This window comes from Miscanthus floridulus, chromosome 1 (genome assembly GCF_019320115.1).
Source record: "Miscanthus floridulus cultivar M001 chromosome 1, ASM1932011v1, whole genome shotgun sequence".
In the NCBI taxonomy this organism is placed as follows: Eukaryota; Viridiplantae; Streptophyta; class Magnoliopsida; order Poales; family Poaceae; genus Miscanthus; species Miscanthus floridulus.
Window position 1 is genome coordinate 108,029,863 of NC_089580.1, and position 72,089 is coordinate 108,101,951.

General features: G+C 41.8%; 1 protein-coding gene and 1 pseudogene across 1 annotated transcript; both read right to left on the reverse strand.

Annotated features, from left to right (window-relative positions):
• Positions 1-8,053: 8,053 nt before the first annotated feature.
• Positions 8,054-13,307, reverse strand: LOC136490767 (protein DETOXIFICATION 33-like; annotated as a pseudogene).
• Positions 13,308-16,035: 2,728 nt separating this feature from the next.
• LOC136490777 (protein DETOXIFICATION 33-like) lies at positions 16,036-20,201 on the reverse strand. Its single transcript, XM_066486968.1, has 8 exons — positions 19,644-20,201; positions 18,967-19,514; positions 17,518-17,604; positions 17,326-17,382; positions 16,957-17,195; positions 16,710-16,828; positions 16,494-16,580; positions 16,036-16,401 (listed from the first exon to the last, which is right to left on the reverse strand). Exons 1-8 carry the CDS (start codon positions 19,920-19,922, stop codon positions 16,240-16,242), a joined length of 1,578 nt encoding a protein of 525 aa, XP_066343065.1. The 5' UTR covers positions 19,923-20,201; the 3' UTR covers positions 16,036-16,239.
• Positions 20,202-72,089: the final 51,888 nt, after the last annotated feature.

Consider the following 72,089-nt stretch of genomic DNA (forward strand, 5'->3'; position numbering starts at 1 on the left):
GTACCACCTTGGAAGTTTAGGAGGATTAGGGCCATCTTATAAGCCTTATTGTTCCAAACATAGCACCTCTGGTTAACCCTTTTTACACGAAGCAAGGACGAAAGTGTAAGAGGGGTGCTACACATATGCAGGCTCGTTCCACATGTGGAGCTAGGCCATATAAGTAGTTTTGGACACAGCGTGTTACAGCAGCATGGTGGCCAGCGATCTTAATTTGCACGTCGGTAGGGAGCGTCGTTAGCAACATGATTGCCATCATGGATGGAGCTACGGCGTGTGGATAGCAACAAGCCAGAGGGCTAAAGAGGCAGAGTGGCGTGATGTGTGTTGATTAAGGGGGAGGCAGGGGAGGCGGCCGAGCAGTGGTTATAATAGGAGTTCTCATATACCATCTGTGAACTGGCATGGGAACTCGCAACGATGACAAGGTTCAGATTACCGGGTGGGCCGGCGACCGAGTTACATTGTTTCCAATCCTAGGAGTCAAAACATGAAATGGGGGATGCCAACCAACCGCAAAGCCTCCATCATCATGTCCTATGGGAGAGCAACCGTTCGGCTCTCCTCTTTAACCATCATCGCGTCCTGTTGGTGAGCAACCATTTGGCTCTCCTCTTTAAAATGACCAGTAGGCTATAGAGAGCACCACCGACTAGGGTATTCTCTCATACATACATACCAGTACACATCACATCACCTCCTTCGATCCCTACTCACTAGCCAATCCCTACTCACCAGTGACGCGTAGAGCGAGCAATGGGGCACTTGTCATCCAGCAAGTTTTCCACCGATTACGAAGACGAGGATGGCGAGGAGGTGAATGAACTGATGTCAAGCCCCGAGCGCCAGGAGGAACCCACCAAAGATGATGGGGAGCCCACCAAAAACAAGGAGGTGGAGGCACCGCATGTAGTAGAGGATGAGGAGGAGGAGGAGGTGAAGGAGGCATCGGTGGAGGAGGTAGACAACATCACTAAGACCATTCTACTGGGGTTCGGCCCCATGCCATGCAATAAGAAGCGTAGGCTCAACCCTCCATCCCCTAACACGATCGTGGAGGATGAGGATGACTTGCATGCGGACTTGCGTGCCGCCGCCCACCTCCATTCAGACGCAGACTTGCGTGCGGTGGAGCCAGGGTTCCCGTCGGAGCTACCAGTCCAAAGGGCTTCATAGGATTTTGTCCTATAGAATTTGGATCCTTCTAAATTCCTATTTCTCCTCCATTCCAAAGGAGTCATAAGTTTTTGAGTTTCTTTTGTCCATTTCTCGAGATTCCATTTTGCAGTGTTGGTGGGCCCTGAATAGATGGGGAGATCTACCCGTGCAAAAAATTGATTTTCAACAAAAAATTCACAACTCGCCGAGTAGTGCCGCCAACACGCATCGAAAATTAGATGTCTCGCTTTTGCCCTCCGTGCGGAATATAGGTTTACCATGCCATCGATTTCAGACAAGGGCATTTATGGTACTGTGATGGCCACATAAAAGCACAAGGAGTTGCCGTCTCCATCTCCGCCTCCACCTCCATCTCCATCCTCCAGCCACCACCGTCTCTCCTCCCGCTCCAAGTCCTAGCCCTATGGCCTTCCTCTCCACTCTCCAGCCGCCCCCTCTGCCACCCCTCTCTGGACCCTAGGCGCCATCGGCACAATAGCTCAACTCATCAATCTCCACTCTCTAGTCGCACCCTCTCTCATAGCTTTCCAAACCCTAGCCGGAGCTAGATCCCCTTTGATTTGTCAACAGCAGGTCAGCTAACGGTGGAAGGACCGCCACGATGATGGTATAGGCCAAATCCGGATCCCCTACTTCGGCACTTGTCACGACCAGCTGGATCTGAACCCTAGCCAGAGCTAGATCTGGTACCCCTTCATCAATGCCGGTCGCACTAGTTCCGTGACCACGATGACAAGATGGTTGTGCCAACGACGAAGCGTAACCAGGGTACGCGGAGGAAGAGGTACCCAAATTCCTTTTATGATGTGTGCTGTATTGTAGTGGTTCAACCTAGGATATGTATATAGCGATGGGATTGCATATTTCCTATAGTTGAGTGTAGCTGACATGTGCTTTATTGGATTAATGACTTCTGTATAAGCTGTAGTTACTAGTTAGGCGCTTATTTGCATACTCTTGCTCTCTGTTATGTTGATATTCGCTAGAAGCTTTAGTTAATAAATACCTTTGTAATCTAGAAGAATAGCCACTAACTGCTTTTGAATGAGAGCAGGAGGCACAAGCCACAAAGAATCATAGGAAGATGGAAGAACCAGAGGTGGTTGTTTTGGGATTTAGTGATAGAGATGAAACAAATTCAGATTTACAAGATGAGCCAATGGCCCTTGCATTTGAGGTGCTTGTTCTACCTTGTATTGAGTTCGGACGGGAGGGGCCAGGAGGTGGGGGTGGTGCTGATAGCAATGCAATGCTTTGCTGTTTGGATAGCAATGCAATTTGTACATGCTTCCTGCTTAAATTTGTTTCTCCAATTTTAGTGTCTAGTTCGAAGAAGCCGGAGAGGAGGCTCCACCATCAGGACAAAAGGCAGCGTTGATATCAGTCCTAGAGGAAGGCAGTCGAAAAGAGTGAAGTCAACACGACCTAGAGAATTGACTCATGGATCTGAGAAGAACAAGCAAAACCATGCGAAAGTGAAGTGCCACCGGGCTATAGGATCTCGCTCCTATGCTATACTGCTGCAATCATTTGTAAGTGATGGTTGTGTTTTATTGTTACTCTAACCTTTGTATAAACAGAAACTTATGTGCACTATTAATAGAAGCAATAGTGGCAGGAGCCTAAGGCCCCCTTTGCAACGAATATGATTGGAATGCATGCGAAAAATAGAGGAATGAAAAGCAGAGGAATTTTGTTAGAAGGGGTGTTTGGTTTTGTACTGAAAATATAAGAAACCAATACAATGAGGTTTCACTAGATGTTTTTTTCTTTGTTTTTCCTATGAAAGTTCCTTCCCCCATTTCTTCCTATGAACCCAAGGCCTCTACGGTGCTGATTCCATAAGATTACTGATTCATATATTTTTTCTTTGCAAATCCTATGAACCAAAGGGGCCCTAAATTTGGCATCATCATTTAATTTTGAAGTTCCAATACCTGTGCATTGTGCTTATGTCATCCATATTTGTAACCTATTATTTATTGCTTGAATTTCGTAGTATGTAATCCATATCAGTACCTATGTGTTGTGCTTATGTAGAGGGTGTTTGGTTGAGGGCCACCGGCCGCCAAGCCACAAATTGTGGCTCACCACAGGAACCGGAGCAGCTGTTTGGTTGCTGACTTAAATGAGGCTGCCACAGCTTTTCTTAGTAGAGAATGAGCCACAAGAGTGTAGCGGATTAAAACTCCACCACCGCCACAACTCGCCACAGCGTGGCTATGTCCGGCCAAGATCCAAATAGCCCCATAATCCATATCAATATAAAACCTACGTTACTTGTTATGAACTAATGTCTTGGGGTTTCAATTAAAGTCCTCTTTCACTATCTGTAACCTAATGTTTACTACTTGAATTTCACAGGAAGCTATGAAAACTATGCGAGCAGAACCTGTTGCTGATGGGCACGAACCAATGACAAGTGCTGATATTGTTCCCACGGTCCTTTGCCTCTCCCATGGCTCCCAAGTCAGCGGCAACACTCTTTTTTGAAAAATGCTGGTATCCCAACAAGCTCCGCCAAAACAGAGACATTGGCGAAGAGAATGCTTCGGGACTAGCTTGTTGATGAACATGAAAGTTCTGCTAACCTCATCGAACAAGTGGATGAACTGAAGAGGAAGATAGAAAAGACTGAAAGGGAGTTTGAGGAGTTCAAGATACAGCAATAGGAGGAGTACAATAAGCTATGTGAGGATATCATGCGCTTCAGCTCTTCTTCTAGTAACTCTCAATCGTCAACTCTGTTGGCTTGATGCAATGAACATTTATGGTTTGATGTGTGTACTCGTGTGCTGGTTTGATGTGGTGAAACTATCAGCAGGTTGCTGCTGATGTGTAAATAATAATTTGTTGTATTTGATTGTCATGCTGAATAATTATGTAGACATCGCCGAATAACTATGTAGTCAATCTGCGTAGTAGTGATGATCTTGAATTATTTTTATGACAAATTGATTGTTGGACACATGGTAGAACCTGGGCAGGCCATGTGATCAAATAAAAATGTGACACGTGGACAAACCAGTGCATGACACGTAAAATAGCCATGGCACGACACGTGGGCTAATAAAAATCCGACACGTGGAAGGAAACCATCAAGCCACGTGGCCGAATAAAAAAATGAAACATGGACGGACAGCACCGTGACACGTGGTCGAATAGGAAATGGCCACGTGGACCAATAAAACTAAGATACATGGTCCAATGAAGAAATGACACGTGACCCAACCGCAACACGACACGTGTGCCAATAGAAAACATACATGTGGAACAACAGAGGCCCGACACGTGGTCCATTAAGAACCTGAAACATGCAAGAACTAGAGATGGCCACGTTGTCCAATAACAAGGTGACACGTACCCAAACCATCTCCAATGCAACCGGCTATAGCAGGTACACGTGGAAAGGATCTCCAACGGAAGCAAACGCCAGCATGGCAGCTCCCTGCCACGCATGCCAAAGCAGTTTTATGACGATCAGTTTTTATCATAGATCTATCCAATTCTATGATGATTTTCTAGAATCGTCATAGAATTGCAAGAATGACGCGACTTCTATGACGAACCGTTTTTCATCATAAATTCGTCATAAAACTAAAATTATGACGAATTTGGCTCCTTCAATGACGAAAACTAATCATCATAGAAGTGGATATTCCTAGTAGTGGTATGTGGTTTTCAATGGCCAAAAGCCTAGAGTTTACTCCAGTTGGGCTGAGTGCCATGACCAGGTGAATGGGTTCCGTGGTAATTCCTACAAGAAGTACAAGTCCTATGATGATGCCCAAGCTGCATTCAACTCAAGAAACAACTCAAATCTTCTCTTGTGTGCTGCTGATGACTTGTCCTCTCCTAAACCAACCCCTCGTCCTCCATCTTTGTCACTGAATACCGTTTTAGTTGTTGGAATGCTCATTTATGTGTTCTATTTGTGGATCAAGCTGAGAGTATGTACTTGTTGTAAGTGTCAAGTTTAGGCCTCAAATATGTTGTGTTTTTATTGTTGAAACTGAGAGTTAATTGTTTAGTTAAGGTTGTGTTAAGACTTGTCAATTTTCCTTGCTATTTCCTTGCTGCAACTACTATTTCAATGGGCTGCTGGTAGTTGCTGGTGGTTGGTGGCGCGCCACCAGTCATGTAGGCAAACAAACACTGATCGAAATGGGTGGTTGGTGGTAGTTAGGGAAACCTGCCACTTGGTCTAAGCAAACAAACATCTTCCCACCCGCAGCCAGTCCCTACTTGGGCTAGGAAACAAACAGGCCCAATTGCACCACTGTGACCTGCCTTGGCCTGGCCTAGCTAGGGTGGGACAGACGGGCCACCCTGGGCCAGGGAAACAAACACACCCAAAGTGCTCTAGCTTTGCTTTAATATTAGAGCGCACGCCAACAAAAACCAAATCAACAAGATCTTTTTCAAAAAATTTCAAATTAAACCATAGTTTTTTTAATATCTCTAAATCTTTTAATGCAATCATGGACAAACTCGTTACGCCCTTACAATTTGACAATTCAAGCTCATTGTTTCCGTAGTAAAAATGTTTGCACAACTTTTCTCGATCCAGCTGTGCCCAAGAACCAATGGAGCAAGGATGCAAAGAAGAAAACCGCGAGAAAGCATTACCAATAAGAGATATTGAATAGTTACAAATTCTCGTATGTTCAATGGTACTAGCTTTCACCAAATTGAGTAAGAAACATGCTAACGTGCTCTCCTGTCGTTTTATTATCTTCACCGTTGAATTTACAGAAATCAGGCACTTTTCAACCATTAGGAGCTTTTATGTAATCCAAATATAAAAGATATGGCTTGCTGTAAGTAGTCGTGGTTGACTTTATATGCATGGCAATACTTTCCAGTAGTAATTTTTTCAGTTCCTTGAATTAGCATATAGATCTGTCATGGGGCCGAATTGCCTATTTGCGAAGTACTTGCATGTGCATTAGCTTGCTGACTCCTAAAAGGTGTCTTAGGATGATTCAGCAAGGCCGTATTATGAGCTAAAGAGACCGTGGTGCTACTACATTGCTATTGGCTCACGTGGTGAAAACAAATGGCTATGCAATGGTACTACCAAACTCGCTAATTTGGCCATACGGGTTTCAGTCGCTGAATTGGCTAAATTGGGTTGGTTAGCTGATGCATAGTCCGTCTAGTTGTTGAAAAAGCCAAATGATATCTCATATTGAGGTTGGCTAGCAAGTAGCAACTAGGATCGATCCACTAGCAGATGCATCTTGAGAAAAAACAGGAATTTCATCTCTCGTTTCCTCCCTTTTAGAGCAACTCCAAGAAAGTTGCTATTCTAGTATGGAATCAGATTTAGACGTTTTGTGCTACAAAATAGACTCCAACAGATATTGTATCTGGAGTTGTAAAATACCCAGCCGTCTATTCCGTGAATCTTGGTGGCCAAAGAAAGCTAGCGAGCGCCGCTTGCTATCTCGCTTTCCCGTGTGGCTTCGCACACATGCGGTCGGTTGCCGCGCTGTCCTGGCCGTTCCCCGTCACGAGTCGCCGACTCACCGGCTGCCCTTTCCGGCACTCCACACGCATGTTCCTCATCACGCTCCCCCGCCCCTTCAAGCTCCTCAAAAAATCACGCCGTGGCACTACGCAAGCTTGTCGCATCCACCATCTGCAAGAGCTCTGTCCTGCGTTGTACGTATTCGTTCCCCATCCTTCCTAGTCAGAACGGCGCCAATCCCTTTTCCAACCGGCTACATTCAATTTTATAGGAATTAGCCGAGGCCTTTGGCAACTCCTCCAAGTGCTAGCCAAGGCTGGATGCACGGGCGTCAAATACGTAGCATGGCCGCTGCTGTAGTTTGGGTGCAATTAGCCAACGAGCCGAGCTACCACCGTGATGGTTGTGTCTAGGTGGCCGGTCACGGAGGAAGCAAAGGCCCGGTGACATTCCGGCGGCGGACTACTGCACAGCCTCAAAAAAGATGATGTGGTGAGCTATTTAGAAAGGCTGTTGCAGTTCACTTTCTTTTTGAGAAGTTTTTTATTTTACATAATGGCTAAATCAAAGAATTTGATATCTATTTTTAGCAGATCTCTTGGAGATGCTCTTATCATGGCTAACCATAAACTTGCTAGATTCTCTTGTTCTTGGGCTTGAACAAAATTAGGATGTGTTTGGTAGAGCTTTTGAAAAGTGCTTCTATTGGCAAAAATAGAAAACCAACCAAACAGGTGAAACCAGAAGCTGCTTTTTTTCAGAAGTAGCTGCTTTTGTGTAGTACAATTTTGAAAGCATTGTGGACTCTACTTTAAGCTATTTTACGGGAGGTAGGGAGAGAGTAGGTTTTATACTAGTTTCAACCAAATAACTTACAACTATTTTTCAGTAGCAGGTCAACAAGTCCTATTTGACACTAGTTCTTTACGGGAAAAATCCACAAATGCGTTCTAGGAAGTCCGTCAAGGAGACACACAATGGGGTTGTCATATGATTGTCAAGGCCACCTACAACGCTAGCAAATCCCATTGAAGTGTTGGATAGTAGAGAGGTTGAAAAAGATAGGGTTTAGGGTAAACATAAAGGTAGAGGTGTTTTTTTATGATCCGATAGATAGATCTCTCAATTGACTGTAATCTTGTATAAATAGACCATGTTCGCTTCTCTTATAATTCATCTTTTTCAATTTGTTTTTTCAGTCACAACAGTATTTTTCTCTCACAACAAATCAGCCAAGACAGTGTTTCTGTTTGTTTTTTCAACAAAACGAACGAGGCGTGTCTTATCCCAATAAAAAATTTATTTCACACGTAAACTATAAGTTTCCCGTGAGATCGGATTGATTTTTCAAAGGAAAAGCACATGGGCCGATTTTTTAAGGGAGTTTGTAAACTTGCCCAATTTTATACAAATTCGTTTTTTTTTTTGCCCATGATTTTCCAGTCCATCTTCGAGTCTTTTAATCCCATTTTAGCTGTCAACAACAATAAAATATTGCCTAAAACTGAATCAATATACTCTGTGATCATTCTGTGCGCAATAAGTCTACATTCTTGCTGTCCTGTGGCTGCGCCAACATTTTCTCTTGTGCAGGTGTCATCTGATCATCTGTATGTGGAGATTTCATCAGTGGTAGGTTCTCCTTTCCTCCCCATTCCGCCATTCTCACTTCTGTTAGTGCGGCCTGTAATAGTTACACCCAGTTTCATACATAACTTTTCAAAACACACATTCACCAGCTAGAAATTTTTTGAACAGGGTTTCCTCAAAAAGAAATTTTTAACAGGGAGTAAATGTAGTACCTGTTTATCCCAGTTTGTTGTGAGGATAATGGTAAGAAGTATAGCCATTTGGAGAAACGTGCCTATCAACATGCCCATCCATATGCCCTGCAAAGTTAAGTTGAATATTCCACAAAGAAATGAATACAAACATATATTGCTTCAGGTGATCAAACAGCATTGTAGTTAATTCTGAAATGGATACTTATTTTTAACTGAATGTTAGTTTACCATTGTGCCATGTTTTAGCTTGATGCCGAACAGGATACCCATTGGAATGCCCACTAAGTAGAAGCAACCGATGTTTATGAATGCCACAGACACTTGCCACCCTGCTCCCACTGCGATGCCTGAGAAAAAACACACACTGGACTTTCATATATGTTTTCATAATATACGTACTACATCAATTTGCAGGGAGCTGTGTCGAATTTAGAGCAAAAACGAAATAAAATTTATTTGACACCCTGCCATGCATGTGAAGCGGTACTACCTGATAGTACAGGACAGATGCTAATCATGCATACGGTCAGAGCGAGAAGAAGCCCCAATTTGGAAGATCCATGTATCACCTCCTCGCTGTCGCTGAAAAGCTTTGGCAAGCTTGTCCTCCAAATGAGGACAACGCCCATGAAGATTGGTCCCATGAAGATGGACGTTGATACTGCCACAAGCACTGCAAACTTTGTCTCCATGGGCCTCTTTGCACCCAGCTCGTTGGACACCCGAATGCTGGAGAGAGTCCACAACATTTTTTTTATTCAAATAGTGTAGCATGTCAATAATGTATTTGAACTTAATAATATCAAATGCGGCATATACCAATTGGATCTATTCTTGCATACCCAACTGCTGTGCTGAATCCGAATCCCAGTGCAACCAGTATTGCCATGAACTCGTAGTTGAGGCTGCAGGGTTTTTTTTTTTGTCACACAAAGATGTTGAAATCAATTTATAAATTATTTTATATAAGCCATCATTGTTATCTCCAACAGATTTATGATGTATAATTGAAAAAAAAGAAACACTCACCAGACAGACATGATATCGAGTTGAAGTTTGGCATGTTTGAGGAGACCCACGAGAATTAGAAGTGATGTGTTGTACCAAAACTCCAAACTATGTAATGTATACACAACAGACAGTAATGGTTGATTATAGTAATATAGCAAAACATGACAAAGGAACCATTTCCAACGGAGCACAACAGACAAAACAAGGAAAAAATGTAAAATCTAGAAAGATGCAAGCCGGCAATGACCACAACTACTACAAACAATTTTCAGAGGCGCCAGTTTTTCCAGAGGTGCAGTTCCATTAAGAACCACCTCAAGAAAGCCCCTGCTATGTTTTTTTGAAAGATCCAGATTGATTACCAGCATATATTAATAATAAGCAGAGATTGGACAAGCGCAAACTGCCCAACTTATCCTTTAGGTGGCAGACGGCCACATTAGGTTTGAAGGAAATAAAAAACTGCCTATTACATATTACTTGAAATTACTATTTCTATTAGTGGCGCTAGTAGTTTTGCTCCAGCCAAAGACCATAGGAGAGCTTCATCATGTATTTCCGCTAGCCTAGACTGTGGAGGTTTCAAAATTTGCATGAAAATCCTCTCATTTCTTTGCTTCCATAGTATCCAGATCACCAGTACTTCTAGGCTGTGTGCTTGTTTGCTCCCTTCCTGTAACCATTTCAACAAACCAATTGATTATGTTTGGGTTCAGATTTGTGTTGTTGGTCCACATGCTGATTTGGGTTGTTACTCCACAATCTATGATCTTTTACTGATGCTGTCTTGGTTGGACACAGTAGATTTTTTTTGTGCTACCTGTAACCATTAAGTGTTAACGCACTTTTGAAAATCGATTTACAGAGTCTGTTACATAACGTGACAGAAGCTGAACAATTTATGAAGTAGCGCACGTGTATCAACGGGGAAGTACTAACCAGATCATGACGGCCGATCCAAGCGACAGCTTGATGAAAGCGTCGATGTTGTTGAACGCATGCATAGTGAACCCCTTCCATGTGTCGGGGAAGCGGCCGCCGGTCAAGTACGTGAATTGCGCCGCGACAATAAGCCACTGTGAGATGTCGCCAGCAACAGCCGCCCCGGGCAGGCCGTACCCGAGCTGCCTCACGGCGATGTATGTGAGCATGGCGTGCACGGCGAGGGCCACGCCGGAGATGGCCGCCAAAGTCCAGACCCTGCTCTGGGCCCGGAAGAACATGAGGAGCGGGATGTCCATGGCGTGCGCGAACAATCTCGGGATCGCCCACCTGGCGTACTGCCCGGCGGCGCGCGACACATCGACTGGCTGGTGGAGGAACAACCGTAGGATCGGCGTGGCGAAGACGTACGCCGGTGCAAGCGCCAGTGTGATGGCACCACAGAGGATCAACGACTGCTGCGTGTAGGTGCCCAGCCTGTCCAGCTGCCCGGCACCGACGGCCTGCCCGATCAGCGTGTTCAGTGCGCTGCCCATGCCAAACTACATGCATATGTTGCATATTAGCATGCAAGTGAAAATCAATAGGGAACACAACGCAATTCCATTGCTGACAGCGGAGAACTCACCAGGAGTCCATAGGCAAAGGTATCCAAGATGTTCTCGGCGACGGTGACCGCTGCGAGTTCCACCTCTCCGAGGTGCCCAACAAAGGCGGTGGTGACAAATTCGAAGGAGAACTGAAACATCTCTGCAAGGAGCACAGGGAAGGCAAGGCTCCACAGCAGCCTTGATTCCTCCCAGCTCCGGCTCACAAGCCACTTCATGATAAGCAGCCCATTTGAGTTTTTGCTCATGCTGAAGCTCAATCATGCTTGGACTCGATGTCATGGGCATATCTATCTATTCTATAAATCTATCTATCGAGCATTGACTTAAGCCGCTGCGTGAGCCTGTGCCGCTCGTCGTCGACGTCTCTCGCCTATCTGGCGGCGCCCGCCCGAACACGTCTGCATCCCCCTTCTCCGACGCCTCCTACTCGTCACGCAGCAAAGAGCCAATGATCCTCTCCCTCCCTCCACCAACAATGGGGGCAAATCCCGCGCATCCCATGGCTCTCTCCCAGATCTCACGACGGCATGAGGCAGGCCCATGGTGGGGAGTGGCGCTAAATCACACGCGGCAGGTCCCACAGGCAAGATCTTTCCTCTGGTGAAGAGAGCCCACAGTGGGGAACGGCGCTAAAACAATTCGACTCTAACAGGATCATTTTTTTTTTTGAAACATCTTTTTAATATATATGAGCTGCAAATTATTCAACAAGCAGTATCCCAATTTTATTTTGGCAGATGATTATATGTGCTGGCAGCAATGAGAGCAATAGTGAGAGGCGGCAACTTCAAATGTGATATTGATGAGATCTAATCTATTAACAAATAGCGAGACACCTACTGTAGTGCAGTGTTACATCATACATAGTGCAATATGAACAATTGTAGATTGGGAACCATAATAGAAGCAATTGAACTACCAATAGATTTTTCAGTGGCTTAATTAATTTGAAACACAAACTTGGTTTCAAAAGCATACATACCTTTCAAACTTAAACAAAGCAGTAGGATGGGAACTACATACAGTCCAATATCTATTGACAACCTAAGCAGAAATGGACCCTATTTATATGCAATGATATTGATTTGCATTAGAGGTTCACTATCTAGTTGAAACATGTGTTGATTCGCAAAGGTGCAGACAATTTTTTGGAGGAAAAAGTCTACTCCACCCCCTCAACTATAGAAGGTGGTCTACATAACCCCCCTCAACTATGAAACCGTCTGTTTTACCCCCTGAACTTTCCAAAACCGTCTAATTTACCCTCTGGGCGGGTTTTCAGGGCGGGTTTGCTACAGTAACAGCGGGTCTGCTACAGTGTCAGCGTGTTTGCTACAGTGATAAGCGTACCATAAAAATTTCACCACAATTGGACCATAGAAGCTGCAGCTATGAATTATTCCAATTAATTACAGACAAAATTAGATTTTCCAATTAATCTAAAGCTACAAAAAAAATTTGTACTAAAACATACCGTATTATATATTCACTGTGTAAATCTACTCATGTGGAGTCCAATAAAATTAGATTTTTCATTTTACGATTTTTCTATGATTTACTATGATTTTTCAAAAATTCAACGAAAATAAACAAAAAAAAAAGAGAAAATTCAAAACACCGGTACTGTAGCAAACACGCTGTCACTGTAGCAGACCCGTTGTTACTGTAGCAAACCCGCCATGAAAAACCGTCCAGGGAGTAAATTAGACGGTTTTGGAAAGTTCAGGGGGTAAAACAGACGGTTTCATAGTTGAGGGGGTTATGTAGACCACCTTCCTTAGTTGAGGGGGTGGAGTAGACTTTTTCCATTTTTTGGATAGGTGACTAGTTAATTTTGCCTACATAAATCATTTCAAGTAGCACATGCCATTTCTTCAGAGTACACATGAATGCAAGATACAAGAAGCACTTGGAACCAAACAAATTGGAGAAGAACCTTCCCAGATTAAACAAAGTAGGTTAGTGTACAACACAAGGGGATTAAGGATGTGCATGGACATTGGACAAATTCGTCTTGCTGTATTGAAGGGACATATTGCTTTCCTGCTTGCCTCACTCAACTAGGCGCTTCTGATTGATCTACTGGTATACTTATCTTGATGTCTGCGGATATTAAAGGGGAAGCAAAGTAGTGTTAATTTCTACAGGGATCCGCAGAGGGATTGAAGTCCCAAGCGCCCATCAAGAATCGTGATCGCTTACCTGTGCAGTGGAGCACTGGAGCTCCATCCACCAGACAACACAGAAGGGGATCTCAAATCTATCCATCTTCTTCCATGGGGTTTGAGCCTTATCCTTGTATCTCAAATCGATTCATCTTCTTCCACCAGGGGTTGTCACATGCTCACATGGTGCACGATCAGATGTGGAGGAGTGGAGGATAGCAGACATCGCACGCGCCGGCAAAGGTCTCGTGGTAGGGACGGTCCACGCGCGGGCGGCCGAGGGCGGCGGCCACCTTCCCGCCGGCACCGAGGCCACAGGTGCCGTCCCGCGGGGGCGAGTGAGGTGGGCGGGCGTTGCCGGAGGCAGTTGCCAGCGTTCTGCGGCGGGCGGGCGAGCGTCGCGAGGAGGAGCTGAGCCCAGGCTGCGAGATGGTGGATAAGGGCGGGGCGGGGCAGCGGTGGGTTCGGGAGGAGAGCGCTGGGAGTGGGAGGGGGCGCAGGGAAGTCGGTCAGGCTATCTCCGACGACACAACTTAAAATACAAGACATATTCATATTTTAAATAACATTATATACAAAAGATTCAATACCTAATCGATATCTTCTCCAACAATCAGATTTAAAAAAAATCTTTTTAATAAATAGATTTCCAGAAGAGAGGATACCTATATTTAGGTTGTATCTCTCAGACAACTTAAAATAGGTCTTTCATATAGATACTCTGTTGAAGACTAATTTTAAATGTCTCGCCACACATTTTAAGTTTGGATCTTGTTAGAGACCGTCTCAGGGGAAAAAAAAATTGGGTACGGCGCTCCGTGAGGCTGCCCACTCCGATGACAAAAGGTGGCAGCCTCGGTAAAATTGGGAGTGGGAGGGGGCGCAGGGAAGTCGGTCAGGGAAGCATACTCGCAACTGAAGCTCCACATATCACGGGTTTATTAGGCAGGGAAGCATACGGAGCCGCGTACGGGAGTCACATACCCAATCTTGTTTCCTGGCACGCTGAATCTTTTTTTTAATAAGGACACACTGAATCTTGATTATGCTCTATTCCTCGTGAGTCTTTGTCCTCTGTCTCTTTTTCTCCCGCAGCAGCTGAACATGAAATGGACTTTCCTCTCTCCCTTCTTTTCCCCATCAGAAGAACACGAGCCTGAATGGTTCACTTTCAAAATTTACTATACCAAAGATTTGGTAAGCTATGGTTTTATTTAGTATTTAGTTTGCTATCAAAACTTACTAAACTCTCACATTTGACTTGCCAAATTTATGGTAATTTTTTTGTCCAACTTTTAGCTTGCTCAATTTTTGGCATGGCAAAATTTGAAAAGTGAACCTAGCAGGCTCCATCCCTTTTTCATAAAGAATAATTTAAAGGAATAGAGAGTTTTTAGATGCACCATAACTACGTAATCTAGCAAACTCATATCAAATTAACTAGCTAGAACTATGGAAAAAATTGGAGATCAAAGAAACAATCTGTAGCAGCAAGAGGCGATGTCGCGGACCACTGCACGACAAGGGGGAGTCGCAAGCTCGTAACCAGAGAGTGTGTAACTCAGTAACTGGTCGACTGGCGTAGCATACGTAGACCGGGAGAGACGAGCGCTGAGACTGTCACCTCGATGTTGGCTAAGCTAGCGTTTGGTTGGGAGTGGAATGTGGGACGGGATGGTCCCAACTCAGGTTCCTAGAACGGGATGGTATAGTTCTCTATTTGGTTGAGAAGTGATGTGACAATCCATTTTCTATTTGGATCAGGGACAACAAAGTGGGATCAGCTACTGATACGTGGGACCCAATTATCATTTTTTCTCATTTTGGTTCTCTCCTTACGTCTTCATCTCCAACCAGCAACCGCCTGTCCTCGCGCACGGACACGGCGCACCTCATCTCCTCCGTTGGTGCCTTCTTCCCTAGCCAGCGGCCGGCATTGCAGTGGGGCAGTCCGGTAGGCGACAGCGGGCCCATAGCTCCCCTGCGAGCTTGGTCGTGTAGCGGAGCCCGGTTCTTGTTGCCGCGAGCTTGCTCGTGTGGCCAGGACGGAGATCCCCCACGCCACCGGATCTTGTCGGTGTGTGTGGCGGGGCCAGACCGCCGGAGCTGGACCTGGCACTCGCCCGCACGACGGCTACGACGGAGGTCCACGCCCGGACCTCGCTGACGACCACCTTCTCTCTTCTCCTCCCCCACTGCCGGCATCGTTCTTCCACGCAAACAAGCCCACGTCCCAAGAGGGACGTCCCTGTCCATTGAAATTTGGGGGAAGGGGTTGCCCCGCATCTTTGCCGAATAATCCCCATCGCAGATGACTCTGCCCGAACTGCCTCCCAACCAAACGAGTCTAGGTCGGACATCTCACCTAGGACACCCCCATCCCGGCAACCAAACACATGGTAAGCCTTGGTGTGCTTAGCTGGGCTGTTGACTGTTAGGGGGCTTCTTGGCCTGTTTTAGAGTTCTACTATAGGATGGAGGCCTCGGTAATCATTGTGCTGTGCAAATTTCTATCTGGACAAAAGGAGGCACTAGTCTAGTTTCATCTCCACTAGTCTCATAAGATAATTTTTCATTCAGTGGATTCATTCTAGACTTATGTGAAGATGTGAACAATTATGGTTAATCGGTTAGCGATTCTTATACCTGATAGATATGAATCAGCAAACACACAAATATAATTGTATCTTTCACCTAAGAGTATTGCAGAGTATTATATTTATCCTCAGGAAAACAATGCATAATCAATATCAATAACTAACAAGGATATATCTGCTAATTAATATATCAACTAAATTAAAGTGGGGTTAAGTGAACTGATAGGAGTTACGATATGTGGAGAAAGGAAACAAGGAGAAAATAAACCCAAATCTTATGAAGAGGTAAGGACCAGCTAAAAATTATACTGAGGGAAATTCAATCCAAATGTTAGTTTATAGGTTTTTTTAGACGTACGTAGTCCAAACTTGAGGGAGTATTTGGAATTTTTCAGAAAAAGAAATTAGATTTATTGTATCATCCTACTAAACAATGAAGAATATTGTCTAGAACTGAAGTCAATATATATCCCGTGATCAATCTGTGCGCACTAATTCTACATTCTTCTGGCTGTCATGCTGCGCCAACATTTTCTCTTCTGCAGGAGCCATATGATTATCCGTATGTGTTGTTTCCATCAGTGGCAGGTTCTCGTTCTTTCCTCCCCACTCCGCCATTCTCACTTCTGCCAGAGCGGCCTGCAATTGTCACCCAGTTTCATAGTACATAGTTTTGCGAAAACGCATTCACCAGCTATTTTGACAGGGAGTAAATTAAATGTGGTACGTACCTGTTTATCCCATTTTGTTGTGAAGATAATGGCAAGAAGTATGGACATTTGGAGAAACGTGCCTGTCAACATGCCTATCCATATGCCCTGCAAATTTGAATTTTAATTCCACAGATAAATGAATACAAACATTGCTTCAGCTGATCAAACAGCTAGCATTGTGGTTAATTAATGCCGAATAAATAGATAGTGATTTCTAACTGGATTTTAGTTTACCATTGTGCCATGTTTTAGCTTGAAGCCAAACAGGATACCCATTGGAATGCCCACTAGGTAGTAGCAACCGACGTTTATGAATGCCACAGGCACTTGCCACCCAGCTCCTACTGCCACGCCTGAAATAAAACAGACAGGAATTTTCTTTCATATATGTTTTCACACATGTATGTCTAATTTAGACCAAAAACTAACTCAAACTCATTTGGCACCCTGTCATCATGCAAGTGAAGCAGTACTACCTTACCTGATAGTACAGGCCAGATGCTGCTCATGCAAACGGTGAGAGAGAGGAGATGCCCCAGCTTGGAAGCACCGTGTATCACCTCCTCGCTGTCGCTGAAGAGCTTCGGCAGGCTTGTCCTCCAAATGAGGACGACGCCCATGAAGATTGCTCCCATGACGATGGATGTTGATACTGCCACAAGCACCGCAAACTTCGTCTCCTTGGGCCTGTTTGCACCCAGCTCGTTGGACACCCTAATGCTGGAGAGACCACGGCATTTTTACTTGTCAATCAAATAATAATACATTAATGTAGCAATGCAACAATATATGTGAACTTAATAATCTCCAATGTTGCGTACTATATCAATTGGGTCTGTTTCCTGCATACCCGATTGCTGTGCTGAAGCCCAGTGCAACCATTATAGTCATGAACTCGAAGTTGAGGCTGCAGTAGTTTTTTTTTGTCAGAAGAAAGACGACGACGAAACCAATTCATAAATTAATCCATATATGAGGAATTATTGGTATCTCCAACAGATATACTACGTATGATTGTATAATTGCAATTAAACACACTCACCAGACAGACATGATATCGATTTGGAGTTTGGCCTGTTCGAGGAGACCCACGAAAATGAGAAGTGTTGTGTAGTACCAAAACTCCAAGCTGTGTGTATAATGCTTTTATCATAAGAACGAAGACTAGACCATATATAATTGCATAACATGACAAAGAAACCATGTCCAACAGAGCACAACCCACAAAACAAGGAAGATATATATGGCCTGTTTGGTTTCTACGAGAGCTCCTAAAATTCCTGTCACATCGAATGTTTGAATATATGAATGGAGTATTAAATATAGACTAATTACGAAACTAATTGCACAACTTGCGACTAATTTGCGAGACGAATCTTTTAAGTCTAATTAGTCCATGATTTGATAACGTGGTGCTACAGTAAACATGTACAAATGGTAGATTAATTAGGCTTAAAAAATTCGTCTCGCAAATTAGCCTCCATCTATGTAATTGGTTTTGTAATTAATCTATATTTAATGCTTCTTATTAATATCTAAACATTCGATATGATATAAATTTTAGGAGCGATTAAAGAACCAAACACTACGTGGTACTACACCTGTACATGTAGTATACTCCTACTAGTTAGCCTGCCCATATGGACCGTCACGCACGGCACGGCTCGGGCCTGAAAAAAGTACAATCCGGCTTTACTGAGGTAGGCACATCACGTGGTGCTAGCAGGGCCGTGTCCTGTGTGTTGTGCCACCCGAGTGCCCGAGCCTCAGCCCATGCGCAACATGGCCATGTTCTGTGTTATGTCTCTCCGAAGCATGAAGTTGCATCATGCAACAGCTCGTCATCATGTCACACGAGGATGGCGTTGGGCTTATGCTGATTTATTGTGAGATAAAAATACTATTCGTTCACTAAAAAGTACTGTTTATTGAATTAGTGCAGCAGACACGGCCGAGTAATAAAGATATAAGTAGCCGGAGACGCCAGCCTTTCAGGCAACTCGGAGGAGCCATTGTCGTCGGGAGCAAAGGTACCAGAGCAGGCGAACCTCTCATTCATAATGTCGCTGCTCCGCTCGGAGGCGAAGGCAGAGGCAGGGTAGGGCCGAGTATTGAGGATTGAGGTCAGAGGATCTAGAGGTAAGAGGGAGGGGGCCGGCCTAAGCACTTGTCGTACCAAGGAGTTGTGCCAACCTGCACGCTGGCAACTGGCAACTGGCAACTAGACCGAGTCGTGCATGAGGTGCACTGAACCCCGTGCATGTTCCCGAGCTTTATGTACAACTATAAATATCGGCTTAAGATTACTTAATTAGAGTGTTTTTTTAATAAAAAAATAGTAAATATACGTGCGTAATCTACCTTGAACTAAAAATGCTAAACATTTTTTTAACGGGGGGGAGCAGTACATATATAGAAGTAAAATAAATTTCTGGAAATAAAGCTAATAATCCGGGCCTGCAATGTGGATCGACGGAGAGTACAAACAAACCAGATCATGACGGCCGACCCGAGCGACAGCTTGACGAAAGCGCCGAGGTTGCTGAACGCGCGCACGGTGAATCCCTTCCACGCGTCGGGGAAGCGGCCGCCCGTCGTCATGTAGGCGAACTGCGCGGCGACGACGAGCCAGTGGGAGACGTCCCCGGCGACGGCCGCCCCGGGGAGGCCGTACCCGAGCCGCGCGACGACGACGTAGGTGAGGACCGCATGCACGCCGAGCGCCGCGCCGGAGATGGCCGCCACGGCCCAGATCCTGCTCTGCGCCTGGAAGAACATGAGCAGCGGGATGTTGATGGCGTGCGCCAGCAGCCGCGGGACCGCCCACCGCGCGTACGGCCCCGCGGCGCGCGACACGGCGTCGGGCTGGTGGAGGGAATGGTGCAGGAGCGGCGCCGCGAAGACGTATGCCGGCGCCAGCGCTAGCGCGGTGGCGACGCAGATGATCCACGACTGCTGCGTGTAGACGCCCAGCCTGTCCAGCTGCCCGGCGCCGACGGCTTGCCCGCTCAGCGTGTCCAGCGCGCTGCCCATGCCATACTGCACGCGCGCGCGCGCGCGGTGGATCCAACATGAGCAAGATCGATGAGGAAATCAATCACACAAATATACCCATTGCATGCATCGCTTGCTGCTCCGTAGCTAGGCACAGGAAGGAATTAGACGCACCAGGACTCCATAGGCAGAGGAATCCAAGATGTTCTCGACGACGCTGACAGCCGCGAGCTCCACCTCTCCGAGGTGGCCGACGAAGGCGGTGGTGACGAATCCGATGGAGAACTGAAACACCTCCGCCAGGAGCGCCGGGAAGGCAAGGCGCCATAGCAGCCTCGACTCCTCCCAGCTCCTGCTCACAAGCCTCTTCATCATAAGGGCATCCGGCCCATGTGGATGTGGGGGTTTCTCCGCCTCATGCTCGAGCTTGCTGCTGCCTGGACTCGATGTCATGGGGGCATATACTACTTTCTTCTACCAACAAGCTCGCGCTCTCTTTGCAGTTTGCTGCAGGCGCAAGGGATATGTAGTATCCTTTTCATTTCGATGACGGAAACTGCAACCGCCTGTGATTGCTCATGTTGCTCTCCTAATCTCTAGCTGGGAAACATCAGAATCCGTGAAAGATGTAGGCTAATTACTCTGAGATGCTATGATTTCCCCGTCCATGAATGTACGCATTTCTAGCACAAGGCAGAAATTTTTTGCCTAATGAAATCCTTCCAAGGCTTCCACTCCCTCATCATTTGAGTAAGGGGCCCAATAAATTAATGCCTGTCATTTATAGCATCATCAGTTACCTAACAAGGCAGGCATTAATTATGAGGGGCATCGCAATTATTTTCTCCTCCGTTTAAGAGCAAATTCAGAAGACGACCTCGTTCGCTAGTTTGAAATTTAGCTGACAAACACTGTTCCGGCTGAATTGTCGTGAGAGAAAAACATATGTTCGGCTGGTTTGATGAACAGTAAACTGAGAGGGGGAGCAGCCGGCTGACTGGTCTGAACCAGACCAGCGAACGGCCCCTATGGTCCTATTTGATTTACCCCATATTCGGCTTGTTTGGTTTGTTTTTTCAACCAGAATAGTGTTTTTTACACAACAATTCAGCCAGAACATTGTTTTTAGTCAGTTTCAGTCAAGATTCAGCAAGCCGAAGGAGGCATATTATCTTTCCCTAATGCTTAGCAACCGAGATTTTGGTGATAAAAAATTCCTGCAATAGTATTTTCATTAGTTATATCCAGATTTGAGAATGACCATTTAGAGTGCACAAAAAATATAGAAAACGGTTAGAGAATGGCCTTTATACAAATAGCTCTCGAAATGATGATTTAGAGAGTGAGTTTTAAAAGAGATCACAGGCGATGCTCTAATTTGTCATAATAAAAACCCTTACATTTGTCCATAGAGAAAGTAGCTAGCAGCAAACAATCTTAGAATCTTAGGAAGCCAGGGTGTGACATCATAGCAAACTCAGCGTATCTTAGTAGATTAGGTTTGTTAGGGTTGAAGCCTATTTTTTTTGAATTACACAGTACAACGTAGACGTTCATGTAAGAAAAATGGACCCTAGGTCCATTTACTTTGGATTTTGGTGTTTGATGACCAACACAACCAACTTAGACTAATGAATTTGCAAATGATTGCTTTGCAGTTCAATAGGGTGCAAGACGTGACTTGGACGAAGGCGACGTGATGATCCGATGATCAACACCACAAGCAAAACCCTAGAAGCACAAGAGAAGACCCAAGATATCAAGTAAAGTCCAAGCACGAAGATAGGAACCAAGCCGTACGCAAGATCGCGAAGAAACGAGCTTACAAAGGTGACCGGACGCTGGCGGAAAGTGACTGGACGCTCCGATCAAGAGGCTCGACAACAGCAGGCGTCAGTAGCAGCGACCGGACGCTGAGTACTAAAATCGACCAGACGCACCGATGCTACTGTTCATCATCACCGGCAACATATTCAGTACTGACCGGACGCTGGCGGCAAATCGACCGGACGTAGGACTACAACGTCCGATCGAGTACAGAAAGGATCCAGAGCGGCGAAATTGCGACCGGACACGTCCGGTGTCATGTGACCGGACGCGTCCGGTCAGGACGTGATCAGCGGCCGGTCAGTAGCAGAAAAGCGGGATTTCGTCCCCAACAGCTACTTTCTCAGTGGGGCTTATAAATAGACCCCCAGCCTGTCATTTGAAGTGTGTGGAGCTGAGGAAACATATCAAGGGTGTTGGTACACCATTTTAGTGATCTCCACTTGTATAGTGCTTAGTGATTCATTAAGTGATTATCGTAGGTGCTTTACGAAGTGCTTAGGTTGATTAGACCACCACTTATGCGCTTGCTCTAGGTTTAGGCCTAGTGTTTAGTGAGGTTTGCATACCTCTTACCACTCGGTGCTTGCGCGTACCATTATTGTACATCGAAGGCGCTTGTAGTCTTGCGAGATCACACCAACCGCGGTTGTGGTGTGGCCGCCACCGTGTACCGGAGGAAACAAGGCCCGCGACATTTTGGCCAAAAGCTTCATAGTGAAAACGGCGGGGAGCATCCGGGAGAGGCTTGCCGGAAGGCACGTCGGAGATCCACTTGCGCGTGGGGAAGGCCCGAGGCTATCCACGGAGTTACCCAACTGGGAGCTTGGCCCTTGCGAGGGATTCCTTCCGAGGGGCTCCAACTAGGACTAGGGGGAAGCTTGCGCGCTTCTCGATACCTCGGTAAAAATATCGGAGTCGTCGACGGAAGTTTGCATATCTCTACCTTGCTCATTAGCTTCTGCATTTACATTAATTACATTACTCCTTTTGCGGTAGAGATAGCAATACACTAGTAAAACCGTAGTTGCATATTTAGATAGTTTATCTTTTGCATAGATTTTGCTAGGATTAGAAAAAGAGGCCATAGTTTAGAGTTAGAGTTTTAAGTTGCCTAATTCAACCCTCCTCTTAGGCGTCACGGTTCCCTACAGTGGTATCAGAGCCAGTTGGCTCAATTTGGACCTTTGGCTTAATCGTCGTTGAGCCGATGCTATTTAGAGTGGTTGGGATGGATACCTCTAGGCCTCCGCACTTTGATGGCACTAACTTACCCTACTATAAAGCTAGAATGGCTTGCCACCTTGATGCGGTTGATTTGGGTGTTTAGAGAGTCACTCGTGATAGGATGAAACCCATTAAGAATCCTAATAAACCCACAAAGAGTGAAGAAAAGGAAATACATTTCAATGCTAGAGCTAAGAATTGCTTGTTTGAATCATTTAGCATGGATGTGTTTAACCAAGTGTCCACTTTAAATACGGCACATGAAATTTGGTTAAAACTTCAAGAGCTCTATGACGGCACATCTAATGTTCGTGAGCAAAAACATTGTCTAGCTAAATAAAATTATGATTCCTTTACAATGAATGATGATGAGCTTGTTCGTGATATGTATTCTCGTTTGAATCTAATAATCAATGAGCTCCATTCAATAGGATTAACAAAGCTAGATGATGCGGATATTGTGAGAAAGATCATCTCCGTGCTTCCACAAAAGAAATATGCAAGCATCATCACCATCCTTCACAACATGGAGGACTTGAGCATCATGACCCCGACCATAGTCATTGGCAAGATAGTGGCATTTGAAATGTCACGCAAGATAGGTCAAGAAGAAGCCTCTTCATCAAGCAAAGGCAAAGCTCTCACATGTAGCGAGAAAAAGAAGATAAAGGGCAAGTAAGTTGAGAAAAACTCAAGCTCAAGCTCCTCAAGTGAAGATGAAGAAGAAGATGAGGATGATGATGATGATGATGATGATGATGATGATCAATCTTCCTCCTCCACCTCTGACCTTGATGAAGAATCAATCAAACTTATCAACAAAGTAGAGAAGATGATCCAAAAGCTCAATGTCAAGGGTGTGCCCATCCAAATTCACGATCTCATGTTCACCAATCAAAGAAATGAGCAAAGAAAGAGAGGATGCTATGGATGCGATGAGTTGGGGCACTTTGTGGAAGTTTGTCCAAACAAGCCCACACCCAAGACAAAGAAGAGGGCATGCAAGAACCAATCCCTCACATCAATAAGGTCATGGGATGATTCTTCAAGTGAAGAAGAACACCATCACAAGAGACGAGGCCGCAAGCACTCATCATCAAGCTCCTCTCGTATGTGCCTTATGGCACGAGGTAACGAAAGCTCATCCTCTAGTGAGAGTGATAGTGATGATGAAATGCCTTCTTATGATGAAATTGTGCAACAAAATCTTAATTATGCTAAAGTTTGCACTAGTCAACAAAAGAAGCTCAAAAAATTAAAAGAAAAGCTAGATAGTTCACAAGAAGCATACAAAACCTTGCTTGAACAATATGAAAACTTTGCTAATCTCAATGTTGAACTATCTACTAAAATTGAGCAACTTGAGGCTAGTGCAACAACAAATGCATGTACAATCAATGATGAGCAACTTGTAAAGAAAAATAAAAAATTAAAAGAAAAGTTAGTTAGATCACAAGATGCTTATAAAAGTTTGCTTGCTAAAATGGAAACCATGTGCAAACATTATGATGATCTAACTAATAAAGTTGCTAATCTTGAAGCTATCGGTACAACCCCCACCAAGGCATCTAAAAGTAAAAGTTCTATCTTTAACATGCCTAAAAAGGATGCTTCTACTTCTTGTAATGATTTATGTTTAGACTCACCCTTGTGTAACCAAGTTTGTGTCGAGAAAGTTGTTGTAGATACACACACACAAGAGGTTGCAGAGGAGAATGAGCAACTCAAGCAAGAAGTAGCTCGCCTCACCAAGGACTTGACTCAAGAGAAAGGCAAGGGAAGCCAACCCAACTTCATCAAGATAACACCGTCAAGGGAGTGAAGAAGCTTGATGAAGGACAAATCGTGGTTTGCTACGTGTGTCACAAGGAAAGACACAAGTCCTATGAGTGCAAGGTGAAGAATGGGGGAGGAGTGAAGAAGAAAGAGAAAAAGAAAACAAGCAAGCTTTCCAACACCTACACCAACAAGGTGGACAAGAAGGCCTCCACACCTTATCTCTTGAAGAAGAAGAAAAATGACAAGGTGGTGGCCATCAAGGTGAACAAGCAAGCCAACAATAGGGTCAAACGCTTTTCGGTGCCAAAGGAGATCATTTCAAACATGAAGAGCACCAAGAAGGTTTGGATCCCGAAAGAGAAGTGAGAAATCCAATGGACTTCGGGGAATTTGGAGACTTGGTAAAGTATGGGTGCATTTCAAGGGGTGCATCATGATGGACAAGATCATTGCCAAGTGGGTTACTAAATACTATGGACCCAAATTCCCCTTCCCATGTTAGGTAACTAGATTCAATTTGTTTCAAGTGGTACTAGATTTAATCTCCTACAAGTGGCATCTTTAAGCATCTAGTTACTCTTTATGCCTAGGTTTGCATTTGCATGCTTATATCTTTTGTTATGCATACACTAGGTATATCTTATGGTTGGCTTGCTCGGTTTCATTCTTATCCCTTGGAGCAATCCTACATGGTTTAAAATTGCTTAGGAGCACGGCACATAGCTTATCTTTCGATTGTTCATCTAATATGTGCCAAAGTCCAAATTTTAGATAATTTCTCCCGAATATTGCCCTCGAAAATAACTCTCACATTCATGTGATGTCATCTTTCAAGTGGTATTTTTTATTCTAAAATCAATGTACATGTTTTCTACAAGTATTTCATACTTGTGTGCACAAATTTAGGGGGAGGATACTCTACAAGTTGGATGCTTTGAGACTAACACCTTTTCAAGCTTATGATGTGTGTAGTAGTCTCATTGCAAGGAAAATGGAGTCCCCGAAATTAAGCATCATACTTTAAATATCCACCACCTATTGCAAGTGGTAGAAATCAAATTGGTTTCCACATGTGGTATTTCTAAATGATATCATCATATTGATTTTATTTTGATATTTATATGCTTTCTTAATGCATTATATAGATTAAATTCCCTTGAGCAATAATTTGCCAATTATGCATATGGTTTGCCTTCTACCATATGTATGCATATATTTAGGGGGAGCTTAATCTATATAATGTGAGAGTCAAATTTTGTGACCTATTACACTCTACACACAAAGGATCACAAAGTTTGACCCTCCCTTGTGCTACTAATGTCTTCCTTTTTGGTGTTTGATTCCAAAGGGGGAGAATTTAGAGGACCAAAAGCAAGCATTAATTTGTAGGACCAAAAGCTAGATCATAATAATTTACAAGTGGTATTGGTCTACAAGTGGTAATGGTCCGAGAAAGGGAGGATAGTGGATTATGGATTAGTCTATTTAAAGGGAAAATTTGTAGGAAGCAAGGCTTAAATCCATAATGCCACATGGGGATATTTGCAAGGGCAAGATAAGTTTTTATGTGGTATCCTTTAGTTTTACAAGTAGTATCTTTTTGCATCATATAACCTTGCCCCTTGCTAGCATCATATAACCTTGCCCCTTGCATTGCATCCTAGCAAGTAGGTAGTTTTCAAATTTCAAAATTCTATTATTTGCTTGCTTTGGTCGTATTGTCATCAATCACTAAAAAGGGGAAGATTGTAAGGAAAATGGACCCTAGGCCCATTTACTTTGGATTTTGGTGTTTGATGACCAACGCAACCAAGTTGGACTAATGAATTTGCAAGTGATTGTTTTGTAGTTCAATAGGGTGCAAGACGTGACTTGGACGAAGGCGGCGTGATGATCTGATGATCAACACCATAAGCAAAACCCTAGGAGCACAAGAGAAGACCCAAGATATCAAGTAAAGTCCAAGCACGAAGATAGGAACCAAGCCATACACAAGATCATGAAGAAACGAGTTCACAAAGTTGACCGGACGCTGGCAGAAAGTGACCGAACGCTCCGATCAAGAGGCTCGACAATAGCAGGCGTCAGCAGCAGCGACTGGACGTTGAGTACTAAAATTGACCGGATGCACCGATGTTACTGTTCATCATCACTGGCAACAAATTCAGTACTGACCGGACGCTGGCGACAAATCAACCAGACACAGGACTACAGCGTCCGATCGAGTACAGAAAGGTTCCAGAACGTTGAAATTAAGACTGGACGCGTCCAATGGCATGTGACCGGATGCTGGCAGCGTCCGATCAGTTGATCGCAGCTCTAACGGTCGGGACGACCAGACGCGTTCAGTCAGGACGTGATCCACATCCGGTCAGTAGCAGAAAAGCAGGATTTCGTCCCCAACGTCTACTTTCTCAGTGGGGCTTATAAATAGACCCCCCAACCGGCCATTTGAAGTGTGTGGAGCTGAGGAAACATATCAAGGGTGTTGATACACTATTTTAGTGATCCCCACTTGCGTAGTGCTTAGTGATTCATTAGGTGATTAGCGTAGATGCTTTGCGAAGTGCTTAGGTTGATTAGACCACCACTTATGCGCTTGCTCTAGGTTTAGGCCTTGTGTTTAGTGAGGTTTGAATACCTCTTACCACTTGGTGCTTGCACGCACCATTGTTGTACATTAGAGGGGCTTGCAGTCTTGCGAGATCACACCAACCGCGGTTGTGGTGTGGCCGCCACTGTGTACCGGAGGGAACAAGGCCCGCGGCGTTTCGACCGGAAGCTTGATAGTGAAAACGGCGGGGAGCATCCGGGAGAGGCACCGGAAGGCACGTCGGAGACCCACTTGCGCGTGGGGAAGGCCTGAGGCTATCCACGGAGTTACCTGACCAGGAGCTTGGCCCTTGCAAGGGATTCCTTGTGAGGGGCTCCAACGAGGACTAGGGGGAAGCTTGCGCGCTTCTTGATACCTCGGTAAAATACCAGAGTCATCGACGGGAGTTTGCATATCTCTGCCTTGCTCTTTAGCTTCCGTATTTACATTGATTATATTACTCCTTTTGCGGTAGAGATAGAAATACACTAGCAAAACCGTAGTTACACATTTAGATAGTTTATCTTTTACATAGGCTTTGCTAGGGTTAGAAAAAGAGGCCATAGTTTAGAGTTAGAGTTTTAAGTTGCCTAATTCACCCCCCTCTTAGGCGTCACGGTCCCCTACAACCCACAACACGCATGCACATTCATCCCTATGAACACACGTACACAAACGTACCCTATGAGCATAGTCAAAGGATTGAGCTGGCAGATCTCGAGATTCACAAAGTCACCGCGGGTGCCTCGCAGTCGATGGGAACATCGCATAAGCCTATCTATTTGAATTCAAGTCAACTTAATATTGGTCCTTGTATTTTTTAAATTTATTTAAAGATTTAATATTATTATATCTTTTAGTGGTAGGCAATGAACCCATGACATCAAAATAACTATAATAGTTTCATTAGTCATAAGATCTGCTGATCTAGCCTAGCCTTTTAGAGAGATCATAGGTGCAGAGTATTTGTGCATATATGTATGTGAGTATCTGCATTATTTGTGCTATATTTAAATACAAGTGTGAGATCATAAGTACACAAAAGCAACCTTAGCAAGCAGTTCACAATCTTAGCAGTACATAGCTAGAATCCAATGGTCGTATAAGGTTTCAAGGAGATGTACATGGGTGAGCAATACTTGTTGCTTGCTCAATAATATATGAACTTTGCTTAAAGAATTTCTGGTCCACTTGGCTTCAATAAATCATGTCATCTTGTAGAGTGAATTTTTTAATTTAAATTAAGGAAATTTGCCTAAAGAATTTCTAATTTACTTCGTCATCATATTTTAATTTAAATGCATGAGCAACCACTGAACTTATGGGTCCATAAACTTATTAAGTGGTGCATTGTACAATGGTTGCTATGGTCCAGAGAAAGACTTGTGGTGCACCATTTAACAAGTTTAGCTACGTGTGGTGTATCACTTAACAAATTTAAAGACCAAGAAATATGTTTTTTAGTTTGTGGACATAAATGAAACCCTTCACAAGTTTAGAGACAACCCATGCATATAACTCTTTTGATTTTTAGAAGATTAATTAGTTTCCACATTCTTGGTATAATTTTGGCATATGTTTTCACAAATATCAGATCAATTTTTTGGGTGTACATTTGGAATTTAATAATATAATATTTTTTATAGGATTAGAAAAAGTCATCATGCATGTTCATGTGCTAAACATATCTAGGGCCTCTAAGAGCATCTCCCAGAGCCTTTCTAAAACCTACTATCTAAATCATCATTGAGAGAGTTATTTGAGTAAAAATCGTTTCCTATATCTTTGCACTCTCTAATAACTTTTCTATATCTTGTGCGTACTTTGGAGAGTCATCCTCGCTTTCTATCTTTGGCTAGCGAGAAAACCGGAATATATAGAGGATTTCTATATTTGGATATCCAATTGAAGAGGCTATTGGAGGGTATTTTTTTTTTACCAAAATCTCTGTTCCTGTAAATTATGAAACATATAAAGAGTCTCTTGGAGTTGCTCTAAGGGTTACTTTGTGGCTATTTTTGTGCAGTTCAAATTGGACCTTTTAGAAATGGACACAAGGAGAGAGAACATTATATATAGTGTCTCTTACAACTAAGATCCCAAGTAGCTGATCATTTGACAAAACAAGTGTTCTTGAACAGCAAATGTAATGATCTGAAATATTCATTTTGATCAAGGAATTTAACTTTTCACCAAAAATTCATTAAAGAACATACACACAACATATTTGAAGTTATTGTTTTAGGTGATGCACAAAAATTTGGCAGGAGAAATACACAAAATTTATGATATTAAAGTTGGAAGTTAATTGCTGAAATATAATTCATTATGAATTTATGATTGTTGTCCAAGTATAAGCCGCAAATATACTTCCTTAGTTTCATTATACTCCCTCCATCCTAGAATGATAAATAAATTTTATACATGAAAAAAGTCAAATTTAACAAACTTTAACTAATTAGTCAAATTATATAAAAGTTTTGTTAGTGTTTTGCACCATCGACTTGTAAATTTAGTTCATGAGTAGGGATTAGATAGGTTAACACATAGGACACAAAAGTTTATACTCATTTAGGCGAGACATTGTTGGTATTTCTTATGCTCAAGTGATTAATTCTGCAAGCGCACAAATACCGTTGTAGCACTTTACCAGGAAGTATTCCAAGGTATCGTATTTGTTTTATCCGCAGAGCAGCGGTGATTAAGAATATTAATAAATATGTGACTTGACTGTTGACTATATCACAATTAATATACCAAAATCTAGTTGGGGTAAATGATACAAAGGGGGTAGTATGACAAACACAACGGAGTCCCACTAAGATATATGTAGATAGCTAGCCTAGTTGGGAGGCCAATGAGATGAGTGTAAACATCATTAGTTCTCTATTACAATGGTCTAAGCAAACATACACCAAAATATATAACTAAGTACATCTAGGTACTAGTGATCACACACCAAACATATGGGAGGGTAGACCTGGCCGACAACAAAAATAGGTGAGAAGGATGTCAAACCCTTCTTGCAAAGAACTCTACGATTTAAGAAGTCACCTAAATATGGTGGACTACAAAGGTCAGACAGGGCTGTCACCACTTGCTAACTACCACAATCATGCATGGGGTGAGCTGCAAACCAAGGTATCCAATAGCCTAGAGAACATTTATGCTATGGTACAGTACTCTAACCCCATGCGACATAGGCTAGAGCAATCAATACGAGCGAAGTACCAATGGAAAGTTATGATAGTACTAACTAGATACTAGCAATGCTTTGAAGCTTGATCTACTTTGCCTCGTTGGTAGGTTTGAAAATGGTATGGATATTTTCTGACCATATATGAGACCGAATCCGCTTAGAGAGGTTCAGATCTGTCCGTATCCTAGTCTGGATATTCAACATCCGATGTTGTATCTGTATCCAAATATTCAAATCGCATATCTATGATGTTGATATCCAATCATATCCTATTCGGCATGGTTGACACTATTCATATTTGATTCCAAATCCAAAAAAAATATGAAAACAAATGTAATATCAGTGATATCTGTCTGTATCCGATCTGTTTTCATCCCTACTCGTAGGTGGTCCTGTATATCTCATTACCCTCTAGAAGTATGTCCCATATCAGATCTATGAATGCTTTGAAGCTAGTCCATCTAGTGGAAGGTTGCCTTAGACTACAAAAGATTAAGTGATGTTAACAACTTTGTTTAATTCTCCTTGCAACTAGGATATACAGTGTCACCTTCATATATTACACTAAACTTTTCAGTTTCTTCAACACCTTATTGGTTTAATTATTGTTTGCCAGCGAGTAACACAACATTTCTCCCATGTCGTTGCCCATTTGTGCTAATTTTTAGATGTTATCAATGATGTCATCATCATAGTGGTCTAAACCCATATCGTCTACAACCGTCCATGCCTATATATAGAACAATGCGTTCATCAACACGCTTGTTCTCACATCTATATCGATCATTAACACCTTACTCACCATGCTTATTCTAGCATCTATAGTCATCCATAAATCCTCAAATCATCAGATGAGAATGCACTTGTAATAAACTCAATACAATTCCACACTCTTCATTGTTGTTGACACAAGGGAGATAGGAATGAGGATGGGAGATATAGTGGGGCTGAAATGATGATGGATGCGAGAGGTATACACAACCATATAGTAGAGTTTAGTAGTAAGGGGATCATAAATGTAATCAACAACACTTCATCAAAGAGAGTTTCATGATCTATGTTAGGACACATCGCAAGCAATGATGCAACAACACCTTCTCCACCATTGGAAGATACAAGGGAATGATCTATAAATAAACTATATTAAACATTGAGCATAATGGAAGTAAAATTTATGAGTACAATAATCCAATAACATCGAACTACAATGAAGAACATATTACAGAAGTTTTTGTGTTGTATTACCTTGCAATTAAAATGGAGCTCTTGAGGCTTGTTGAGTGACTGCAAAAATTAATTATAGAAGGAAGGATGACACAAGGGCAGCACTGAATAAGATTGATCAGAAGTGAACCAAGAAGAATAGATTGTACAAGCACATCATAACATGGGATTATGTAAGGAAAGTTCAATGCTTTTCCATAGTTGTCAACAAGAGTCACTTCAAAGGTGAAGATCTAGAGAACATGTTCTCACTAGGAGCATTGATCCTCTAGCAAGAATTGATATATACATAAATTAGGGCATTTGTTAGATGTAGAAAGTTGCATTGGAAAGAAATTGGGCTGGTAAGTACTGACCTCTCACCATAGGAATGGAGCAAGGCTACACTGAGTAGTGTCTAATGCAAGTAGTGAATTTGTGTATGATGGGAGCTGAAGAGATTGGTGATTGCATGCAGAAGCTGTGGCCTTAGCTTCTAACATTGTGTAGCAATGTGCACTAGTTCAATAGTGGCGCACGGTGCCATGTGTGAGTGCTAGTAGCATGCTCTTTGTGGGTAGAGCATACAATGTGGGTAGTGTAGCGCTGCCAATATGTGTGGGGCATGCTAGTGGAGGAGGACCGAGTGGGATAGGGATAGCGACACAGAGGAGGCGGGGTGGCAAAAGAGAGCAAAACATGCATTAGGATGAATTCTTGAAATGTGTCTAGAGTGGCATCCAACAACTACCACATATGAGACGCATCCTTAAAGCATGTTTGTGGGTTTCAAGGCATTAGAGACATGTCTTCTTTAGCCACATCTTTTGATGGCATTCCCTATAATCTAATATAAGGATATATTGAAGCGCGTCTATGATAGGAATGAACATTAGAGACACATCTTACTTGGCCCACATCTTTTATGTGATCCCTTCTCACCCATCAGAGACACATCATAATTCACCTCATCTCTGATGATAGGGGATCACATCAGGCATGTTGGTGAAAGCTCTAGTTTGGTTTTGGTGAATTAATGAAACCCTAAGCGCTAACACTTTGCTTTAAGTGAACATGAGATAGGGTAGCACATTTCAAGTGGTGAAGCAAATGGTGAAGATCATGATGATGGTAGAGGCCATGGTGATGATCAAGTGCTTTGGGCTTGAAAAGAAGAAAGAGAAAAACAAAAAGGCTCAAGGCAAAGGTGTATTTGATAGGAGCTTTTTGTTTTGGCACTCAAGACACCAAGCGGGTGTGAGTGTGTTTAGGATAGATAGCCATACTATTAAGAGGGGTGAAACTCGTATCGAAATGCAGTTATCAAAGTGCCACTAGATGTACTAAATCATTGCATATGCATTTAGATTCTAGTGAGTGCTAACACCCTTGAAAATGTTTGTGAAAATATGCTAACACACATGCACAAGGTGATACACTTGGTGGTTAGCACATTTGATCAAGGGTGGCAAAGTTGGAGAAGTGGAGGCACTATTTTTTAGTGACCAGAAGCTGCTCTGGCAGCGACCGGACTCTGTGCCTACGTCCAATCTTCACTACGCAGTGAGGGTTGCATTCGGTCCTTCGACCAGACGCTGAAGGACATAAGGACTAGATGTGCAGGGGGTGCATTCGGTGAACACTGACATAACGTGGAGGAGTTGGCCAGAGAGGACCAAACTCGGTGCTACATCCGGTCGCCCCCGAATGGACACGTCCGATCATCAAAAATCCTCTCTGGTGCCTTACTAGACTCGACCGAACTCCACATTGTGCAGCGTCCGATCGACTGACTGGTGTGTTAGGTCGTTGGTGCGGTGGCATGGGCAAGTGCATGAACGGACAACGTGTTGGCAAGTCCGGTCTCGGCGCAGTGCGTCTGGCCATCACTTAACATGTGAGGGTTTGAATTTGACCTTTGAGATCATGAGGATGAGGTTGAAAATAGGGACACGTGGATTGCTCCCTACGATCGGATGCAAGGCATTGAGTGTTCGGTCACCTGGACCGGCGCGTCCAATCACCCCGAGTTGGGCTCTGTGTTGAGCCCAATGGCTCTATTTCGTGGGGGCTTCTATTTAAGCCCATGGCTGGCTCTTGCTCACTCTCTTGACCATTTCTATTGAGAATACATCCTAGTGAGCATAGCCAGCACTCTCTAATTTTCCTTGCTTGATTGTGATCATCATCTAGTGAGATTTGAGAGCATCCAAGTGCATTGTTTTGAGTGATTGCATCTAGAGGCACTTGGTGATTATGTTTCGCTGTGGATTTTGCTTGTTACTCTTGGTGGTTGTCGCCACCTAGATGGCTTGGTGCAGCGAGGATCATCAAGCAGAGGAAGGTGATTGTCTCCGGCTTCGATCGTGGTGATTGTGAGGTGTTCTTGACCTTTCCCCAGCGGAGAGCCAAAAGGTACTCTAGTGAATTGCTTGTAGCTTGCGGATCCCCATCTTGTGTTGGTTGTGCAGCACCCGATTACGAGTTAGGCGTGTGATGCCTATAAGCAAGTGAAGCTCCAAGTGGGTGAATCGCTACAACAAGGACTTAGCTTGCCAGCAAGCAAGAGAACCTTGGAGATAAATCATTGTGTCATCAATGTCTCTGGGTTTTTATTGTGATTGATTGATCATCTCTTGCCACGGCAGTATAAACTTCACTACCACTCTTGTATTTACATTCTTAGTGTAGCTAAGCTCTTTAGTGTAACTAGTTTTGAGAGCTACCTTGTGTCTTTTCTAGTTTGGTTAGTGAGGCTCTTTAGTTAGTCTTTGAGAGCTTACTAACTTAGTGGTAGTGACTTAGCCTTATGTGTGACATAGAGACTATAGCAACTAGAATTATAGTTAGGTGGCTTGCACTTTTAGTAGGCTAGCGCAACACTCGCTTCACCTCATAATTGTCTAACCACTTGGCTTAAGTGTTGTTGCAGAAATTTTTAATAGACAATTCACCCCCCTCTAGCCATTAGGACCTTTCAAGTGGTATCAGAGTCATGGTCACCGTGATTTGAGGCTTAACAACCTACGGTGTGAAAATGGCTCAAATCAACAACACCAAGAAGCCACCCTAATTTGATGGCTCAAATTATCCATATTGGAAGGCAAAGATGACCATCTATATAAGTCAATCAATAGAAATGTGTGGAAGGTGGTGGGGACCAAATTTGAGGTAGCTGATCCGAAGAATCCCACTGTAGCCGAAGAAGTGTTGCTCCAAAACAATGATATTGCTCTTAGTTCCATTCATGATGCATTGGATGAGAGAACATTTGAGCAAATCAAGAACATTAAGATAGCTCATGATGCATGGAAGAAGTTGGATGAATCATTTGAGGGCACTCAAGTGGTCAAAAGGTGCCAAGGCATACATCCTCAAGGAGAAGTTTGCAAGCTTCAAGATGAAGGAAGATGAGAGTGTGCCAGAGATGTTCCATAGGCTTCAAGTGCTTGTCAATGATCTCAAAGCACTTGGAGAAGAGGTGAAGGACAAGGACTTCTCCCACAAGTTCTTGAGATGCTTACCAACAAGATTTGGCACATTAGTCACTATTCTAGTGAGGACTAGTTTGGACACCATGACACCAAACCAAGTGTTGGGAGATGTGATGACTGATGACACATGTAGGGATGATGAAGAGAAGGAAGAAAAGAAGAATGACAAGAAAGATGAGAAGAAGGATGAGAAAAAGAAACATGTGGAATTCAAGGCCACATCATCCAAGGGCAAGGCCAAGCAAGACACATTAAGTGAAGATGAATGCTCAAGCTTTGATGAACTTGATGATGAGAAGATGGCTCTCTTTGTGAAGAGATTTGGCCAATTCATGGTAAATAAGGGCTATCGTGCAAGATGGAAGACGTCCTGATCCAAGAACAAAGATGAAGTAAGAAGGTGGTTCAAGTGCAATAGCAAGGATCATCTTGTTGCGGAATGTCCATACAATAGTGACAATGATGATGACAACAAGAAGAGCAAGAAGAAGGACAAAAAGGAGAAGAAAGAGAAGAAGGACAAGATGACCTTCAAGAAGAAGAAGAAGGGTGGTTCATATGTGGTCACTTGGGATAGTGATGCTTTCTCAAGTGATGATGATGATAGTGATGATGACAAAACCACCAAGAAGAAGGCTCTTGCAAGCATTGCCATCAATGAGAAGCCTTCCCTCTTTAACACTCCATCTACATGCTTCATGGCTAAGGCCACTAAGGTACAATCCGATGATGAGAGTGATGAGGAACATGATAAAAGTGAAAGTGAAAATGAAGATGATGAACCAACTAAAGATGAACTATTTGACATGTTAGAAGATGCTAAAGAACATTTTGACATTAAGAGAAGGGAATGCAAAAGCTTGCGTAAGGAACTAAAAGCCCTTAAGCAAGCCTTTGATGATCTCAATGCATCTCATGAGAGTCTAAAGGAAGATCATGAGGAGCATGGCAAGGCTCACAAGAAGCTTTAAAAACCTCATTCCTCTCTACTTAATGAGCAAAATGAGAAGAAGCATGTTTGTAACATGTGAAGTGGGCTTAACTTGTGACATAATTGAAGAATTATTCTATAAGCCTATTATTGTTGGTTCCACTAACCCTTCTTATAGCACTTCCACTTCTAGCTCATCTAGTAGTGATGGTTTCACTTGTGATGCCTTACTAATGGTTGAGAATGAGACATTTAAGAAGGAGGTCAATGAGCTCACTCGCACCCTAGGCAATGCCTATGGTGGTGAGGATCGCTTGCTTATGTGCTTGGGTAGCCAAAGAGCATCTCTATACAAAGAGAGATTGGGCTATACCCCCAAGAAAGGCAAGGCAACCTTTGCTCCTCACAAGACTAGTTTTGTGAAGAACAATGGTTGGTTTTGCACTAATTGTAAGAAGTTGGTCACAAAGAGCATGATTGCAAGAATAAGAAATCACATGCTAATGTATACTCAATCAAGTTTGATTCTTGTTATTTGCTCACTAATGGTGCCAATGGTGTGAAGGCTAAGTTTGTTGGTACATCCATATTGGGCCCAAAGAAAAAGGCCATTTGGGTACCAAAGAGCTTAGTGACTAACCTTCAAGGACCCAAGCAAGTTTGGGTACCTTAAAAGAATTGATCTTCTTTTGTAGATAAATTATAAAGCCATAGGAAGGCATTGGGTTCTTGATAGTGGGTGCACTCAACATATGACTGGTGATGCAAGAATGATCAACTCATTCAACAACAATGATAGCAATGGTTATGGTAGTATCACATTTGGTGACAATGGCAAAGGCAAGGTTAAAGGGCTTGGTAAGATTGCAATATCAAATCACTTGAGCATATCCAATGTGTTGCTAGTTGAGAGCTTGAACTTCAATTTGCTATCTGTGGCTCAATTGTGTGATCTTGGATTTAAGTGCATATTTGGAGTAGATGATGTAGAGATCATGTATAGATGGCTCAAATTTGATCTTCAAAGGCTTTAGATATGAGAATCTATACTTTTGGTTGATTTCAATGCTAGTGAAACTCCATTGTCAACATGCTTGTTCACTAAGTCTAGCATGAGTTGGTTATGGCATAGAAGGCTTGGTCATGTTGGAATGAAACAATTGAATAGGTTGATTAAGCATGATCTAGTTAGAGGCCTGAAGGATGTGGTATTTGAGAAGGATAAGCTTTGTAGCTCTTGTCAAGCTGGAAAACAAGCTGGAAACACCCATCCTAAGAAAAGCATAATGAGTACTAGCAAGGCATTTGAGTTGTTGCACATGGACTTGTTTGGGCCAACACAATATACTAGCATTGGTGGAAACAAATATGGTTTTGTGATAGTGGATGACTATACTAGATACACTTGGACATTCTTTCTAGTGAACAAGAGTGATGTGTTTACAACTTTCAAATCATTTGTCAAGGACATTCACAATAAGTTTGAAACAACCATCAAGAGAGTTAGAAGTGACAATGGTAGTGAGTTCAAGAATACAAGAATTGATGAGTTGTGTGATGATTTTGGAATTAGACATCAATTCTTGGCCAAGTACACTCCATAATCAAATGGCCTTGTTGTGAGAAAGAATAGAAGACTTATTGACATGGCAAGGTCTATGCTTAGTGAGTACAATGTGAGTCAATCTTTTTGGGCCGAAGCAATCAACACAACTTGCTATTGTAGCAACCACGTCTATTGTCACCCATTGAAAGAGAAGACACCATATAAGCTCTTGAATGATAGAAAGCCCAACATTGCATATTTTTGGTTTTTGGTTGCAAATGCTACATATTGAAGAAAGACACTAGATTGGGCAAGTTTGATAAGAAATGTGATGAATGATTTCTAATTGGCTACTCCACTACAAGCAAAGCATATAGAGTTTGGAATTTGGCTAGTGGTACTCTTGAGGAGGTACATGATGTTCAATTTGATGAAACCAAGGTTTCCCAAGATGAAGATGAGAACTTGGAAGATGTTAGAGGCATTCAACTTTCAAATACCATAAAGAACATGGATGTTGGTGATATTAGGCCAAGACAAGTGGAAGATGAAGAAGATGACAATACGCAAGTGCTCTCTAACTCAAATGTGCAAGTTGATACAAATCAAGCTAGTTCATCATCTCAAGTGCAAGGTCAACAAGTGGTTAGTACATCATCTCAACTAAGTGCTAGCAATCAAGTTCCAATACTCCAACCAACTAATATTACAAGGGATCATCCATTGGACACTTTTCTTATTGATATTTCTAGAGGTGTACAAACAAGATCAAGATTGGCTTCATTTTATGAGCATTTCTTATTTGTATGATTCATTGAACCAAAAGAAGATAGAAGAAGCATTGAAGGGTGTTGATTGGGTTAATGCAATACATGAAGAGTTGAACAACTTCACTAGAAATTAAGTATGAGAGTTAGTTGAGAGACCAAAGGGACACAATACGATTGGAACCAAATGGGTCTTTAGAAACAAGAAAGATCAAGATGGGATTGTAGTTAGGAACAAAGCAAGATTGGTAGCACAAGGTTACACTCAACACTACTAGAAATATCCACTTCTTTGACGAATATCTTAATGATGAATCCAAAATCGTCATAAAAAATCACTTTTTATGACAAAAATTTCGGTTTTGTCATAGATCATCGATGATGATCCTCGAACCCCCCTTATTTTTGATGAAATTGGGTATCATCACAAAAAATGTCACAGAACAGCATAGGGTTTTGTCATAGATCACTCACGCGACAATTCCTGCTCATCTGTGATGATCTTATTCAGAACTGTGACGAATAGGGCTTTGTCATTGAACTAATTACTCATCTATGATGAACAATATTCAATTTGTAATGATGGCACTTCATCATAGATCTCCATATGATACTTTCTCCATCAGACATGTACCTATGGGATCTACAGTTACTCATCCGTGATGCTTGCAATTCATCATAAAAATCTTCGCTCGATCCTTTCTCATTGCAACGTGGACCTATGGGACCCTTCTCCATCTGACCTATGGGACCTGATGGCTTACATGTCATGTGTACCTATGGGGCCTTTCTCCATTTTGATCCGACCTATGGGACCCGATAGCTTGCGTGTCACTTGTGCTTGTGGACCCTTCTCCATCCAACTTATGAGACCCGACGACACCTTTCTCTATCTCCATCTGACCTATGGGACCCGATGGCTTGCATGTTATGTGTCCAACTTGTGGGACCCCAATGACACCTTTCTCCATCTCCATCTGACCTATGGGACCCGACGGCTTGCGTGTCACGTGTACCTGTAGGACTCTTCTCCATCTCCATCCAACCTGTGGGACCTGACGACTTACGTGTCACATGTACCTGTGGGACCTTTCTCCATCTCCATCCGACCTATGGGACCTGATGACTTGTGTGTCACTTGTCGCCTCCGGGGTTTAATAAATTCAAACTAAAAAAACCATGAGACCTAGGAGTCAATCCTAGGACCCAGAGCAAGGAATAGACCGTCTTCACCACTGCGCTTGACGCCTAGTTGTGTTGACATGTCTTTGGAGTAGTATATGTTCTCTATGCGGATAGGTTGACTTATATATTGGATATATCCCTTGCAAGTGGAAACAAATCTATGCCCGTTGGACTTTTGATGGCGGTGGCGGCAATGGAGGATCCCCAGTGTGTTGTGGTGGCTCAGGCATCATTTTGGTGGCTAGGCGGTGGGTCTTCCCGATGGAGCATGGCGGCATTGGAGTCCGTGTCTGTCATGTGCCGTGATAGAGGTGATAGATCCAATCCGTAGGTCTCCTTTCTCGCCTTTTCTTGTTCGCTTCACTATTTTGGTCCTTGCTTGAACATGAGGTATACAAGAAACATTGTAGCATTTCAGATCTGGTTAGGCCAATGATGATGAAAAGATCTAGGAGGTGGCCCTGGTTGGTTTTCTACCAGCGTGTGTCACCTACAGATCTGTCTAGGTAAACAAATAGGCCCTTCGCTTCTGCCTTAAACTATTTTTTTGTCTAGTGCTTGCTTGATTCTACATTTCTATTTCATATGCTCCAGTGCCAGCAGTGAGTCCTTATGGTATTTTGAACTTGTAACATATCTATGGCCACATTTCTGTTGCAATGATGTCTACATGGCCATTGGATGTATTAGGATGCAGCTCATATGTTTGCTTTCTATGTCTTCTCCTTGTTGACAACCAAGTTATACATTTGGTTCCAAACAAGATGAAGGCATCGAAAGCAAATCAATGCTTTGTGTCCATCATTCACATGGCTAAGGCCACTAATGTTTAAGCTGCACATGTTGCTACTGATGCTACTGATGATCACTACCACTTGTTCACTGACATTCAACTTGTGAAAACTGAGGCAGCCTATTCGGGTTGTGTAGATTTGAGATGAGTCGTCCCTGCTATGTTGTGTTCAATGGCCATGAACTAGGAGTTTGCTACAACTGCCTGACTACCATAGACAAGTTCATAGGTTTTGTGGTGCTTATTATAAAAAGTATAACTCCTATGAAGAAGGAATTGCTGCCATCAAGTCAAGAACCAACTCAAATCCAGCCTTAGCTCATGATGATGACTTCTAGCTTCAAAACCCAACAGCCGCTCCACCCTCTTTGTCCTTCAAAACTGTTGTAATTGTAGTCCTCTTAATCTTTGTCTGTCTCCTATGGAAGAAGCTCTGAGCTCATGTACTGATTATAAGTGTGATGGTTAGACTTCATTTAGGTGGAATTGTAATGCTTATAGTTCCATTAACTGTTACTCTAGTTTGAGTTATATATATCTATGTGGTGCTACTCAAAATTTAGACGAGGTCATACTTGGAAAATTGTTAATGGTTGTTAAAGTTGCACTTTGGTATGAGTTGTGGACTTCACTGATGGATCTTTGTTGAATTATTTTTCTCCTCAGTGATCTCATTACTAAGCAAGCTCTCATCCTACTATATGCACACTGACGAAATGGAGGAGGCCCCCAACAAGAGGAACGCACTGGCCAGCCTCATGGACGATGTCTTTGTTGAGATCCTCCACTAGCTCCCAGTCTGCTCCTTATTCTGCTGCAAATGTGTCTGTCGCTCCTAGAAACGCCTCATCTCGGACAACCATAAGTTGATGCCCTAGACTGTGGCAGGCTTCTTCTACGATGGAATCTACGGCCAATGAAACCTCACCAGCATCACCGGTGTTTACCCCTCCTTGTTCTTCTTGCCCTTCACCATGAACAATGTAGCTATCTTAGATCGCTACAAAGGCCTTATCCTATGTTGGTGCCTTGGGGCTGATAGATACCACTATGTCGTCTGCAATCTAGCAACCCAGAAGTTGAAGCGCTTAGAATCCATTCTGTTAGTGAGGCCTGATTGGGGTTCGACCCGATAGCCTCCTCACACTTCCATGTGTTTGAATATATTGAGGAGGATGGCCAGTGTGTGGGTGTGGACATCTACTCATCTAAAACTACATCATGGATCTTAAAGGAATCTAAATGGGGCGAGGAGGCTGAGTGGACATTTTCAAAATCAGCAACTATGTTTCTTAACGGTTGTCTACACTATATTGGGTTCTGCAAGAGTTACCGTTGTATACTTGCTGTGGATATGGAGGGAAAGGCATGGAGGAAAATTCCTAACAGGTCACGTGGTTTTTCATGCTCCATCCTTAAAGCTCAGGGTCACTTGTGTCAATGTACTATTGGTGGTCGCAATATGTCCAAGCTTTCAATCTAGATCCTTGAAGACTATGGTACTAATAATAAATGGACATTGAAGCATATTGTTGGTATAAATTAATGCATATAGAATAATCCTCAAGTGCATTATTGATGGTAGTTAATAACCATTATAAACCTTCAATTAAACATGGATAAGGGTATAAATGTAATCACCAATGACGGTTTAGGGGTTTAAACTAATAAATTCCATGAGTTTTGGTGAATCTATGTTTTCAACAGGGTTTATCTAGAAAACCTCTAAGGAGGACCTAATTGTCGAAGGAAATTACAGAATTCCACCGTGGTACCTACGTGGGAAGACTCTAGTAGTGTCCAGAAGGCAAATCACTGAAGCGGGGCTCGAGCCACTGCCATGTGGGGCTGGTCGGCCTATAGGTGGGGCCGCCCGACCCCTATGCGCCCCACCTATCAGCCTGCTTCTTATGTCGGTTCCCCACTGCCTTTGAGGATGCATCTAAGCCATTGCTTAAGTTGGTTTGATCCAAGGGTTCACGTTGGACCCTCAAGGTCTATATATACCAACCCCTGCCCCCATCCCTCAAAGAGATCCTAAAACCCTAATTCATATTCTCTTCATGAGGATCAGAGCTAGCTATCAAGAAAGATTAGATCTCCCTAGGATCTAGTCTTTAGAAATAGAGAGATGGAGAGTGAGGGAAGAGTTTGGAGGAGATGCCGGCCTGTCGGTGCACTCTCTATGGCTTGTACCTTGGCGGAAGTCAACCTTGCGTCTGAGATTTCTCTGGTAATCAACTTCTGATTTAAGTAAGTAACATGTTTATATTGTTCTTCTAGTTTGTGAGTCTCTTTTGAGTACTTTAATCTATTGGCCTTAGGTTGAAGTATTATTCGTAGTGTAAGCGTGGTGCTTAGACTCGGTTAACTCGAGGATGTACCCTACATTCCGGATCGGTGGTAGCTCACGAGGGTGACTCTTATAGCGTCATTGAATCCTCTGTAGTCCACCTCCCATTTGTAGGACAAGCAGGATTTAGTTATTATAGGAAATATACTCTGTCTGTGTTTCCCTTAGTAATATCTGCAGTCAAACAATAGAAGACATAGCTTATCAAGATTAGAACTAGAAGACCTTAGCGATCACCTCTACACTCCTGACTTTATTAAGTCTTGTTGCTACCCCGGGTTAAGTTGGACCATAGTTAACTTCACACATTTCCCTATGGATACGATACTTGGAATACCTCCGGGTGAAAGCTACAGCGGTATCCGTGCGCTTGTGGATTTATCTATGTGCGTTAAATATACCAATAAGCTTTCTGGCGCCGTTGCCATGGAAACGGTTGCTGAATTAACTACGAACCTAGCTTAACCTTGTATCATACTCTTTTATCTTTTTATTCCTTCATTCTTTTCTTTTCTATTATGAATTTCCCTCATATCTATCAATACACTAAACCCATGAGCGTGAGCTCTAGGCCACCTAAATCTGTAGAGCCTGTCCTAACACCTGGTTATAATTGTAAAAATATTCCTTTGGGTATTATTGTCACTAACCATTCTAGGTCTAAAGCAAAAAGGATGAATGATGATGACTCAAGGTATGTCCAACCAAACACCATGCAACATTTAATCACATCCATCGAAACTTGATTTTTGCCTTGAAAAATTCAAGTGTGGGGGATGAACTTCTCTAAAAAAATCTTATGCCATGTTGCTAATCCACCTTGGTTGTTTCTACCTTTAAGCCATGCTCAATCTGTTAGATAATAATCATGCTCCTTCATCTCTATTTGAATAAATCTCTATAATGCTTTCATGTTATCTTTGTCTGCCATAGTAAGTTTTGGTTTGGAAGTACTCGACATACTTCCAAAGGTTTTTTAAATTAAGCGAGGTGCTTAGGTTAAAATGCCTTCCTTAATCAAATTAGACATGGAGTCCAGTTTGGTTATTGAACTAAAATTGCTTTAGCAGATACTGGATATTTTGTTGGACTAACCCCTGTAGGAAACTCTCAATTCAATTTGGGTAAGTCATGAGATGAATTCAAATTGAAGATGAGCAAGACACATGACGAACTCCAATAACATTGCGCAAAGCTGACATAGCTCATTCATCATGGATGAAAGAACTGCATAAAACAATGAGTGAGTCAGAAGGTCTAACAAGGTGACAAAAGATCAAAGAGCAGAAAGATGGCATGACAAAAAGATGAGAAACAAAAGGTGTGATCTAGGAAACAACATGCTCATGAATAGCTCAAGCTGTGAGACTAGCCGAACAAGGAAAACTTCAAAGGGAAGGACCATCACAAGTCATCTACCCTTTGTTATATGGTGACATCACGCTCCAATGACAATGGTAACATCCTATGGTAAATGGTTGTTATTTAAAAAGTTTTTCCTTGATTCTGGTAGGCACATAAATAAGAAACAAAATATGTTTGAGTTACAATTTACCTGATCAAACCTGATTAGCTCAACATGTCTTGTTCTTTAAGCTTGTTCCTAGCACCACTTTCTTGATCTCAGAGTTTTAACCAAATGAGCTAAAACATTGCGCATCTTATCTCTGGAAGATGATAGTCATAATCATTTAAAGATTGATACATTATGAAGAGATAGACAATCCTTTAATGGGTTATGCAATTCAACCCTTTCTGCCAAATGAACATAAATGCTACATTCATGCTCAACCTTCTAATCTTATCACCCATATTATAATTGAATAAAGCACACAACATCAACTTCATCTTGGTAAGTGTGCCTAAGGCTAGAGAAGAATGAATAAAATTTTGGTTCTGTTGGTGTTTTCCCACCAATTGAGGCCATGCACTTGATCTCTACCTTGTCTGTATGAGCAGGACACATTTCAAGCAGAGTGTGGGAGAGTTATTGATTCCCCAAGTGAAGGTTCTGAACCTACTAAGCCAAAAATCAAAACTCAAAACCAAGACGTGTTTGACAGAAGAAGGTAACATCATCATCACAGACATCGTCACAAGATATGCAGCCATCTGGGTCTCCATCGCTAAGACCGGATGATGCAGCCAAAAGGTAAAGGACTCTTCTCCAGCCGAGTCCTGTCAGGAGTACTTCAAAATCCAAACCCTGGCCATGAGTTAACATCGGTCGTTATCCATATTTACTTTTTAGCATTGCATGAATTATTTTCACTTTTAGCATATTTTTTTTTGCATTAGCATTACATTTGGAAAAGAAAAATAATAAAATGTTTTTCATTACTGCATTATATCATTGCATCATTAAAGCTTAAAGCCCCATGTGAATAAATCTATGGGGTGTAAAAGCCCGTAGGAATATTTACTGTGGTGGCATAAAAATATAAAAATACCATACATACACATTTGTTTCTACAAATAAGAAAATCCAAAAATATTAAAAAGACATCCTGTTAGAACTTGGTCAATTAAGAAATCTATTTAAACCTCCAAGGACAACAAATCTCTAAATGGCTGACCGTTAACCCCTTATCCTAATATGTGCCACAAGTTTTGGTGTTCTTGTTGGAGTATTTTGAAAGATGATCGAGAGTAATGCCATCCATACAAAGTACATTCTTCTGAATTGCTGCTACACCTGCTATGTGAGGAACACAACTTCTAGATGGATAAGAAAGACCACGACAACATCCAGCTTGGGGGAGGAGCATCCTCCATGTATCCAGCTAAGTATTTCTTTCTCTTTTTGCTTCTGCTATTTTTAAGTTTGCTTCATATTTGCAAAAGAAATAAAAAGATGCATAACAAACTAAAACAAAATAAAAATTTATCTTAGCTATATATATTAATAAGGTGTGATTTTAAATTATGAAAACAAAATAAAAAATATGTGTCTAGTTTTCTGTTTTTAAGAGTTGAATAAAATAAAGACGACTCAGAGAAATCTCTTAAATGGAAATGATGATTAGTTGCTCTGTTGTAATTCCTTTCAAGTACCTAGTTTTTAGCCTTGAATTCTCCTGAGTTTTGGATACGACTGATTTGATATAAGGATTTACTCTGAACTTGAAACTCATGGGTAGCGAATGCTTGATCTAAATCTAGGTAATTGACGGATATGATATGAGAAGGTCTGAGCTGCTATTTATCTTGTTCCTAGTGACACTAAAGTTATGGAGATTTACTTTTTGAAAAATACAAAAATGTTACATGATGAGTTCCTAAATGACAAAGCTTGAATTCTCACCAGTGCCATACATGTTATTTAGGCTAGGAAAACTTCCATGTATATGCTGCTTGCTTTTGCATTGAGTTTTGTCAAGCTTTGTTGACCCTTAGGAGATATTTGCCGCGCTCTTAAAATCAAGATCATGTACACACCACCCAATTATGCACTACTCCTACATTGGGGGTAGGCACAGATACATGCCTTCCATCTAGATCCACCCAAAAATGTTTTACTCCTACACTGGGAGAAAACACCAAAACATGCTTGTTAGGTTTTCCATCCACCAAATAAATGCTCCAAGTTCTTGTTGCTATCTCTTAAAGTTCTATTGCAGAAAAGAGACAAGGGGCTATGCAAGAGTTATTCATATAAAAAAAGAGCGAAAGAGAAAAAAGATTGAGAAAAATGGACAAGTGTCCGAGATATTTAAAACAATGGGTACTCAGATGCCCACCTGAAAAAAGAGATGAATAAGATTACCCCTGTTCTCTTACAAATGTTTCTAAGTTTCAAAAAGAGAGATATGTTTTTGAGGAGCATAGTAGAATTAGGCTAGCCACCATATATCCACACACGCACATCTTGATTTGATTGTATGACTTAACTCTCTTTGGATCCATTGTTTGACTTTACAATATATGTATTGCAAGTATGCTCTAGCTTTCTCTCTACCTATGAACTCCACATAAAGCCTTAGTGGTAGGAAGAGAAAAAGGCATAACATCTTTATTGCCTTGGTGAGGATCCACAAATACCACATATATTGAGAGACTTGAGAGTGTCATACAATGGAATCTCTGAGTTTTATTTTGAAAACCTATAAAAACTCTAGAATAATGGTTGAACAAAGAACTTGAGACATAGTGCTTGACTTGACTATTCTGTCTTTCAATTGCTCAAGACCCAAGTGAAGGCTAAGAAGCCCCATGATTGAAGGTAATACGGGTAAGTTTGAAAGTCAAATCAGTTTATTCTACATCGGAGGAGAATTTTTGATTGAACACCTATGTACTTTTGAGGCATGAAAGCATAGTAGCAACTCCTGATCCATTGCTGAGTTTAGTTTTGCTAAGGGACTAGCAAAGGTTAAGCTTGGGGGAATTATTGACTGTAGTTAACAACCATTATAAACCGTCAATTAAACATGGATAAGGGCATAAATGTAATCACCAATGAAGGTTTAGGTGTTTAAACTTATAAATTCCATGAGTTTTTGTTAATATGTGTTTTCAGTAGGGTTTATCTAGAAAACCGCCAAGGAGGACCTAATCATCGAAGGAAATTACAGAATTTTGCCGTGGTACCTACGTGGGAGGACTCTAGAAGGGTCTAGAAGGCAAATCACTAAAGCAGGGCTTGACCCACTGCCATGTGGGACTGGCTGGCCTATAGGTGGGGCCTCCCAACCCCTGTGGGCCCCACCTATCAGCCTACTTCATATGTTGGTTCCCCACCGCCTTTGAGGATGCATCTAAGATGTTGCTTAAGTCAGTTTGAACTAAGGGCTCACGTTGGACCATCAGGGCTATATATACCAGCCCCTGCCCCCTCCCTCAGAGAGATCCTAAAACCCTAATTCATATTCTCCTCATGAGGATCAGAGCTAGCTAACAAGAGAAGATTAGACCTCCATAGGATCTAGTCTTTAGAAATAGAGAGATGGAGAGTGAGGGAAGAGTTTGGAGGAGATGCTGGCCTGTTGGTGCTCTCTCTATGGCTTGTACCTTGGCGCAAGTCAACCTTGCATCTAAAATTTCTCTGGTAATGAACTTCTGATTTAAGTAAGTAATGTGTTTATATTGTTCTTCTAGTTTGCGAGTCTCTTTTGAGTGCTTTAATCTATTGACCTTAGGTTAAAGTATTATTCGTGGTGTAAGCATGGTGCTTAGACTCGGGTAACTCATGGATGTACCCTACATTCTGGATTGGTGGTAGCTCGTGAGGGTGACTCTTATAGCCTCGTTGAATCCTCTGTAGTCCACCTCTTGTTTGTAGGACAAGTAGGATTTAGTTATTATAGGAAACATACTCTATCTATGTTTCCCTTAATAATATCCCTAGTCGAACAATAGAAGACATAGCTTATCGAGATTAGAACTAGAAGACTTTAGTGATCTCCTCTACACTCCTGACTTTCTTAAGTCTTGTTGCTACTCTAGGTTAAGTTGGACCGTAGTTAACTTCACATGTTTTCCTGTGGATACAATACTTGGAATACCTCCAGGTGGAAGCTATAGTGGTATCCGTGCACTTGCGGATTTATATGTGTGCGTTAAATATACCAACATGCATGAATATTATACCGATGTAGCACTTCACTGGGAGCACACAGTTTTATATCGAACTCGAGGAAATGTGTGTGAGAATAACCAAATCTAACTTATCCCAACTTCATAATCAAGGCTAGATAATAGGAGCGTAGAGGAGACTGCTAAGGTCTTTTAGTTCTAACTTTGGTAAGCTTTGTCTTCTATTATTCAATTCTAGGGATATTACTATAGAAAACACAAGCAAAGTATGTTTCCTATAGTAACAAGGTCCTACTAGGCCTACTAACAGGAGGTGGACTACAATGGATTCAACTAGACTATAAGAGTCACCGTCGCGAGCTACCACCGTCCAGAAAGTAGGGTACATCCAAGAGTAACCAAGTCTAAGCACTATGATTACACTACGAATACTACTTTAACCTAGGAGCTACATGGATTAAAGTACTTAAAAGAGAGTCGCAAACCTAAAGAACAATATGAACAAGATGCTTACTTGAATTAGAAGATGATTACTAGAGAAATCTCAAAAGCAAGCTCAAAGAGAACTTGATTCTGCTAGGGTACAAGCCATAGAGTGAGCACCAATAGGTCAGGACTCCTCCAAACTCTTCCCTCTCACTCTATCTCTCTATCTCTAATACAAGACTAGATCCTATTGAGGACTAATCTTCTCTTGATTGCTAGCTCTAATCCTGGTGAAAATATAGATTAGGGTTTCTGGCCCTTAGGCTCTCAGGATCAAATGCCAATCTCTCCTGGAGGGGGTGCAGGTAGATATATATAGGCTGAAGCATCAATGCTGAGCCATCGAATCAAACTGACTTAAATAAATGATGAAGATGCAATCCTTAAGGTCATGGAGAACCGACATAGCAACGAGGGGCTGCCAGGTGGACCCCCTAGGCTGGCTAGCTTGTAGGTGGGGCCGACTAGCCCCACTTGTTAGTGGCTCGGGCTCTGCTTTGGCAATTCGCCTTCTGGAGTCTTCTAGAGTCCTCCCTCGCTGTTTATGCGGCGAAATTTCATGATTTCCTTTGACGAATAGGTCCTCCTTGGCAGTTTTCTGGTTAAATCCTGCTAAAAACCCAGATTCTCCAAAACTTATGGAATTTGTCAGTTTAAACCCCTAGGTCTATGTTGGTGATCCATTTTAATTATTTATGTAAGGTAGATTAACGGTTTATGATGAATGTTAACTACCGTCAACAAACTCCCCCACACTTAGGCTTTTACTCGTCCTCGATAAAAGGATGGATTACTCAGGACATTACCTTGGGACAAGACATCAACATAAAACCATTCCTAGTCATGCATGCTCTATAGGATTCAAAGTGTCTACCATGAAACTTTGGGTGGTTGAAGAATGGAGCAGCTTAAAATAGATCACCATCTTTCTTCAGTCAAGTTAATTGGAGAAACATTTTAAGATTTTTGAAACAAAACATAGCTTACCTTCTCCTTTTATAGTACTCTCAAATCACTCTGTATATATGGTATTTTTGAATCCTCACCAAGGCAACGATGACTTTGCCTTCTTTTTACCTACTTCTAAAAAGCTTATGTGGAGTTTAGGTAGGGATGAATATGAAAATATACTTACATTGCATATATTGTAAAATCAAAACAAGGATCCAAGGAGAAAAATCTCATACTCTTAGATCAAGATGTGCATGTGTGTGTGGATATGTATATGGTGTCTATCCTAATTCTACTATGCTTCTTGAAACATATGTCTCTTGATTGAAACTTGAAAATACTTTACAAGAAAACATAGGCTATCTTATTCATCTCTCTTTTTTTTTCAGGCGGGCATCTGAGTACCTATTGTTTTAGATATCTCAGACACTTGTCCATTTTCCTCAATACTTTTTCTTCTCTTTTTTTATGAATAACTTTTGCATAGCCCATGCCTCTTTTCTCTGCAATTGAAACTTTTCAAGAGAGACTTTTACAAGAACTTGGAACATTTATCCTAACAAACTTATTTTTGTGTCTATTCCTAGTGTAGGAGTAGAACATTTTTGGGTGGATGAAAAACATGTTGTTGCGTACTCCCATTGTAGGAGTAGCAGATATATGTGGATTGTACGTGATCTTGATCTTGAGAGCATGATAAGTTTCTCAACAAGGGTCACAAGGTTTGACCAAACTCAATACAATGACAAGTAATATATTTAGAAGGTTTCCTAGTCTATCATATTTGGCTCTGGTAGGATATTGCTTACCACAAAGGAGAGGTATAGCTATTCTTTTAACTTTTTAAAATAAAATTCTCCAATAACGAGACATCAAGAATCAAGTTCTCATTTTCTACTATATCTCATTCCACAAGAACTTAAGTAACATGGGGTTCCTAATAATAAGTTCCCAACAGTAACATAACTTCTAGGTAAAGTGTTATGTGAGTCTATTCTTAAGTCATGACTAAAATAATCTTTCCTCAGGTTTTAAAGTTGTTTTATCAAAGGATTTTCAATTCGGTTCGAAGCGGAAAGCATAACATATGAAAATAGAGTGTATTGGGCTCAAACCTGACTGAGGACAAAGTTTAGGGTGAGGCAGCACCGTGATGGCCTAGCCAGCCCATAGAGGAGACTGGGTGGCTTGCTCTAGGGGCTGCTCGAGGCCCGCTTCATTGGACATGGTCCTTGGCTCATTATTTTTTTGGGCTTCATGATTTTCATGATAGAATTCCGTTTTACTTATCATGGTGTGTCTCCCCCACACTTGTTTTATTGTATACCTTTATGCACATGTGGAGACAAAACACATATCCTAAAGAAATAGAGAGCAGATAATAATAATAAGACTCCATTAATATCATAAGACACTTTATTATACAAACCAACCTAAACACAAACTTCAACCACTCTAACAATCTGAGCTAAGAGAGTAACATAAACGTACTATCTTTAAACACTTGACCTAACCACTCATGCCTTATTATCAACTACCTAATTCTCACTTCCTCATCTTAGCAACAAAATGATTCAAAGCGTTTAAATCTTGTTGCGGGCTCTTGCGATAAACATGTTCTTCATCAATCCTCTATTCTAAGGTATAGACAACATTGCGTAGATCTTCAGTCTTCTTCTCTAAGAGGGCTATGGTCATCCAAGGGTGTTTCTCCATATTTTATGGAAGAGTTGATGGCGCCTTCCTCTTCTTCTCCTTCATGGGAACAACCTTGATCTGATCCACCAAAGCCCGGACTCCATTGATGGCTGTACGAGGGGTGACTGACTAATATTTTGCACATGTAACATCTCCAAACTTATTGGTCTTGACTCTAGTCAGCACCTCATGTCCCTTCAGAGGAAGGAGGTTGATCTCCTTCGTCACCTTGATCAGCTTCTAGATGTCTAGACGAGGCTCTTATTGGCATGGCTTGCTGTCAAGAAGTTGGCGTGGTGGCGGTGGAGCGAGGACCGAATGATGGATGGCTTGGGTGAAGTAAGACTGGCTTGAGCGAATGGGGGTGATCTCTAGAGGAACAACGCTTAGCGCAAGCACATCGGGCTTCTTATTTAGATCAAAACCGTAGGGGACGATCTGCTTGTTGGCCATGGGGACTAGAGAGGAGAGCTTTGCTGCTGTTGGAGAGAGGAGGCTTTGATGGGATGGCTATGGAGGTAGGTAGGGGCTCGCTTATATATGGGGGATCAACTTGTAGCAGGGGTCATGATCTATCTATTAGAGGAAAAACTGAATGCGTCAAAAAACTATGGGATTGTGGTGGAAAAGGATCTAGAAGACACGAGAGAATCAACCAGCCACAAGGGGGCTGATAGGTGGGCTGGCTGGCCCCACATGTCATCTTCTCGTGGGGGTTTTTTCTCGCAGCTATTTCTAATCCCTATCTTATCCCAAAAAGTATATTTATCCGTTACAAAACGTAAAGAGGATGGCAGTGGTGTAAATCTATGGTAAAATCAGAAAATCTACCTCATCCAAATCCTTAGGTGGGTTTTCAAGTTCTAGAAAGATCTTGAAACAATGGCCATTTACTTTGAATAACGTACCTTTGTCATTTTGAAGTGTTACCGCTCCATGCGATGACGTGCTTATAACCTTGAACGGTCCTTCCCATTTGCTCTGAAGTTTTTCGTGCCCAAGTAATTTGACCCTAGAATTAAAAAGTAATACCTTATCTCCTAAGGCGAACTCCTTCTTGATCCTCTTATTGTTCAATCTCTTTGTCCTCTCCTTGTAAAACTTGGCATTGTGATATGCTTTTTCACACCATTCATGAAGCTCAGAGAGTTGCATCTTCCTCTTGGTTCCTACGGCTTCAAAGTCTATGTTCCATCGCTTGATGGCCCAGTGAGCCTTGAATTCTAGCTCAACAGGTAGATGACATGTCTTTCTGTAGACAAGTTGGTATGGTGACATCACGAGTGGTGTTTTATAGGCCGTTCTGTAAGCCCATAGTGCATCAGGTAGTCTATCCTTCCATGCAGTCCCCATCTCATTAACTGTCTTTTGCAGAATGTTCTTGATTTGTTTATTTGATGTTTCTGCTTGTCCACTTGTCTGAGGGTGGTATGGAGTAGCGACATTGTGATGGATCCCATGTTTTGACAAGTAGTTGTGAAAGTTATTGTTAGTGAAGTTAGTGCCTCCATCACTAATCACCATTCTCGAAACTCTGAATTGTGGAAATATTGTATCTTTGAACATCTTCTTGGAGTTCTTAGCATCAGTAGTTCTACATGGCATGGCTTCACCCACTTGGAGACATAGTCCATTGCCACCAAGATGTATTCACAGTTCTTTGACTTCGGAAAAGGTCCCATGTAGTCGATTCCCCAGACATCGAAGAGCTTGATCTGGAGGTTGTTGGTGAGTGACATGGCATCTCTTGAATTAATGTTCCCATGCCTCTGACACGCTCCACATCTCCGAATGAAGTGCTTTGTGTCTTCATACATGGTTGGCCAGAAGAATCCACTTTTCCAAATCTTTGAATGAGTGCAGAATGCACCATAATGTCCTCCATATGGTGATGAGTGACATCGCTCGATGATCTTGATGCCTTCTTCTATTGGTACACATCTTCTGAGTAAGCCATTAGAACAAACTCTGAAGAGGTATGGCTCATCCCATATGTGGAGACAACTTTCGTAGATGGGCTTCCTTTTGTTCTCCCTTGGCGGTACATAACTTGCAACTATAAAATTAACAATATTTACGTACCAGGGGTTGGATTTCGTGAATTTGAAGAACATGTCGTCCCGTAGCGAATCATTGATGGGCAGTTCCTATGAATTCTTAAACTACATTCTGGACAAGTGATCGACAACAAAATTTTCTACTTCCTTTTTATCTTTTATTTCTAAATTAAATTTTTGGAGTAGCAGAATCCATCTTATTAATCTAGGTTTAGCATCAAAAGTTTTTCCATAAACAAAAAAGTCATCCATGAAAACTTCCATGATTTCTTCAATCATATCAGAAAATATAGACACCATTCATCTTTGGAAAGAAGCTAGAGCATTACATAATCCAAAAGACATTCTATGATAAGCATAGGTTCCATATGGACATGTAAAGGTGGTTTTCCTTTGGTCATCTGGATGGATCAGAATCTGGTGATAACCTGAGTACCCATCAAGGAAATAGAAGAAAGAGTGATTCGCCCGTCGCTCCAACATTTCATCAATGAAGGGCAATGGAAAATGATCTTTCTTTGTTGCCTTGTTAAGTTTTCGATAATCTATGCACATCCGCCATCCAGTGACGGTTCTTTGGGGTATTAATTCATTCTTTTCATTTTTAACAAGAGTCATGCTTCCCTTTTTAGGCACAACTTGCACAGGGCTTACCCATTCACTATGCGGTACAGGATAGATGATCCCAGCATACAAGAGTTTCAAAACCTCTTTCTTAACAACCTCTCTCATCGCATTATTAAGCCTACATTAGGGCTCCCTAAAAAGTATAGAGTCAGGATCTATAGGGATGCGATGGGTGCAAAGAGCAGGGCTAATTCCCTTAAAGTCTTGGAGTGAGTAGCCAAAAGCAGAGCGATGCTTTTCTAAGACAGTTATCAAGAGGAGGGATTCTTCATGAGAAAGTTTATCACTTATGATCATAGGAGAATCCTGATCATTATTAAGAAAAGCATATTTAAGACCAGAAGGCAGGTGTTTAAGCTCAATGGTGGGCTTAGGTGGTTCCAGCAAACCATCCAAGGGTCAGACTCCATAGGATTTTCATATTCTTCTTTGACAAAGAACTGGGCATCATCTTCAAGGTTGGGTTCGATCAAGTCATCAAGAGATGCAACCTTAACCTCTTCCATTAGGTCTTCCTCAGGAATTGGCTTAGTCTCAACATTTAAACAATGAGTAATGGGTATAGAAAGATTAAAGTTTTTCCCAAGTCTTGTATTCAACTTCCCTGTTTGTCCTTCTTGGATAAGTCTTTCGATTGGTTGTCCTATCAATAGGTCAAACTCCATAATATCAAAGATATAGAAGCTTAGATGAACCTTAGTTCCTTTTACCTAGATAGGGAGGACATAAAGTATCCCCAAACTTGGGATAATGTGTCCTGAAAGGCTTTTCAATAACTTTGTTGTTGGGGTTAATGGCATGTGTTTTAATATATCATGAGCAAAAGATGCAGACATGATATTAACACCCACAACTAGATTGTAAAGAGCATCGAAAGGAGCTTCATTAAATTAGCAATGAATGGATATAGAAGGTGAAACTAAGAAAATCACATTAGAGGAAAGCTCTGATTCTTCTAACCATTCATTGCTTATAATAGATACTATCTCTTTCGTAGTCTTTTTAAGGAAAGCTTCCTCAGAAGGGTCTAAAGCTTCTTCATGCAATGATGATTTCCTAGACTTCTGGGGTCTCCTCATAGTATGGTAATTCAAGGTGTTTCCATATTCATCAAAAAGTTCATCCTTGAATTGAAGCATAAAGTCTGAAATTGGAGTTTCCTCTTTTTCCGGTGGTTCGGGATCTAGGATAACTAAAAATGGTGATGGGTCTGGTAAGGATTTGGGTTCAGCTATCTAGGATTCCTCCTTTTGTAGCTTCTTTTCTACTACTTTAGGGGTGTTCCCTAAGATTTTGGTAAGCATGCTGTTGGTATTTATAAGTGCAAATAGAATATGAAGGATTCCCCAAGCGCACAGAATACCATTGTATCATTTTACTGGGAGTATTCTAGGTATCATTTTTTATATTTTACCATAGGGAAACAATGGAGTAAAGACTTATTGAATAATAAAGGAATATCTATCAGTCAACATACCAGCATAGCTAGAGCAAGGGGTAAAGGTAATGATACGAATTGAGCATAATGACACTCAGGGGATAGATCACTAAGATAATGTAAAATAGTTAACTCAGGAAAACAAGGGGTGAGGTAGATTCCTATGATATTCTTATTACATGGTCAAAGTATATAAACACCCAACAATAGCTAAGACTAACTCTACTCTTGTGCACCTTAGGACGCCACTTAGACGGTAGATCACCCACAATTGATAACTCTTCTGACGCGACTATGGTCCTACAATTTAAAAACCTATTCAATTCAGAGTGGACTACAAAGGATAGACAGGGTTGTCACCTCTCGCTGCTACCACCCAACCAGAGAACAGGGTGCACTCACAGGCAGAGCATCATATTAGCACCATGTTTACACGAGACTCGGCTACTTAGCCTAACCGGTAAACTAGTAGGCTAAACACTCTATGAACCTGCACACAAAAGTAATGATAGCCATAACTAAGCAAGATATATATTGAAAATAAGCATAGCCATGCAGATAAGAATATGATAAATTGATAATAAGTCTTACAAGATGTAGAAGTGAAGATACAAGGCTTTGCCGAGCCTCTAAGACTAGATCCGAAACTTGAGCATGAGCCTAACTTGACCCTCACTCCCAAGCCACTAATCTACTACATTGGAAGGTTCTAGACCTAATCCTCCTGGTGTGTGTTGATCTGAAATGGGGTTTCTAAGATGTCCCTAGGGAGGGGGGTAGGGGCTGCTATATATGGGGGCGCCTGGCACCCTCCCCCTCTTAGTTAGCCTCATTGGTACTAAATTTTCCACCATATCTTAATAAAATGCACATGGGCCTTTATGGGCCAAATTTTGAATTGGGCCAACTAATCCTGCAACTCATGATGTGGAGTTTTTCTTTTATTTGCGAAATTTATATCTTTTCATCCTAAGCTCCAAATATAGCAAATAATATATCTGTTTCGATCATCTCAATGAGCTCTTCGCAATGGTGCACTCCAATTCATCATTTGAGATAGTTGTGTTCCATGAAAAATTAAATATCCTACGAGGCAAGTGAGAGCACCAAAACTCGTGGAACTTGTTAGAATCGGACCCTATAACTATGTTTGGTGATGGAATTAAGTATATATGCAGATTATGTTGATGGTTTATAATTGGTGTTAGTGACAGTCAGCAAGCTCCCCCAAGCTTAACCTTTGCCAGTCCCTGAGCAAAGCTAAACTTAGCAATAGATCAGGAGGTGCTACAATGTTTTCATGCCTCAAAAGTACACATGTGTTCAATCAAAAATTCTCCTTCAGATTAGAATAAACTGATTTGACTTTCAAACTTACCCATATTACCTTCAACTATGGGGTTTCTTAGCCTTCACTTGGGTCTTCAGTAATTGAAAGATAGAACGATCAAGTCAAGCACTATGTGTCAAGTTCTTTGTTCCACCATTGTTCTAGAGTTTTTATAAGCTTTCAAAATAAAACTCAGAGATTCCATTGTTTGACACTCTCAAGTCTCTCAATATATGTGGTATTTGTGGATCCTCACCATGGCAATAATGATGTTATGCCTTTTCCTTTCCTACAACTAAAGCTTATGTGGAGTTCATAGGTAGGGAGAAAGCTAGAGCATACTTGCAATGCATATATTGTAAAGTAAAACCTTGGATCCAAAGAGAGTTGAGGCATACAATCAAATCAAGATGTGCATGTGTGTGGTTGTATGGTGGATATGTATGGTGGCTAACCTAATTCTACTATGCTCCTTAAAAACATATCTCTCACTTGAAACTAGGAAACATTTTTGCAAGAGAACAGGGGATATCTTATTCATATCTTTTTTTCTTCTTAGGCGGGCATCTGAGTACCCATTGTTTTAGATATCTCAGACACTTGTCCAGTTTTTTCAACTTTTTTCCTTTTCTTTTTGAATAACTTTTGCATAGCGCCATGTCTCTTTTCTGTAATAAAACTTTTGAGAGATAGCAACAAGAAGTTGGAACATTTATTTGGTGGATGGAAAACAAATCAAGCATGTTTTTTGTGTTCACTCCCATTGTAGGAGTAGAACATTTTTGGGTGGATCTAGGTGGAGACATGTTTTTGTGCCTACCCCTAGTGTAGGAGTAGTGCATATTTGGGTGGTGTGTACGTGATCTTGATTTTAAGAGCATGACAAACCTCTCATAAGGATCAACAAAGCTTGACTAAACTCAATGCTATACAAGCAGCATATAAGTGGAAATTTTCCTAGCCTAAATAGCATGTATGGCTCTGGTGGGAATTCAAGCTTTCCTTGCTTGAACTGTTCATGAGCATCTTTTCTCCTATGTCGCACTCCTTCTTTCTCATTCTTTTATCATGCCATCTTTTTGTTCTTTCTTTTGTGGATCTTGGCATTGTGCTGGTCCTTTTGCTCTACTCATTGTTTCTTCTCTTCAAAGGATTAGTGGACAACACATACCCGAAGGAGTATACAAATGATTCAAAACAAGGATAGTGTTGTCATAGAGCTAAAGGTCATCCGTATCCCATGTTTTAAATAATGTGCCTTTATTATTCACCACTACTTCAAATTTTCAACAAGGTTCAGGCAAAGATGTGCCAAAATTGTTTTGAAGAATACCTCTAACCTTGATTTGTTTCTACGTATGATCTCCAAACATTCCCAACAAAATTTGAATATTTTCCTGCAAGGGTTAGTCCACATATACAACCAAATTCTATACAAGTATGTTTTGATTTAATAATTATGTTCGAATAATATTCCAAAGCATACTTATAATAGAACAAGGAAGTTTGAAAGACTAAAGAGATTCATTCAAGTAGAAACAAGAATATGTATGGTGAACCAAAGGAGTATGATTATTTAAATTTTTATTTGTTAGAGATTTAACAAGTTGAGCTCATCATAAAGGTAGGGATGTCCAAGACAAACTAGCAGCATGACATGAGATGTTTTGAAGAACTCCATCCCCCATACTTGAATTTTACAGAATGTAGAATTAAGTTTGGATGATAGAATTCTCCTGTGAATGTGATTTTATGTTGCATAATGCTTGGTTGGATATACCTTGTGTTTTCCTTTTTTATTGAAATGATTAGTGACAAACATACCTGAAGGCGGCTTATCCAATTTACCTATTGGCGAGAGCTCGTAGTCTATTGAGCAGGACCTTTCCTTGTATTAAGCCTCGATCTTGGAGATGAGGATATAGACAATTGCATGCTCTTCTTCCATCAATCTTTCTTGATTTTTTTGTTGATTCTTGGTTAACGAGTTGGTGTTCATTGGAGATGCAACTCAAGTTCCTCCTTGATTGTCTTTGTCTTCTAGCAGCATGGTGGAGAGTTATTGTTCTTTGTTTATTAGCGATACGCTAGCCATCTTGATGATCAAGGAAGGACTTTCATTGGTGTTTGCATAGAAGCTTCATCTTCAATGACTTAGGGATGTTGTCTTGCACTTAGGTCGTTCATAGTGTTTTGAGACACCATCGGCAGACCAACACTGATTGGTGATGTTTGTTGACACGAGAATGCACACCATGATGTAGTGGTATCTCATCATCTTGGTCCCTCTTGCTGACGTGCGAGATGGTGTCTTCAAAGGTGATGAAAAAGGCATCCGATTGGCTGATATGAGGTGAGTTGCACCTGCTTCTCATCAACCTCCTAGGTTGAGAACTAGAAAGGTTGAATGCTAGGTTATCTTTGATGTTGCTCATAGCCTATCAATTTGTTTGTCTGCTTCTTCTGAGTGAGTGCTTTTTATGGCACTCGTATTCTTTATTCTTCTTTGTTCCAAAACTAAAGTGGTGGTTGTGACAGAACCACCCAATTTATACAAGATTAAGTACGGTTGCCCCCGTTTAACATGTTGATGCACACATACTTTCACTTATATAAACCTGATAGTCCACCGAGTGTCACGAAGGACCTTGGTAAATCCACATCACAACCAAGATCACACGATTAAGCAAACACACATCACATACACAGAGTTGCAGTGGAAATAATATTACAAATGAGTTCACAAATAATAGTGCAAGTTTGGGTTTCAAAACTAGTTAAGGGAAATCAACATAGCTTTCAAATGACGACATTAATATAAATTCCAAATACATTGCTAGCATAAGTGACATCCTCCGACAAAAGCATATAGATGAGAAATAAATATAGAGTCACCGAGCCCATCCACGGTTAGCCACCATCTTCAGCAGGCCGAGAACTTCACTTATAACATGGTGGGATAAACCCTGAGTACTCAAATGTACTTAGCTAGACTTACCCATCATAAACCAAAATAAAGTGACACCAAGGATTATGCAAGGCTTTATAAGTGGAGCTAGCTTGACAACATTTTGCATAAAAATCCACTAATTCAACTATACATTTTATAATTCGGTCATCAAGTTAATTATAGCTATTCATCTCTAGATTAGCAACTAACCTGTGCCAAACATGTGGTATATCATTTAGTAGCATAACAATAGTAACCATAGCTGGTGTATTAATTTGAGCATCATCATAACCATCAAGTTCCATCAATTAATGCTATGTTGCCGCTGCTCAGTCAACTTCTCACTATCCGGGAGAGACGACGACTCAAATCGATTCCAACCAGCTGGGGAGTTATTCCTAACACAAACCTAGACATACCTACGCCAAGGTAGTCTTAGGTCACCTTTGGTACAACTCTGGTCCAATTCATGGGTTCGATCAGCGCCGCACAATCAGGGACAACCAGCTGCCAGGACGATCAGGACTACCCTGCCCTTGGGCTCATTTCTAGCTCCCTACACATCCTTACTACCATCCAGAGTGCGCACTCTTACAGAACAGGGCCTGGCCTGAGTTGAGCTACTCGGCTTCACGGTCGGAACAAGTTATCCGACCAGCTAAGTGCTAGGCATGCGTTCAACATGACATGAGGACGTATAGTGAATCGGTCTTTAACTAACACAGATGGGGATAAATAGGCACCAAGACCTCCATGCCTTGTTTCTTCTCTATCACAATCCTACCTGGTCTCCTTTTATTCATCAACACATGATTATTTCCAAAATAGCAATTATAGCCATCCGTGCTTTGGTATCAACCTATATCTCACAGGTGATAGGAAATCATCTGATTTCTACCGGTCTAAGCATTGCTAAGCATACATTCGATCCTGGACCTTCATAGGGTTCAAGGTATATTTCTGGACAAGGAAATTATATGCATCAAGTGGTTCCAATCAACTCTTATAACCTAATGCATCAAACATAAAAGGACTTAAGTTGATATTTATAAAACATAGAAGGCTTAGAATGCTCCAGGGCTTGCCTAGGATCCGACATTAGGTTAGTGTTTGTTAGATGACACTCGTTTGACGAGCATCTCCCATCTTGATACATGCTTAGTCCTTCCATCTTCTGGATGGATTCACCAAACTCCATCTTCGGGTTCGGCTCCAACATCACGTCCTTTCACGTGGTGCATCTAGCATACCTAGATGAGATGCAACAATGCATACATATGAATGCATGGAAGTGCAACACGTAAAGCATTCATAAAAGTACACCAAACCAATGTAAGCACCTAGAGCTATTTAACTTAATCATCACTCAAGCATAACATAGGAGATGGCAAGCACATCAGGCATGGCACCCAAATTACTTGCGTGTAGCCATGGCAAGTATTCATCAATCGATGTCAACTTAACATGTTTAACCAACCAGGGCAAGCTAAAGCAATCAACCTACACATGCAGTTCCTGGACAGCAGCACAACAGTCACTTGTTTCAGTCATAAACAGAGATCCTAGCATCCAATAAAGGTGACCCTAGACTTTCTGGAAAGCTAAAGAAATTGTCTACAACTTGTTATTTACACCAAGATCTGATTTAAAGGTTAACAAGGTTGAAAAATACTAACAACCAGACCTGTACAAACTAGGACAGAAATCTGATAGTAACTTCATAAATGTATATATGAAGTTCTAGACATCCAATAAATATGATTCATAACTTTATAGAAATCTTATTAAGTTATCTATAACTTTCTTATTATCATCTTAAGATGATTCTACAGCTAACAAGGTTAAACAACATCAAGAAGGCATCTCTATCTAGGTTTGGACAGAATTCTGCCATTTCACTTTGAATAGCTATAACTGGAGTTCGAGACCACCAAAAACAGTGATCTTAGACATTTTAGAAAACTTAGGAAAAACAATACAACTATACTATTATCACTAATATATGATTCCATGTTTAAATGAGCCAAACAATATAATCATTCAGATCTATTCAGAGCACATGCAAAAGCTGATAGCAAACTTATAAAATCTATAACTCCTAAACCAGCTGGCCTAAAATCATGAAATTTTAGGAAAAGCAATATAATGAAATTATATACAACTTTTGTATTCAACATATCTACATAAAACATCATTTCCATCACAAAAATATCACCACCACAAAAACTATACATGCAGCCATAACAGCAGAGATACAACTATATGCATTTACCATTTAGGTTGTTAACAACTAACATTTTGTTGCTATATATGCAGATCCATGCAACTCCTAACTATAACCAAGCAATCACATTATCTAGCACCAATTATTAGAAGTATTACATGGCATAAACACAAGCATCTACTAACAAACTTTCATTGGCTTTTCTATATATAAAAAACTATATATTTATTATACGTGATGTTGCAAGCATCTCATTTGGATCTCAAATTTTTATGTTAGATAGATGATGACAAAACATGATTACTGTACAAATCTTACATGCTCAGGTTTTATAATTTAATTGCTATGAAAAAGACAAATCTTAATTTTTAATAAACATTTGAGAACAAGATAAATCTAAAGATCATTATTTTCTATAAACATATAGACATATTAGTGTTTCTCAGGCCACATTATCAGCATGCCAGGGCAAAGGAGCCACATTTAACATTTTTGCACATATAAATTATTTATAAGCCATTTATCAAGCATTAAACTAGTTAAATCAATAACTCAATCATACTATATCCAATGACCATGAAATTTTTACCACAGAACACACATAGAATTAGTAGCCTACCATAAAAATTTCATAGCAATTAGAGCACCACAACTTTAGATATGAATTTATTCCTAGAAAACCCTAATTAACATAGATAAATAAAAACAGCAAAAACCTTCTACTAACACATATCATAAGATGACTCTATTGCATAGATCTACTCTCAAGGATTCCAAAAAGTCTTCATTTGCTATTTTATGATTTTTCTATGATTTATTATGATTTTTCAAAGTTTAGCCAAATAAAAGTAATAAAGGAAAACACATTTGCACCGAGGCCCCTGAACTTCCACTAAAATAAATTCCAGAAAAAGGTCCCTCTAGGCACTATTCACATGAGTCATAGTCTTTGCACTTAAGCCCTTTCCTTTCTTCGAATTCTTGTGCGAGGTCCCTCTTCTTCTTCTCCTTGTCGGGCAGAGCAGAGGAGGCCGACGGGTAGGCTGGTCTTGGTGAGCGGTGGCCGACAGCAATGGGGAAGGGTAGCGATCGCGTAATGGTGGGCCGCACCCATGGGTGGTCTCGGCCCGGCCTAAGGCCAGTCGTGGCTCCCTGTCCATGGGCGCAGGTGGCAGCCCGGCGACGACTCCGGCGGACAGGGCGCTGGCGGAGCTCTAGCGGTGGGGAAGAGGCGGTGGAGCACCTAGGGGCTTATGTGCATCCATTGGTAGCCATGGTTCGCACTGTGGTGCCCCAACGCAGCCTGTCTGCGTGTGCTGGCGGAGATGGCCGGGTGGGCGCCGGCGGTAGCAGCGCATGGTGGTGGAGGCATTCGGAGGAGCGGCGCGACACGCATGGGGTGGCTCGAGGAACGCGAAGGCGAGGCCAGTTGGGACGGCGGAGGCTCACAGCAGCGGCAGTGAGCCCTGCTCAGTGGCGGCCATGGCTGAGCTTAGTGTGCCTGTGCGCACGTGCCATGGAGCGAGGGGGAGAGCCAGGGAGAGCGAGAGTGAGTGAGGAAGAGGTAGAGAGTGAGGCTGTGTGTCCTCAGCAACTCCCCATCAGCATAGATAGGCAGGGGCATGTGGCAGTAGTGATCGGCAATGGTGGGGGGGGGCAGCGCATGGAGGCCATGTAACCATTTCAACGAACACCTAGCATGCGTGATTCAGCCAGACTTTGGGTCCAAATTCGGCATATTCGGTTAAGATTCGGGTCTTGGGTGCTATAGCAAAGTTGTTCCTCTTTGGCTAATCTCCCATCCCTATTAAGTGTGCATGGCTATTAGAGTCCTCCATTAGCGGTTAATTAAGCTCCAAAGTGACAGTGTTAGTGTGTTGACAGTGGTTAAACAAACATAAGATTGCTAACCAAAACGGAGTCAAACTTGGTCCAACTTTTTATATGCTCTTATCCAAAACATATATTCTAACTTTTACTTTTGGCTCAACTTGAGGTATTTAACAAATTTTAGAGAACATAGAACGCCAATGTCAATGACAATGAATTCTGGACTTAGAATTATTTAGAGCCCAGAAACAACAGTTGATTCCATCTTGAGTCCTCTGTATGAGCAACTTAGGAGTTGAATCAGGGCTTGGTCCAAAAACAAAGTTTGTTGTACTCCACTCAAACTTCAAATTTTATTTAAGGTCAAACTTCATAACTTGCTTTGACACTATTATTTGACCTTGGTCAAAGCAGCATCCCGATAAACCCTAAATTAGAGTTTTAGACCGATTGAGTCATTTTCTTGGCATTTGCTCAACATGAACCTTTCATGACTTTTGTTCATGAGTCGAATTGGAGCTATTTGAGCAAGGCTGCAAGGTTTGGTTGACATCCCATGTTTCCATTCACTTAATAAAGCAATCCAATCAAGGTTATAACTTATCATTTCATGTGACTTCTTGGTTCCAAACTTCATGAAACTTTTCCAATTGTCAGTGTGGGTGGAAATTGATATGAGGCACATGAAAGAAGCACCTTTAACATTACTCAGGTATACATTTGAAAAGGGTCAACATGCAAGCAAAGGTGTGTTGTCCAAGTTTAAGTTGGGGCTCATTTTCATAGATTTGACCTTGACACTTTCATCACCACTTATCCTATCATGTTTGAGCACAAACCTACTGCTTAGCAGGTGGCAAACACCTGGGGTGTTACAGTGGTTTGGTTCAGGTTTGCAAGTTCATACTAAACCATGAACAGGCATAGCTTATATTTATGCTTCCTACAAAATATTAATGGACACATACCCGAGGGAATACAACGAATTTAAAACATGGGTTGTTATCCATATTTTTTGTGATTTTCCTCTCTACTATAAAGGATGGTTTTAGGATTACTTTAGCATAGATTTTGTTTTATCATATTTTATGTGCTTGCTGCATTCTAGCATGGTTCAAGTCAAAGATAACTTGTAATAGAAGGTAAGTGAATAAACCTTAATACTAACAGTTCTTCCATCCATGAGGGGAGAGTTGTGTCTTCTTTTGTGCAAAGTTATTGGAGTTCATCATATGCCTTGATTAATCTCTGATGTGAATTTATCTCATGACTTTCCCAAAGTGAATTTGAGAGTTTTTTGTAGGGGTTAGTCCATCAAAATATCTAGTGTCTACACAAGCAATTTTTAGTTCAATAACCAAACTAGACTCCATGTCTAATTTTGATTAAGGAAGGCATTTCAACCTAAGCACCATGCTTAATTCAAAAGCCTATGGAAGTATGTTGAGTACTTCCAAACCAAAGCATACTATGGCAGACAAAGGTAGCATGAAAGCACTATAGAGATTTGTTCAAACAAAGATGAAAAAGAGCAAGATCATGGTGAGAGTTTTTTTACACTTGGACCTTCATGTGTCCATAAATTTTTTCTTTTTAAATGCAAACGATATGAATGTATGTAAGGAGCTAAACATGCTGTGGATTTGATATGAGAAAATTTAAACTAAATGTAGTGGATGCATTGATTATTTAAAGTAAACGTGCATTGGAATGCAAAAAGATAACTACTCATTAAGTTTAAAGTCCATGAGCATGACTGTCTCACCTTTCTTGATCATACTTACCATGGCTCACATGATCAAACTTGTGAGTAGTGCAGCATGTAACACCCTAGGTGTTTGGCTTCTACTAATGGCATTTCATTTCATAAACATGTGCATCATCTATCTCATCAGGCCTTTGTTACTGAAACATGCATATGCAACATTATCCAATTGTGTATGTTTCATACTTGAGTGTTGTGAATAGTAATTGTGTAACATGTGAATGCAACCTGAGTTTCTCATACCTTGAAACATGGCAACATGGTAGTAATGTGACAAGTATAGAATAACAACAAAGTCATGCAACATGTGAAACATTGCATTGCAACATATGAGTGAATTGCTTGTTTTAGTTGCTTTATCACATGTGATCATGAGAAGTGGTATAACAATTTTGTAAAATGGTTGATCATGGTCTATTACACCTTAACTACACTTAGGTTACTTGTTGGGACATTGTTCATGTAGATCAAAATGACCAAAATGCCCTCAAGTGAAGGTTTGACTTGAATTGACCCCAGAGTCTTACAGTTTGACTGATTCAAAAGACCAACATAGAGATCTTGCATGGATGTACACTCTTTACAAAAGTTGTAGCTAATTTATTAAGGAACAAAAGTTGTTTTATGGCCAACTCATAAAAATGTGTGGAACATGGTCAAACATGGCCCACAAGTCAGAATTACATGCTGGTTTCCACAATGAAAAATATTCTAAGTCATGACTGCAATTTCAGTGTGATTGAGCAATCTTTGGCTTGATGTAACTGCTTATCCATGGTGAATTAGATCTGGGTCCTTGAAAAGAAAATGTAGCTGGATGGTACCTCTACATTTTTCATGAACACCGTTTTTGCAAAGGATCATTGGTTGAGCCATGTTGACACGATGAAATGGCGCTATCAGTCATGGTCATCAACACTGAATCGCGTTTTTAGAAAACGTTCAGTGAACGCGGCCGACCGGTTCAGAAAGACAATGCCGCGTGGCGCCACCCATCGCCGCTCGCCTGAGCACGCAGGCCACGCGCCATGGACGCCCTGGCATGGCCAGCCACGTCTTGAAGCCACCCCGCGCCTGCTCGACGCACTCGCCCGCTCCAGTCTCATTTCTTCGCCTCCACCACACACTGCAAGCGAGCTCAAGCAGTCCGCCATTGCCGACCACGCATCACCGTCGTCGTGCGCATTCGCCACCATGAAAACAGGTTGCCCAGTCCGCCTGTAGCCTCGCCGTAGTCTTCTCTACCCTCTCTACCTCACCATCGGGTCAATCGAGCCTCGGTAAGGGCGAATCTTCGGTTTCCTTCCACCGCCGCCATGGCTGCCCTCGCCGAAGTTGGTGCTCCATGTGACCAGCGGTCCTCGCGTCCTTGCCATCCCTCCTCTGTCTCGTGCTAGGGTCTAGGAATGCTGTCGTAGCTCGTAGGGTCGCCTTATCGGGCTGCGACGCCGTAGCATCGCCAGGGCCCACCGCGCTGTGGCCGAGCACCACCGTGGCCATTGCCACCCCCTCTAGCTGCGTCAATAGCTGCAATAAAGGGTTCCCCTAGGTCCACTAGGGTGAGGCGAACACGTAGGCACCCTTGCCTTTGCCGGACAAGCCACCAGCGGCGAGTTACGCCGTCGTCTTCCTCCGCTCCCCTGTTTCTCTCACTAGCGCGCGGGCCCCTCTCGTCAGTCGCTGCGGCTGAGGCGGGAGCCCAGCGTGGGCCGCGCCAGCGTTGCTCGTGGGCCGCCGTTTCCTTGGGCTGGCCCAGTAGCTGTGTAGGTTTTTCCATTTTGTTTTGTTTAATTGTTTTTCACAGTTTTGTGTATAGATTCAAAAATGTGTAACTCAAGTTTGGTAGATCCAAATGTGATGGTTCCAATTTTGTTAAGTTCCTGGTCATGTCTAGTATTTAATAAAAATATTATATGAGCACATGTTTTAGAAATTCTGGATAAATTAAATAGGACTTTGAAATGTGTTTTTGGATACATGCAAACTTGTTTGAATTTTATCTTGAGTTTCTGTGGTCCAAAAATGATGAAATTTTGTGGGTAATCTATTATTGCTTAGTAGAATCTCTAGTTAGAATTTCAGAGCTAGTGCATGTATAGTTTTTGAGTTATAGAATTTCTTTTTATCAATAGATGGATCTTGTGTGAATTTTCATAATTTTTCTATAGATCCAGTATAGGTAAAATTTGGTTAGTAAGGTTCTTATGCTAGAATGATGCTAGGAAAAATGTGAAATCTGTTGCTTGACACTTTTCATTAGGGTTTCCTAATTATGCTAAAAATAGGCATGCCAGCTATTATTTTGGATACAGCAAGTTCTGCTTGCTCAATGGCTTTGAAATTTTTATGGTAGTCTATGTGAAGCATGAGATAGCTACTGTAATTTTTGTAGATTTTTATAAACAGTTTTACTATATATTGCTTTAATCACCTAATTAACTAAATAAATTGGAAAATGATATTAAATAATTTATTTAGAAGTTAGCATTATACTTTCTAGTGTTCCTCTGGTATTTGCAACTAGTTGGTAAGCTTGGTTTGATCAAATTAGACTTTTGCATCATCATTAAATAATTAATTTAGTAACCCTATCATTCCTGGACAGATTCTAGGTTTACTGGAATTCGATTTGATTAACGTAAGAATCATGCTTTGATGTTTACCAATGATTTGTAGAAAATTTCATAAGCTTTCCAGAATGTCCTCATACAAGTCATTTGGAATTGTAGAACTCTGGTTGTGATTGAATTAAGGGACTACTTGTGTGCATATGAAACTTTAACTGTGGATTTATGTATGCCTTTACTATTTCTAAGTTGGTGGTAATGTTCCTAGGTGTTAGGCCTTTAACTGAAGATGAGCATCTTTATCTTAGGTTATGCAAGTTAGGTAAGTTGATCTTGTTCTTCAAGTTAAATTAGATACCTGTTTTAAAGTGATTTGATAGGGCTAGTCTTACTCGGTAAACGAGTGTCCAATGATGCTTTCGTAAACACTTACTGTGATTCATTATCATGAGCATCATGTCATTCCTTATGCATCCATGATATTTATCTCATGCATCGGCATGCAATAGGTGTACCAGAAGGAGTGACCCTGCTGGAATTCAAGGAACCGAGCGAGCAGCAGCAGCCGACACCGGAGGTTTAGGAGGTGCAGCCTTCAGGAGAAGTGCCAGACGAGGTCGCCGTTGAGTGCTCGGATCACCGTCCTTGCAACTTTGTGAAAGGCAAGCCCCGGAGCATATTAAGCCTCCTAATTTCCGAAATGCAGTTACAGTATTATTGTTATATATATATACATATATTGTTGCATTAAGTTTAGATGTTGGATGCAAACACTTGCTGCATTGGTTAGCAAATCCTTGTCTAGATATTGCTACCCTGAATCCTATGTAGCTCAGGCTCGTGTAGTGCTTAGCCCTGCTTAAACATGGTAGAAGTCAGGTGATTTCCTATCACCTGCGAGATATAGGAAGATACATATGGCACGGTTGGCTATATTTGCTATCGTGGAAAAGAACCAGTCTTAATTTGAAATGGAGACCGGGCGGAGGCTTGCCGGTTTGCAGTGACTCCGTCTGTATCGATTAAGGACTGAATCTTGGAGCCTTTCCTGTTCATGTTGAACGCATGCCTCTCTCTTAGTTGGCCGGGTCTGGAGACCAACCGCGAAGCCGAGTAGCTCAACTCAGGCCAGGAGTCCATAAGTATAAAGTACGCCTCGGAAGGGAGCCGTAGGCGTGAGTCCAAGGGCAGGTGATTTAAAAGTCCTGATCGTCCTGGCAGAAGGGTAATCCCTGAGAGCGCTGGCGCTGATCGAACCCGCGAATTTGGTTCCTGAGTTGTACCAAAGGTAACCCACGGCTACCCTTGCTAAGTATGCCAGATTGAGAGTTAGGAATACCCCCTCAGCTGAGTTGTAATTTGATTCGAGTCGGCGTCTCTCCCGGTTAGTGAGAACTTGATGGGCTTATCTCCAAAGTAGATACACTAAATAACATAATGGTTCAGAATTGATGATATGATGATGATAGCCTTATGATACCTGCTATGGTTAATATTGTTTGCTCCTAATAAGTGAGTGCTCTAGTACAGGTGCTAATCTAGTGGACAGGTAAATAATGATAAGCTTGATGCTAAGTTCAAATTGGTTACTATAATCATAAGCTCTTTTATGCAACTGTGTTAAGCCAGCCCAACTGAAAAGCCTTGCATGATCCTTGGTGTTGTTTATTTCTGGTTTTGACGGGTAAGTCTAGCTGAGTACCTTCTCATACTCAGGGTTTATCTCCCACCTATTGCAGATGACCAGTTCTACTTTGGTTGCTGCAAGTACTGCCTTCTCCCAGCTGGGGATGAAGACTAGACCATTGGGCACGGTCTCTACTAGTTCTCGTACCTGATAATGCTTTTGTGGGACATGACTCAGACTTGGCAATGTAATTGAAAACTATGATGTTTTGTACCAAACTATGTTGCTTCCGCACACTCAAACTTGGTTTGTAATATTCTATTTAAACTCTGATGGATGTATCCGAATGCTTATTATGAAATGTTGTAACGGATGATGTGTTGTGTTGAATCACTACGATCTTGGTTTGTATGTCGAGAGTTGGTTGAAATCCTTCATGATTTCTGGACTACCGGGATTATGGGAGCTTAAGTACAGGAATTTGATCGCTTCGGTGATTGTTTTTGTACTTACGTTCTTATGATTTGGTCGGTTCTATTACAGCTGGCATCAGAGCAAGATTTGACACTAAACATGTCATTTGTGTATTTAAAACAAAAGTATTTTTGAAAATCCTAAATTAAATACTAAGTATTGCCAGTGGTCATATCCCTTATGCCCAAATAAGGACTCTTAGGTGGCTTATTAAAGTACTAACTTGGGGGTTCCTGCTTGTTCTGTTTCGTCGTCCATACGGCGTGCTATTGTATGGATGCCATCTGCTTGGGTGGTAATGTATGGATCCAAATACCTCTACGCTCTGGTAAGTGAGAGTTGTGAGAGCATGGCTGTCCAACTGTCGGTCTAGGGGAGAGTAGTTGTGGTTGCTCGCATACTTACATGTTCGATCATGTATCTATGAGAGTACTTAATTGTGGGTATCTCTGACGGGTAGCTATGATACTAGAGTATATGCATCAGGGGATGCATGTATGAAAGTATTTAGTTTACTGCTTGTTTTCTATGCTTTTTGGGAAATTACTGGGCTGAAATGAAATTTTCTGCAGGTACACTAACAATGTATCGTTGTAGATCGACTAGCTACCATATACGAGAGAACGTATGTATGCCACCATATATTTCGCTAGCCTTTAAATTTTTCTAGGTTTGTGAGGACGTACGGATCGTGCATGCATCATGTTCAAGCATACATGGCATTTCTTGCATTATTCCCTCCCTTAAAAATTTGATTGTCCCAACTAATTAAATTTCGTATCCCTTAAATGATTCTTCCCTTACGTTGCAACTTTTTGCTACAGATGGCGCGCACGAAACTCACTGCTCGCAAGTCTGCTGGAGGCAGGGCGCCTCGTCACCGTTTAGCTCCTCGTGAGCCCCGTCCTGAGCCTACTGAGGTGGAAAGGCTAAGGACAGAGCTAGCTCGGGTGACCTGCTGAGAGGAATGCGGCTCAGCACCGTTTGGAGCAGGTAACACAGGAACGGACCAAGAGACCCTTAAGGTTCAGAGGTTGACAGTTGCTCACCGCAATTGTGAACGTATGTTGATTCATGTGATGACCAACGGAATGAAGCCTGGCACGAAGAGAATGTGTTGAGGGCACGACAGGTGGAGTTAGAGCAGCAAGTGGCAATTGCTGAAGAGTACAATGACCATCTCCATGAGGAGGTTCACCTGTTACACAATCAACTTCACCCTCTCCCTACCACCTGATGATGAGGATGAGATGGGTTCTGGTGTCATCATGGCTGAAGGTGATGATGACATGGAGGTCAATGGACCGAGGACGTCCCACCTGATGAGGAGGAAGATGAGGAGTTAGAGCCTACTGGTGATGAAGATGGAGGAGAGATCTTCGACACTAACTCCGAGGATGATGCGTAGTTTAGCTTACTACTTAGCTAATGCGCTAGAGCTAGTCTTTTGTTGATCCTCATGCATGAACGAGTAGCTTTGTATCAAGTTAATCATTGGGATGTAATATCAACCCTATGTTACCCTTGATGTAAGTTTGGAACCACTATGGCTGGGATGTAACCTATCGGACGTATTATGCTCCACGTATGTGAGCTTTTGATGAAATTCGTCTTTGTGGTCTATGGATCTCGATTGTTGGTTAAGTTCATCTCATTTATGTGTCAATTGATGCGCTTGATGAGTTGTGTGATTGTGATGAACGATTGTGCCTCTGTTGATAATATAAATGCCTTCTCTCCAATGGAATCAGTTTGGCATAATTATACAATTCATCTACAAAAGTTTCCACATCGTCAGTGCTCATTGGCTATACCTTTTGCAGATGGCTTATAACCTTCGTCGTGGTCGTAGCATGGGAGATGAGGAACAACCACCTCCTCCACCGCCCACACCAGCTAAGCTAATGCAGACGGTCATGGAAAGTCAACGCATGCTAGCTGAGGCTATGCGCCAGATGGCTAACCATGAGGATCGGCATGTCTGCCAGGGACCTGAGCCGAACTAGTACAACAGCTTTAAGGACTTCATGGACACAAAGCCTCCTATCTTTCGTGAGGCAGAAGAACCATTACAAGCTGATGAATGGTTGAGCACGATAGAGCAAAGGTTTGGATTGCTCCGTTTGACTGAAGGAATGAAGGCTTCGTATGCAGGACACCAGCT

What these genes read in the sequence shown, in the direction of transcription:
- LOC136490777 (XM_066486968.1), bottom strand. Translation starts at nt 19,922, where the DNA reads ATGACATCGAGTCCAGGCAGCAGCAAGCTCGAGCATGAGGCGGAGAAA. An exon ending in GGGTCGGCCGTCATGATCTG is followed by an intron (nt 17,605 to 18,966) that starts GTTTGTTTGTAC and finishes TTATACACACAG; the next exon opens with CTTGGAGTTTTGGTACTACA. An exon ending in AGCTAAAACATGGCACAATG is followed by an intron (nt 16,581 to 16,709) that starts GTAAACTAAAAT and finishes TCAAATTTGCAG; the next exon opens with GGCATATGGATAGGCATGTT.